Raw genomic sequence first — 72,089 nt, 5'->3', positions numbered from 1 at the left:
CTGGGGTAGTACAAGTCCCAGGTCTCTGCTCTGGGTGGAGCTGGCTTGTAGAACCCCTCCTACAAAATTGAGCGTCTTGTCAGTAGAGAGCGGTTTGCTGGCACTGTGCTCTACTAAAGGATCAGTCTTGATTTATCCGTCCTTTTTCTCCAAGCTGGTTGACTGTCCTGTTTTAGCTGTATGATCCACGGCGTAGGTAAGGAAGAGTACTCCCTTGTCTCTGGTTTCCCTAGGGGGTCTTGTCTAGCAACCCATAGTGGTTGGGAAACTAGCTGTGAAAAAAAACACAGGTCTTCTCTTTCTAAAACCAGACTGAATACCTCAAGGAAGTGCAGACTAAAACCTAGTGTTAGTTGCGAGTGTGACATCTAGTGGTTGGAGTAAGGAACAGCGGCCTCCTGTCCTAACCTATGAAACTAGAGCAATGCACTTTTACCAAAGTGTGTGTGAAGAAGAAAAGTCCGACACACACACACAGTTAAACCCTCTTATAGTGCCCACACACAGTTAAACCCTCTTATAGTGCCCACACGCACAGTTAATTCCCCATTTGATGCCACCATGCTGCCTGCTCCAGGGCCTGGTTCATTCACTTCTAGGCTTAAAACTGCTTGCTGCCTAGAAGATGATAATATTAGGAACGGTCTTTCGCAATGACCGGTATTGCGAAAGACCTGAAAACGTTCACTCATTTCCATGGAACGATAATCGTTACTTATGATCGTATTTGCGATTGTTTTCTTTGCTATTTCTTCGCTATTGCATTCATATCTACTGCGAACGACCGAACTGCGTCTTATTCAATGCGAACGATTTGCGAACATTTTGCGAACGAGCAACGATAAAAATAGGTCCAGGTCTTATAAAGCGATCAACGATTTCTCATTCGGTCGTCAATCGTTAACTGCATTTCAACCGAACGATTATCGTTTAGATTCGAATGATTTAACGATAATCTGAACGATAATAGGGCCCTTAGATGCAGCATAGGAACTAGATTGTTGCATGCCCCCTTCAAATTTGGGCAACAATTTTATTTTTTTTGTTCCCTATAGAGTGACCCACTCTCTACACATGAAAGTATCTCCTTTTGGACTGCAGCGCAATAGTTGAAATCAATATCCACATCAAGTATAGTGATTGGTAGAAATCAATGTCAATACTTTCACTTATCACAACTTTTGACAAAACAACTGGGGAGACATGATCGAAATCTTTGAATATGTTAAAGGACTAAATAAGGTTAAAAGAGGGGAGTGTTTTTAATTTGAAAAAATAAAAAAAAAATACTGAAGCTGACCATAAGAGCAAGGGGGCATGTAAAGCGGTCAGCGTACAGTGGCGTAACTACCACTGTAGCAGCCATAGCGGCTGCTATGGGGCCCGCCACACCAGGGGGCCCCATGGCCTGCTCCTGCAATACACTGGGCCCCCTGAGCTGTGTGCAGCACCAGGTGACCAAACGGGCCTCCCGGGTTCTGCAAATGTCCCTTTAACTGAAAGCAATCCTGACAAGTGCTTGCAGTTATGACTACACTTGACAGCTTAGTGGTCAGTTGAGAAGGCGGGGGGGGAGGCCCAATCAAAAATGCTATGGGGCCCAACCATTTCTAGTTACGCCCCTGGGTGTACATGTTGTGTGCCCTCAAAATAACTTCAAAAACAACACCCAAACTCTCAGCCCCCAAGGCCTAGGGTGAAATATAAAGTATCTGTGGGGAGATGCACTTTGAAGCTTAACTTTTATTAATGTGAACTTTAAAGTGAGATGGATGAGTCAGAGAAGTATGATTAACATTTCCTAGATCTCCAGAGCTCTATGATGTGCTGATCCTACAGTATATTATACAGGAACCTTGACATGGTGTGTGGGCTTATGTAACTATGTCCTGATGTTACTAGTATATAGCGCTGAGAAGCAGAGGGATCAGTGTTAAAGGGGTATTCCGGGAAAAATCAACTTTCTCCCATCCACAGGATAGTAGAAAAGTAGGAAATCTCGAGGGGATCTGATCCCAGTAATCTTCACACCCACCCCCCACCCACGCCGATTGCCTTATCGGGCCCTGTTGGCTCTGTTAAGAATAGAGCCCTGCGTCAACACATGACCCGCGGCTCTTTTCATTCCTATGGAGTGACAGAAAGAGCCTAGTACATCGCTCTTCTGGCATACTCGTCTCTTTCCGTCACTCCATAGGAATAAATAGCGACCTGTGGCTCTAACTATATCAGAGCTGGCAGGGCCCGATACAGAGATCGCCGGGGGTATAGAGGTCAGACCCTCTGCAATCTCCTACTTTTCCCCTATGCTGTGGATAGGGGAAAAGTAGATTTTTTCCAGAATACCCCTTTAAGTATATGGATCTGCGACCATGTCGGCTTTTCCTCCAGAGAATTATATAATATACTAGAACGTTGCACCTATAGTTTGTAGTCTTGTTAGACCTCACGGACAGCCCTGGTGACCTAGATCGCAATTCTCTGACTTGTCCGTTTTATTTTAACGTTCACATTAATAAAAGTTTTTACAATTAAAAGTTACATGCTAGATAGCTGTTAGATCAGAAAGACACATGTTACTTTTCATATGTGTCTCCTTGACATAACAGCAATCTAACAGCGTCAGCAGTTTGGAACCTGAATTGCAGATGACAGATTCACTTTAAAAGATTTTATAATGGGTGTTCCAGCCCTACACACCGTGGGGCAGATAAAAACTTCCAATTCTTAGAGCGTGTTTATATAGACTAGACAGCCTAAGGCTATAGTCACATGTTCCGTGACCCAGCCAGGTACCAGCCGGATGATCTTTAGCGCCGTTGAGTTCTGATGTGGGCTCATCAGTGCCCGCCAGCATCAGAACTCCCCACAGCACACAATGAAGCATGCGGCCAGAGCCGCTCCCTCCATTGTGTGAACTGACAAGGTTTTCTGCGGCCGCTATTCACTGAATAGAGGCCATAGAAAACTGACATGTCAGTTTTCTACGGCGCTGCAAGGGATCCTGGCCAGAGTGTATACTATGTGTATACATCTGTTCATGTCAGGAACTGTCCAGAGCAGCAGCAAATCCCCATAGAAACCCTCTCCTGCTCTGGACAGTTCCTGTCTCAGACAGAGGTGGCAGCAGAGGGCAATGTGTCAGACTGAAAAGAAACATTTTCTGCAGGACATACAGCAGATGATAAGTATGAGAAGACTTGAGATTTTTAGATAGGATTAAATAACAAATCTATATACCTTTCTGAAATCAGTTATATTTAAAGAAAAAGATTTTTGCTGGATAACCCCTTTAATCTTAAGGTGGCCATACGCCTTCAATAACTGTCGGCCGATCAATCGATCAATTCTGTGTTTTCTATGTGGAGGTGAGAGTTAAGCTGCCCAATCCCTATATCCGCCAACATCATCTGCCAGCGATCGGTCGGAAGAGACCCATACAGTTACACCATAAGTATAAGTATTTAAACCAAGTAAACAAAACTGAAGTTCACAGGATCATTTTATAATACAGATAGTGGAATGGAAAATTTTGGAAACCAAAAATTCTGCCATGTTCTCAGATTCATAAAAAAAACAACAAATGACACAAGTGAGGCATTCAGTATTTTTAATTTACTATAAACCAACATCTTTCTTGATTGTAGCTTTGCATCTCAAGAGCTTGGGATCTTCTTCCATCACACTTGGCCAAACAACCTTTTCTGACTGCTCATAGCTGTGTGTCAACCCAAGCTCCAGATACTGCTCAACCATCTTCTAGAATAAGTTTACTGTAAGGAATATAGAAGATTGTGAGCAGAAAAAGAAAACCTAGTCGATCTAGTCCGCCCTTCTATTGTTTCCTTTATTATTATCCTAGGATATCTATAAGTGCATCCCAGGCTGGTTTACATACAATTATAGTACATTTACTAACCACATCTCCTCGGAGGTTGTTCCAACCATCTACTACCCTTTTAGAAAAGTAATATTTTCTCATGTTGCTTCTGATCTTTCCCCCAACTAACCTCAGACTTTGTCCCCTTGTTCTTGTGTTCAGTTTGTCATTAAGGGCCAGAGTAACAGGAACGCCGCACAAGCTTCCAGTAGTCGTACGTGCCCTCCGGAGCACAGCTTCTCTCCTCAGCTCGCCATGGAAGAGAAACATTAAACGATCGTTAGATCTTTCATTACCACACACTACAAATGTCACACAAAAACAGCCAAATCTACACTGCCACATGTGTTGGCTTTTATATGACATTATCAATTTTTCGTATAGAACACCCCACTACCGCTATAGCATGATAACAAACATTAGCTACACAATGGTTAATGGTCACAGTCTTCAACTTTTACTGGCTTCTTGCCCATGGAGGGTAGTTATCTGTCCCTGGTCTTCTTTGTTCCTCAATTTTCCTTTTAAACTTCTACACCTTTTTGCAGAACGGGATCCACAGCTACTTCTAGCACATGATCACACACACCACTATCATGCAGCATTCATCATTCACAGATGCAATATTTAGAAGATAGCCTGTGCTGGGAAATGATGGATATGGTAAAAGCCTTCATCTTCCACTGGCTTCTTGCCCAAGGAGGGTAGTCATCTATCTCAGGTCTTCTTTGTTCTTCAAATTTTTTTTTCAGCTTCTGCATCTTCGTGGAGAAGAGAGTCCACAGCTACTTCTAGCACATGATCACACATATAAGCCACAACTATCATACAGCATACATCATTCATCATACATGTGCAATATCTGGAGGATAGCCTGTGATGAGAAATGATTAATATGGTAAGAGTCATCGTCTTTTGCTGGATTCTTGCCCAAGGAGGGTAGTCCTCTGTCCCAGGTCTTCTTTGTTTTTCAATTTTCTTTCCCATTTCTGCATCTTCTTACAGAGCAGAATCCACAGCTACCTCTAGCACATGATCACACACATAAGACACAACTATCATTCAGCATACATCATTCACATGTGCAATATATGGAAGATAGCCTGTGGTGAGAAATGATTGTTATGGTAAGAGTCATCGTCTTTCGCTAGATTATTGCACAAGGAGTGTAGTCATCTGTCCCAGGTCTTCTTTGTTCTTCGATTTTCTTTCCAGCTTCTGCATCTTCTTGTAGAACAGAATCCACAGCTACCTCTAGCACATGATCACACACATAATACACAACTATTATACAGCATACATCATTCATATGTGCAATATTTAGAAGATAGTCTGTGGTGAAAAACGATGAATATGACAAACGTCGTCATCTTCTGCTGGCTTCTTGCCCAAAGAGGGTAGTCATCTGTGCCAGGTCTTGTTTGTTCTTCGATTTTCTTTCTGGTTTCTGCATCTTCTAAGAGATCGTAATCCACAGCTACTTCTAGCACATAATAACACACATAAGCCACAACTAATATACAGCATACATCATTCATATGCGCAATACTTGGAAGATAGCCTGTGGTGAGAAATGATGGATATGGTAAGAGTCTTCATCTTCATATGGCTTCTTGCCCAAGGAGGGGCGTCATCTGTCCCAGGTCTTCTTTGTTCTTCGATTTTCTTTCCAGCTTCTGCATCTTCTTGTAGAACAAAGTCCACATCTACTTCTAGCACATGATCACACACACAAGACACAACTATCATACAGCATACATCATTCACATGTGCAATATTTAGAAGATAGTCTGTGGTAATGATCGGTATGGTAAGAGTCTTTGTACTTCACTGGCTTCTTGTCTTGGCCAAGGAGGGTAGTCTTCTGTCCCAGGTCTTCTGTGTTCTTAAATTTTCTTTCCAGCTTCAGCATCGTCTTGGAGAATGGAAGCCACAGCTACTTCTAGCACATGATCACACACATAAGCCACAACTATCATACAGCATACATCATTCACATGCGCAATACTTGGAAGATAGCCTGTGGTGGGAAATGATAGGTATAGTAAGAGTCTTCCTATTTCGCTGGCTTCTTGACCAAGGAGGGTAGTCATCTGGCCCAGGTCTTCTTTATTCTTCCATTTTCTTTCCAGCTGCTGCCACTTCTCGCAAAGTAGAATCCAAAGCTACTTCTAGCACATGATCACACATAAGCCACAACTTATATACAGCATACATCATTCACATGTGCAATATTTGGAAGATAGTCTGTGGTGAGTAATGATCGGTATGGTAACAGTCTTTGTACTTCACTGGCTTCTCATCTTGCCCAGGAGGGTAGTCATCTGTCCCAGGTCTTCTTTGTACTATTATTTTCTTTTTGGCTTCTGGATCTTCTTGCAAAACGGAATCCACAGCTACCTCTAGCACATGATCACACACATAAAACACAACTATCATACAGCGTACATCATTCACATGTGCAATATTTAGAAGATAGCCTGTGGTTGGAAATGAAAGGTATGGTAAGAGTCTTAAACTTCCACTGGCTTCTTGCCCAAGGAGTGTAGTCATCTGTCCCAGGTCTTCTTTGTTTTTCGATTTTCTTTCCGGCTTCTGCATCTTCTTGCAGAGTGGAATCCACAGCTACCTCTAGCACATGATCACACACATAATACACAACTATTATACAGCATACATTATTCACATGTGCAATATTTAGAAGATAGTCTGTGTTGAAAAACGATGGATATGACAAACGTCGTCATCTTCCGCTGGCTTCTTGCCCAAGGAGGGTAGTCATCTGTCCCAGGTCTTCTGTGTTCTTCGATTTTCTTTCCAGCTTCTGCCTCTTCTTGGAGAATGAAATCCACAGCTACTTCTAGCACATGATCACACACATATAAGACACATCTATCATACAGCATAGATCATTCATATGTGCAATATTTAGAAGATAGTCTGTGGTAATGATCGGTATGGTAAGAGTCTGTGTACTTCACTGGCTTCTTGTCTTGCCCAAGGAGGGTAGTCATCTGACCCAGGTCTTCTTTAACTTGCCCCAAGACTTTAATTAGATTTTTATTCTTGCTAATATAGTGTTTTACGAATACTAACCCTAGATCGTGTGCCAGGTTTAGATGTGCTCTTCTGTCTTCTTTTTTCCAAATGATGTCATGATCAGGATTTTTATTTTTTACACTTCCCAACAAATTTTGCAAAAATCACACTATGGCTACTCCAGCACATGGCCACAGATAATATATCATCTATCCTCTCATAAAAACATTAATACATACATAGGACAACCAGTGATAAGAGCAGAATTGCCCAATCCCTCCTCTAGTAATGTTAGATAGACGTCACCTGTAGTCTTCGCCTCAGGATCATTCTCTCTCCAATTTTTGGCATCTTAAAAAAAAAAGAAGAAACATTTGGGGAATGTATCAAGCCTGTCTGACAGAACATCTGCCGCCCCCATAGCAGCCAATCAGGGCCCAGCTTTTAATTTTATACCATTGTTATTTCCAGCAACCATTATCATGGAAAGTCTGGTTTATGTCAGTGACTTATACATGTGTGTGTATAAGAAGAAATGTTATAATGGATGTGTCCATAACCATACCTGGTATAATCTCAGTAAAGTCATATACAGTCAGTGCGCAGAGCCATAGCGTTTCATCCCTTTAATAGAAAATAACATATTATATATATTATCCCCCATCCTCCATTGTCTTCATCACTCCCCCCCACCACATAGTCGGCATAGATAGACCCACCTGTATGGTGGTTCAGTGGTCTTCATCCTGTGGACGTCGTTCCAATCATGTCCCAGGTGGAGTCGTCTTTGTAGCAGGAGATGGAGGACGCTACTTTGATGAATATTTCTCTGGTGGCAGCAAGCTGTGTATGAGATCTGTGTATCTGATCCATCGACATGTTGTTATGACAACCAGAGACATGGTGACATCCAGAGACATGGTGACATCACTTTGTTTGTCCTACTACTGTGGCAGCCAATCAGGTTAGTTCTTATAGATTTGACAATTGAAGCAAGGATCTGATTGGTTGCTAGGGTCAATGACTATGGCAGCCAATCAGATTAGTGCTTATAGGTTTGACAATTAAAGCAATGACCGATTGGTTGTTATAGTCTCTTTTCTGTCTGTCTGTTACCATATAATGTCCTATGGAGGGGAGGGGTCCTGGGCAATGCAATGTAAATAGAAACAATGATGAACTAATGGTATATTAGTGGCAGTGTATCTTGCTGTGTGCGGCCTAGTACAATGTGGTGACTGAGGACGCATTATGTAACAGGGGAGACGTCTCACTACTGGGGAGATCACTAAGGGTAGTTGAGAAAAAAAAGTTTCAAATCAACTGGTGTCAGAAAGTGATTTGTAATTTACTTCTATAAAAAAAAAAAATCTCAAGTCTTCCAGTACTTAATAGCTGCTGTATATCCTGCAGAAAGTGGGATTCTTTTCAGTATGGAGAGCAAGATAGGTTTTCTATAGGGATTTGCTACTGCTCTGGACAGTTCCTGACATGGACAGAGGTGGCAGCAGAGAGCACTGTGTCAGACTGGAAAGAATACACCACTTCCTGCAGGACATACAGCAGCTGATAAGTACTGGTAGAGTTGAGAATGAATAGAGACGTGGGTCATGTGCCATACCCACAGTTCAGATCAAAATAAAGGAGCCAGGGGCCGATATGGAGATTGCCAGGGGGTACAGAGGTTGGACCCCTACGATCTCTTACTTGTCCATGCGCAGATGCAGGACATATGATGACGTCACCATGATGCCTGCGTCGGGAAGCAATTCATTCGCTTCTAGGCCGCAGGCTTAAAACTTCCTGCTGCCATGAAGAATATAATATGGGCAATCCAGACGGCCATCCAGACAACCCATGTTATAATCTGCTGCAGGCCAGCTTAAGAGAATCAATTGATTTCCTCAACAGGCCCAAAATCCTGGCACTGCAGACCAGAGTTTAACATGCCTCCACTAGAGGGAGCCGCGTGCATGGAACTTACACTGCTTCCATAGAATTCAATAAAAAAAAAAAACAGTGTATAGTGTAATGTAGTGATAGCAGATTTGAAAAATATTCTCTTAAGTGACTTAGTAAAAAGTTTTATGGAGAGTGAGACTCCTTAAAGGGGTACTCCAGCGAAAAGATTTTTCTTTCAAATCAACTGGTGTCAGAAAGTTATATAGATTTGTAAATTACTTCTATGTAAAAATATCCAGTCTTCCAGTACTAATCAGCTGCTGTACATCCTGCAGGAAATGGTGTATTCTCTCTAGTCTGACACAGTGCTCTCTGCTGCCACCTCTGTCCATGTCAAGAACTGTCCAGAGCAGCAGAAACTCCCCATAGAAAACCTCTCCTGCTCTGGACAGTTCCTGACATGGACCGAGGTGACAGCAGAGAGCACTATGTCAGACTGGGAAAAATACACTACTTGCTGCGGGACATACAGCAGCTGAAAAGTACTGGATATTTTTTTAGTAGAAGTAAATTACAAATCTATATAACTTCTGAAACAACTTGATTTAAAAGAAAAATTATTTCGCTGGATTTCCCCTTTAAGTTCTTAAAGGGAACCAATCACCCAGAAAATCAATGTAAAGACAAGGATATGTGCTGATAGATCACCCAGCACACTTCCCAAATATGCCCCTGTAAACTCTGTGCCCCCCTCAATTAGACAGTAATCTTACTTTGTTCAGGTCACGCGCTGTATGTAAATTTTTGCTAAGTAGTCCTGGTGGGCGTATGTAGTCCTGGTGGGCGTATGTAGTCACGGTCCGGGGGCGTATCTAGTCACGGTCCGGGGGCGTATGTAGTCACGGTCCGGGGCTGTAATCACGCCCAGAGGGGCGTGATTCGGAGGCTTGCGGTCCAGTGACGTCATCCGGCGGCTTGCGTTCCGCGTCGCGGCCGCGCTGACGTGTTCGGGAACCCGCGCATGCGCAGTACGTCAGCGTCGTCTCCCGCCGTACTGCGCATGCGCGGGTTCCCGAACACGTCAGCGCGGCCGCGACGCGGAACGCAAGCCGCCGGATGACGTCACTGGACCGCAAGCCTCCGAATCACGCCCCTCTGGGCGTGATTACAGCCCCGGACCGTGACTACATACGCCCCCGGACCGTGACTAGATACGCCCCCGGACCGTGACTACATACGCCCACCAGGACTACATACGCCCACCAGGACTACTTAGCAAAAATTTACATACAGCGCGTGACCTGAACAAAGTAAGATTACTGTCTAATTGAGGGGGGCACAGAGGTTACAGGGGCATATTTGGGAAGTGTGCTGGGTGATCTATCAGCACATATCCTTGTCTTTACATTGATTTTCTGGGTGATTGGTTCCCTTTAAATTTACCTGTTCCCTTACTGTAAATGCAAGGAATTCCATGGCGGTATAAAAGCATGAGGTCACAGGATTCCCTATAACTACTAGGAGGACAACCCCCTGTCCTCCAATAATATGAACCATCTCCATCCTTCTAGAAAAGGTCAGCAACACCTAAACTTCTGCTGTCATATTCTGCAGGATGGGAGGTGTGCATTATGATGTTCTGTAACATTACAATCGCCAATATTTGTAATGTAAAGAGGAGTTAAATATAGAATATAATATATAGGAGGAATTTCCCAGGACTGGATCCAGCTTTCCCAGGTATCCGGGGATGAGCGGCATGGAGTGGCAGTGAGTTAGAAGACAGCCGGCCTAAATGTGCTCATCTCTATCTATAGGTCATACTGCTGGAGCAGTCCTCATGAGAATGGGGAATCCCTGCTGAATGGAGCTGCTGGCCCCACATGCACGCCCCCGCTCCTTTTATTCTCAATGGAACCATGAAGAGATTTAAAATCTGAATGCAGCTGTTTTCATAGGTTCTGTAGAGAATGAATGGAGAGGAAGGGGGCATGTGTGGCCAGGGGCGTAGCTAAAGGCTGATGGGCCCTGGTGCAAAATGTTAGCTTGGGGCCCCCCATCTCACCCGATCAGGCAAAGTCCTATCTAACGTTATATCCAATTACTCTAATGTGCCACCATGTTCTAATGCCCTGTCACTGCCTCCACCTCATGTACTGCACTACTGCCCCCTATAATTAATGGACTGTACTGTGTCATTGTCTAATCATTGTATTCCAATCTTTGACTCTACAGCTGAAAAACTACAACTCTCATCATGAACTGCCAGTGGGAAACGATGGGGGTTGTAGTGCTGCAACCTGAAGAGCCAAATGCTGCAAAACTCCCATAATAAACTGTCAGCAGGGCACGATGAAGTTTGAACTTCTGCAACCTGGAGAAGTCACCTGATATCACTTGCAGTCCTATGTAACACCACAGATAACAGTGATATCCCTCTGAGTACAGATAATGTAGTGGTCACCTGCAGTCTTATGTAACACCACAGATAACACAGTGATATCTCTGAGTACAGATAATGTAGTAGCTGTCACCTGCAGTCCTATGTAACACCACAGATAACACAGTGATATCTCTGAGTACAGATAATGTAGTAGATGTCACCTGCAGTCCTATGTAACACCACAGATAACACAGTGATATCCCTCTGAGTACAGATAATGTAGTAGCTGTCACCTGCAGTCCTATGTAATACCACAGATAACACAGTGATATCTCTGAGTACAGATAATGTAGTAGCTGTCACCTGCAGTCCTATGTAACAGCACAGATAACACAGTGATATCTCTGAGTACAGATAATGTAGTGGTCACCTGCAGTCCTATGTAACACCACAGATAACACAGTGATATCTCTGAGTACAGATAATGTAGTAGCTGTCACCTGCAGTCCTATGTAACACCACAGATAACACAGTGATATCTCTGAGTACAGATAATGTAGTAGATGTCACCTGCAGTCCTATGTAATACCACAGATAACACAGTGATATCTCTGAGTACAGATAATGTAGTAGCTGTCACCTGCAGTCCTATGTAACAGCACAGATAACACAGTGATATCTCTGAGTACAGATAATGTAGTGGTCACCTGCAGTCCTATGTAACACCACAGATAACACAGTGATATCTCTGAGTACAGATAATGTAGTAGCTGTCACCTGCAGTCCTATGTAACACCACAGATAACACAGTGATATCTCTGAGTACAGATAATGTAGTAGATGTCACCTGCAGTCCTATGTAACACCACAGATTACACAGTGATATCCCTCTGAGTACAGATAATGTAGTAGCTGTCACCTGCAGTCCTATGTTACACCACAGATAACACAGTGATATCTCTGAGTACAGATAATGTAGTAGATGTCACCTCCAGTCCTATGTAACACCACAGATAACACAGTGATATCCCTCTGAGCACAGATAATGTAGTAGTCACCTGCAGTCCTATGTAACACCACAGATAACACAGTGATATCTCTGAGTACAGATAATGCAGTAGATGTCACCTGCAGTCCTATGTAACACCACAGATAACACAGCGATATCTCTGAGTACAGATAATGTAGTAGTTACCTGCAGTCCTATGTAACAGCACAGATAACACAGTGATATCTCTGAGTACAGATAATGTAGTAGTCACCTGCAGTCCTATGTAACACCACAGATAACACAGTGATATCTCTGAGTACAGATAATGTAGATGTCACCTGCAGTCCTATGTAACACCACAGATAACACAGTGATATCTCTGAGTACAGATAATGTAGTAGTCACCTGCAGTCCTATGTAACAGCACAGATAACACAGTGATATCTCTGAGTACAGATAATGTAGTAGATGTCACCTGCAGTCCTATGTAACACCACAGATAACAGTGATGTCTCTGAGTACAGATAATGTAGTAGTCACCTGCAGTCCTATGTAACGCCACAGACAACACAGTGATATCTCTGAGTACAGATAATGTAGTAGCTGTCACCTGAAGTCCTATGTAACAGCACAGACAACACAGTGATATCTCTGAGTACAGATAATGTAGTAGTTACCTGCAGTCCTATGTAACAGCACAGATAACACAGTGATATCTCTGAGTACAGATAATGCAGTAGATGTCACCTGCAGTCCTATGTAACACCACAGATAACAGTGATATCTCTGAGTACAGATAATGTAGTAGTCACCTGCAGTCCTATGTAACAGCACAGATAACACAGTGATATCTCTGAGTACAGATAATGTAGATATAGACCCCTGTGTAGCCCCCCCATAGTATAGACCCCCTGTGTAGCCCCCCACAGTATAGACCCCCTGTGTAGCCCCCCACAGTATAGACCCCCTGTGTAGCCCCCCACAGTATAGACCCCCTGTGTAGCCCCCCACAGTATAGACCCCCTGTGTAGCCCCCTAACAGTATAGACCCCCTGTGTAGATCCCTCACAGTACAGACCCCCTGTGTAACCCTCTCATAGTATAGACCCCCTGTGAACCCCCCCTCTCATAGTATAGACCCCTTGTGCAGCCCCCCAGTATAGATCCCTTGTGCAGCCCCCCCCCCCCGTATAGACCCCTTGTGCAGCCCCCCCAGTATAGACCTCTTGTGAAGCCCCCCCCAGTATAGACCCCTTGTGAAGCCCCCCCCCAGTATAGACCCCCTTGTGCAGCCCCCCCAGTATAGACCCCCTTGTGCAGCCCCCCCCGTATAGACCCCTTGTGCAGCCCCCCCAGTATAGACCTCTTGTGAAGCCCCCCCAGTATAGACCCCCTTGTGCAGCCCCCCCCCAGTATAGACCCCCTTGTGCAGCCCCCCCCAGTATAGACCCCTTGTGCAGCCCCCTTCCCCCCCAGTATAGACCCCCTTGTGCAGCCAACCCCCGGTATAGACCCCTTGTGCAGCCCCCCCAGTATAGACCCCTTGTGCAGCCCCCCACATCGCAACATTTATGTAAAAAATGAAAAAATAAATAAATAAACTCACCTCACCTGGATCCTTGATCTCCCTGCCAGCTTCTCTTCAGTTCAGTGAGCTTCCGGGTTGCCGGCCCTGGCCGGAAGCTCACTGATGCAGGACGCGGCGCCCGGATTTCTCCTCTATACTGCACGGCGGCTGACATGTGACGTGATGAGGTCACGTCAGCTGCCGAGGAAGAGGAGAAGTCCCGGCGCCGCGGTCCTGCATCAGTGAGCTTCCGGCCAGGGCCGGCAACCCGGAAGCTCACTGAACTTAAAGAGGTCCGGCGGCCGCGGTCATTTAACTGCACGGGGGGACCGGGCCGGGGGGCATATGCCTCCCGGCCCAGCCCGCCACTGCCGCGGCCCTCCCGGATTGGGGGAGCACAGGAGGAAGTAGCAAGCGTAGGGGCCCGGTCGCCATGGCGACCCCTGCGACCCCTATAGCTACGCCACTGTGTGTGGCCCACAGCTCTATTCAGTGGAGATTTTGGGATCACCCTAGAAGTCGTTCCCCCCCGTGACTTCTTAATTATTCCCTATTTTGTGGATATGGGGGAGATTTTTTAAACATGGTGAAACTGGTTCAGTTGCCCCTAGCAACCAATCAGATTCCACCTTTTATTCCTTACAGACTGTTTGAAAAATGAAAGGTGGAATCTGATTGGTTGCTAGGGGCAACTGAGCCAGTTTCACTTTACTCCATGTTTGATAAATCTCCCCCATGGAGCGTAACTACTCCAGATGAGACTACCCCTATAATACTGAACAGCGCTACAAGAGTCATCACACACATATAACTTCCAGTCCCAAATCATTAGGATTTATTATTTTCCCTGTCACCACTCAGCATTGTATAATCGTCAGGTTCTGACATCAGAGAGTTGAGTTTTTACAAACACCATTATCAGACATGTTAATGAAGAAGTTGCCCCATATGTATTACAGTGGACTACTCTGAAATTACATTATGTGATGGGGGGCATCTTAAAGGGGTACTCTGGCAAATGTTTGTTTGTTTTTTCAACTTGTGTCAAAAAGTTTTCTTTAAAAATTTCCAGTCTTCCAGAACTTATCAGCTGCTGTATGTCCTGCAGGAAGTGGTGTATTCTTTTTAGTCTTTTACAGTGCTCTCTGCTGCCACCTTTGTCCGTAACCATAACTGTCCAAAACAGGGGAGGTTTTTTTTCCCTATGGGGATTTACTACTGACCTGGACAGTTCATGCTATGGATAGAGGTGTCAGCAGAGAGCACTGTGTCAGACTGTCCATTTGCTGCAGGACATACAGCAGCTAATAAGTACTAGAAGACAGGACTTTTTTAAATAGAAGTGAATTACAAATCTGTATAACTTTCTGACCCCAGTTGATTTAAAAGAATTTTTTTTACTGCAGTACCCCTTTAAAATGACACGCACAAAAAAAAGTTATACCGCCTTACACGTTACTATTCTCTTAAGAGGCTTCACTGCTGTTTTGCAGCGAGACTTGCATTATGCCCTCGGAGTGATAACTGCAGATGGCTGAAAATTGGAAAATAAACATGAGACAACAAGGAATAAAATGTCTCTAACAAGAAGCGTCTGGAGACATGAAGAGGAGAGATACAAATGTGTTAGATGGAAGCAGAGACAATGGCCTCTCCGATAGGGAAGTGTATGAGCGGGATCCAACTAGGTCACTTCTCAGTAAGGTTTTTCTTTTTATACTTTTTTTCTAAACTAAAACATCCAGAAGAAGCTTCTCATTGTACATAGTGATAAACACCTTACTGCCATCCCTAAACCCCAACACAATTTATCGGTCCCAGGACACAGCAGGCCGCTCGGAAAACTCAGAGAAAACTAGAACTTGATTGAAGACATAAGGCAGAGCAATGGGAGGATGGGAGCCTGGAAAACACCACATTATAAGCCTTGTAATAAAGGGGCGTTCTGGTAATAGTTACAGCTGAGCAAACTTTGAGCACGCATGTGATTACCGGTGGCTGAAAAAGTTGGATGCAGCCCTAGGGAGAGCCGGAAAACATCGAGGCAGCCTATGGCTATGAAGGTAAAGGCTTCATAAAGGTTCTGCACAGGAGCATCCCTGCAAATGTTATTTTTTTAGGCTATGTTCACACAGCGTATAAACAACGGCCGCTGTTCCTGACATGTTCCTGCAGCTGATATTACTATATTGGCCAGAGGAACATCATTTTATCTTAAGTGAAATGCAGGCACATTTGGGTGTACCTGCAATCCAATTAACCATTGAAGACCATGCAACGCCTGTCAGTATGGCCGTACATTCTGTGGACAGAGCAGGAACAACGGCCGTTTTTCCTGCAGTCCTGAAGTCAATTATTTGTGCGGCTGTAAGAACAGACGTTGTTTAATACAGTGTGTTCCCCATAGTTTAATGCAGTGCATTATTTTAACGCACGAACGGCTATTGTTTTAATCGCCAATGGCCGATCTTGTCTTAAAACATACACTTTGTGAACATTAAGCCTTAAAGTGAGTCAGCACCATCCCCCACTATGAGCTGCAGCCATGTGCTGGCAGATAATGGTGCGATAATATAAACATTCATATAATCATCATATACTGTAGTTTTCGTCTGAGCTGAAGTGCCAAGGAGGTGGGGCTGTACTTTACCAGCCTAACTCCGCCTTCTTGACACTTCAGCCCAGAATAAAAACCTTATTTTATGATAGCTGCAAAGGCCCTTAGCTTTAGAAAAGTTAACGTTCATATTATCACACCAGTATCTCTCATCGTGTGCAGAGGAGGGTGACAGGTTAGTTATATGAAGAAGCAATACATTGTGAGTGTAGGTGCTGATATACAGTTAGGAATCAGACACTTAATGGAATAATATAATGAATTTATTAATACAGCTGAGGTCCAAAATAAGGACAGACTGGGGAGGGGGGGAGTGCCTTTCTTTGGGAGGTGGAAACGTTAAGCTGTTTACACTTTATGTCACTTATTATTATACTGTATTTCACTTTACTAGTATCCCATGTAAATCAATGATCTCAATAATATCCCATAGCGTTGGAGTCCAGACCCTAATTGTTGTTGGGGTCTTCACACCCATCACTAGATGTCTTTATAAGTGTTGTTTGTGTTCGGCAACGTTCATCCAAACCTGAACGTTTAGACTTTAACTCCGGGTGGATGAAGAAGTTGGAAAACATCGATACAGCCTATGGCCTCTATGACTCCAAACTCTCCAGCCGCATTCGGGTTTGGATGAACAATCTGAACTTTCAGCAAGTTCTCTCAACTTTATTCTTTATATATCCCTAACATGTGCGGCTATTTCTATATGAATATAGTTTTCTAGGGCACAATTTTATGCTTTCTTATATATATCCATTCCTGTGTTTGTTTCTATAATTGATACAAAAACCTGGATGTGTGAACATACCCAAAGGAGACTGAGCGGTAAGGTTTACTATGCATTGTGTCCGGTTAAGCAGAAGGGTCAAAGTCTGACATCTGTGCTTTAGAGAAAAGTGAATATCCAAAAAGGAAATACACAGAAAAAAGTACCTCACTGATACTAAAATTCTGAACAAACCAAGCACAGTCTCAAAATTAAACTATAATCTAAAAACAATTTAACCACCAAGACCTTATGTGCAATATGCTATAAATAAAGATAATCAAAATTTTACATGTGTCTAAATCAATTCTTTATTGTTTAAAATAAGCAGTAGGAAATGCCAACAATCCACACATGGAAAATGACACCCCAGGTAGAGCATAATAGGGCGACCTCATGATAAAGTGAGCGTGTGCGTTGTAAAACTTTAGTAAACAAATCCACCAGTATTCACAATTAAGGGAATAACTATGTAAACCATAATATACTAAGCAAACCGCCTAATATACAATCATAAGTAAGGTGACTGGTGCACAATAAGATCGACAAACGCAAAATGCTCTACATACCCATAGTCAGTACACTGCTCCCCTGGGATGCCGCCAAACCCCAACGTACGTTTCGTCTCCTTCATCATTATGATTGTATATTAGGCGGTTTGCTTAGTATATTATGGTTTACATAGTTATTCCCTTAATTGTGAATACTGGTGGATTTGTTTACTAAAGGTTTACAACGCACACGCTCACTTTATCATGAGGTCGCCCTATTATGCTCTACCTGGGGTGTCATTTTCCATGTGTGGATTGTTGGCATTTCCTACTGCTTATTTTAAACGAAAAAGAATTGAATTAGACGCATGTCAAATTTTGATTATCTTTATTTATAGCATATTGCATATAAGGTCTTGGTGGTTAAATTGTTTTGGGATTTTAGAGAAAAGTGGTACAGTAGAAGTTGTTGGATGGGGAACCTAAAAGTCCAGAATTCCTGCTAATATAGCTCCGGTTAAAAAATAATTTTAATGTCTGAACAGCTAAAAAGCTCATGTTCAGCAACTGAAAAACAATGTCCCTCAGAGCAGGACTCATAATACTTCATCTAGTAAAGGGTTATAGATGAACTTTGAAGGAGAAAGTCCATTCTGGACAACCTATGACCATCTGCCCCATTACAGCAATAGATGTCATAGAGGGAAGACCCCAACCAGGAGCCTCTCCCCATCAGCCTGTTGCTGCAAAGTATGGAAGAACAGTTCTCATTCTGGATGCCACAGTCTGCTTCCTAGACAGTAACAGCTGACCATGAGGTTTAGGTAGGTAGATCCTTCCCTGATCAGGTGATCACCATGGGGGGCTACATCTGAAGAAGGTGGACCTCTTGCTTGAGGACCTTTTTAGGCATCAAGTCTAAGTTTTCCAGTATTGTAAATTGCTGCTCCTCACTACACTATGGATGCTCCATGCACCAATGTCTAGCATATATAGTAATCCACCAACCCTGGTGACTGGGTGTTCCAATAATCCAGAATAATTCCTATATTCCAAAAGATAGGAGAGAGGTTTTACTTCTCCCTTTTGCTGGTTCATTTTCAGGCTTTGGCTCGAAAATTATGTAAAAACTGCAGTGGCGATATTCAACTAAACACTATGTGTAAGCAGCCGAGCCCATGCCAGTGCCAAGACAGGAATTTATTTCTTTATATACTCATGTGGCTTTTCAGGATGACTACAAGTAGTCTGCCAGTGATACAGTGGACAATTTATGGTAACACACAGAGTCATGCTGCTGCCCAATAAAAGTATATTTTTGTGAGAAAAAAAAAACACAGTGTGGCTGGATGTTGCCTAGAAGCTAATAGGAAAATATAAAACACTATGGGGAGGATTTACAAACGGTACGCCAGGAAGAAGGCGCAGATTCACCCCTTCTCCCTGGCGTACGCCCCGCTCGCCTGATGGGTGGGCTGTTGCCGCTTATGGGGGCATGACGAGGCAGGGAGGAGACCTCCTCCCGCTGCTCATTCATCATGATTTACGCCTGCTTGCATGGAAATCTACACCTGCTGGCCAGCCGGGTTCACTAAGAGGTGTGCACCTCTTAGTGACTCCTGCTGGGGAAAAGGGGGCGGGGCTTAATATAAGACTGGCGTACTTGTACGCCGGGGTCTTCATAAATCCCCCCCCATGAAAATTAAAAAAAAAAAAAAAGCATGCTTTTTTTTATTTTACTTTTGTTTTATTTTTCAATAGAGGTTTCATGTGAAAAAAACAAGAGCTGCATTTAAACGTAAACCAGGCTGCAATTTTTTGAGACCTTTAAAAAAAAAAAAACGAATGGAAAAAAGTATCTGTAAAAGGAGGCCGTATAGGGTTTTGTCCAATTGTACAGGGCGATAACAGTCCTACCCTGTATTGGATACACATCTATTTCATTCTTGAGAATAAATAGTAAAACTCCTTTAGTCCAACATCGATTATAAGTACGCCCCTGAGTCTGAGGCAAGCAGATACAAGAACGGTAAGGTTTCTTTGTTAGTGCCTTCGGAATTCTATGTATGCATATATGTAGTGACTCCCCATACTATCTTTACTGTCTTCACTGTCTTTAGTGGTGTTATGTCTGGATAACAGCTGGTGATACATGGTTAGAATGAGACACAGACTACATACTACTGTAAAACAGCCTGTATTCTGCTGATGGTCTAACACAGCACCTGCCTCTTCCCCCCCCCCCCCCCATGTATATATCTATATAGTAGCTAATATATGGATTCTCTATATATACACACAGTCATGGAATGAACATTTGGAGACCTGTAAACCCTCAGGGTAAATATTTGGAATGTAAACTTTTTATTTCTTTAGACCATCCTACTAGATCCCCTCTTTTCTTTATACATCGATATGGATTCCGTGCTTCTTTGTCATCATCTCTCTCGTCCCAGTTAGGTACATGATCAGAGAGCACAGGTTGGGGAGCGAGGCGGTGATCGCCACATATAACCAATATGGAAGGGCACCAGTCTTTCCAAATGGACACAGCCAAAGCCCGTGGCGAATTCCATCTCTGACGTGGTGGGAAGTCCAAGATATGAACAACATCCAAGGCAAGAAACACCAAGAGTCCTTCAGCCTCAGGAACTGCATGAGAAACTTCAGCGCAAGGGCCAGAATAGGAATCAGTGTTGAACAGTGGAGAGGAGGGCGGTGGGGGAGGTGGAGGGCGGCCTACGGACATAAAAAAAAAGCACAAACATCAATATGGCTACAAGACCAGAATAAAATGGATTATTATAATTACCATAGAACTACATGGTGTAACCTCCTGCCTTGTCATACACCAAGGGTACCAGAGATAAAAACAGTCGTCCTGGCCCTGGAAAAATTGGTGCTATCAACTTTGGGCATTAAAGAATTCATAGTGACTATTTCTCCAGGCAGAGGCGCCATCTGCACCAGCTCTCCGACGTAATTACCTGACCGAACAACTCATTATATCTCAGCTTAATGCTTGCAGCAAGGCACAGGACAGGGCAATGCAGCAGATTCAGGCCTTAAAGCCTTAATGACAAGGGAAAAACCAAGGCCAGGTAACCATCCAATACTGCTCCACACTGATGAGGGGCAACACCCCGAAACAGCTGTATGTGGTGGTTACCTGGCCTTGGTTTTTCCCTTGTCATTACATTGACTTATAGGGCCACTTAATATTGTGGTTTCCTTACAGGAGCCGCCCCTTGGCTGGGTCCTTCCCGGAGGGATATCTGGCTAGTCCTGTGTTTCGAGACTCTTTGATGAGGCTCCATGGGCTCTTTTGCATATTCAAGTGTCAAGGAGGCAGAGCTGTGCCACAGCATGTATGACTCCTCCCTCCCATACCTTTCCCTGCCTTGACTAATTGATGTACAGCCAAGCCTTGTACTTGCTGGAAGCCAAGCCCTGTACATGAATCAGGTGAGGCATAGAGCGAGCATGCATGATGAAGAATGAAGGTTATGTCTCCTGTATGAATGGAGCAGCAACACACATGCTAAGGTCCCTGCTCTATTCACTGTCTAAAGAGACTTATGTACATAGCTGAGGTCAACACTTCCTTCTCCATTCACATGGGGTCCTAATTAGCATACATGGGGTCAAAATTAATGACCACCAATAAAAGTCAACAATTTCCAGGTGGATTTTACAAACCCATATTGTAGCTATGTCTCATTTACTGTCATATTCCCAATACTCATCAGATGGAAAGTTTTCAGTGGAATCTTTGTTTCACGTCCACATTATTCCTGCTCAGCTGCTTATTGCACAGAAACACTTCATGGTTGGGAAGTGTCAGTAGTTCTCCGGCAGATGGCTTGCTCCTTCCCACTCCTCCTCCTAGCAGTCTGCATCCTTCACTCCTCCTCCTAGCTGTCTGCATCCTTCACTCCTCCTCCTAGCTGTCTGCATCCATGTCCTGCTTCCTCCACTCCTCCTCCTAGCAGTCTGCATCCCTGTCCTGCTTCCTCCACTCTTCCTCCTAGCAGTCTGCATCCCTGTCCTGCTTCCTCCACTAGTCCATATGCATTCATGCCCTGCTACCTCTCAGTACTCTACTCTTCCTAGCAGTCTGCATCCCCACCCTGCTCCCTCTCCTACTTCTCCTAGCAGTCCCCATCCCCATCATTTTCCCTCCCACTACTCCTCCTAGCAGACTGCATCCCCATCCTGCTCCCTCCACTTCTTCTAGCAGTCCCAATCCCCATCCTTTTTCCCTTCCACTCCTCCTCCTAGCAGTCTGCATCCCTGTCCTGCTTCCTCCTCCACTCCTCCTCCTAGCAGTCTGTATCCCTGTTCTGCTTCCTACACTCCTCCTCCTAGCAGTATGCATCCCTGTCCTGCTTCCTCCACTACTCCTAGCATATGCATTCATGCCCTGCTACCTCTCAGTACTCTACTCTTCCTAGCAGTCTGCATCCCCACCCTGCTCCCTCCACCAGTCCTCTTAGCAGTTGCATCCCTTCACTGCTCGCCCCTGTTCTTTTCCTAGAAGTCCCCATCCTGCTCCCTCCACTACTTCTCCTAGCAGTCCCCATCCTTTTCCCTCCCACTACTCCTCCTAGCAGTGTGCATCCCCACCCTGCTCCCTCTCCTACTTCTCCTAGCAGTCCCCATCCCCATCCTTTTCCCTCACACTCCTCCTCGCAGTCTGCATCCCCCCCTGCTCTCTCTCCTACTTCTCCTAGCAGTCCCCATCCTTTACCCTCCCACTACTCCTCCTAGCAGACTGCATCCCTGCCCTGCTCCCTCCACCACTCCTCCTTTCAGTCTCTATCGCTGCCCTGCTCATCCCAATGGCAAGTTAAATCCCTCACTAAAATTGTCATGTGTTATTCACTTTTTAAATAGTTCGCTATTTTTTTGCAATTTTGTTCTTTTTCTCCACTTTTTGCTCTCATGTGCAGCTGTTTTTGCTAATGTATGTTGTGTCATCCTTATGGATTGCTTCGGCACAGTCCTATGTGTCACTTGCAGCACTTGGATCTTCTTAGTGCCCAGTGCTACCCTTCAGCAGACTGGAACAGCGCATCATATTTTTCTTGTTATAGAACATGCTATCAATGTCGGCCGCCGCGGTCTTCACGCTGACATTTCCACATTTCCAGCTGGTTTCCAGGTTAATTATTTATCGCTACATTAAAAGGAAACCATTAAGATGCCAGTAAACGCGCGTTCCCCCTGATGTAGCCACTGTACCGCACATAATCCGATCTCCTCTCTGGCAGGCTGCACATACAGCTTCCTTCTCTGAACCCGTCCCCTGTTTCTATGGCAACCGCCCACATGGCGCATCACTAGTCTGCGTGTTTTCCTTCTGCTACAAACGCTTTATTAACATTTAACCTCATCTGTGCCTGACCCCAATAAGAGGCAGAAGCAGACCTTCCATTCACAGCGGCTGACAATCTGCCATCATTACATATTTCATAAGAGCAGAAAATGATCACATCCGGCAATATTCCGCTCTGACTACGCAACAGACGTTTTGTCTTTCTCATCCACTCGCTCTGTTCCTGGGGCTCAGCTAATATCTCTTACCAAATTCAGTCTTCAAAGAACCTAAGCGGACCCGTCATTTCAAAGATTTTTTTTAAAAACCTACATGGATTTTATAGATTAACCCTTCAGAAAGGTGACAAGGTGATTTTAGTGTTGTCACTGAGCCCGTGAGAGCCCCCTCCATGGTGTATGGCTATTTCTCATTCTTTCCATTACAAGGAACAGGAAGAGAGCTGGACTGTTTTCTAGAAGTACACAGACAGGGCTTCCTTTCCCTTACTTGCCTGGCCAAGCACCACACATGACCTGCTCCTCCCTGCTATGCCATGACATAGTGCCAGTGAAAGCGTACTGGACTGAACAGACTGACACAGTGCTGATTGTGTAGGGAGACGGTGTTAATACCACACTGAATTTGCAAGGGCCTAGGTGAGCAGAAAGGAAAAAACAGCAGCGGCACAGCAAGAAAGGGGTTACACCAAGTACCAAACTGTTCATGATAACAAGCTAAGGAGAAGGGGAGAAAAGATTACATTCAGGAGGCAGCTCTGTGTGCACAAAGTAGGAGCAACACAAGAAAAGCTGTTCATAACTTAATGGGTGGTGACAGATTAGAGACGCATCTTTCAGAAACATTGTAGATCTTGGAGGAGACAGCTAAGCCTTGTCCCCAGTTCCTGTATTCCATCTTGATGTCTCTGTTACCAGAGTCAGACTGACCCTAATAACAGGGGTAAACAGCTTATTGCAGGAAAGGGGGACACCTAGTGGCCAAGACTTTAAAACTTTTTTTTCTTCTAAGCTAAGCAGTACATTTTAATGATTGACAAATATGTTGGGGGGGGGGGGGGGTCACTATTCCAACGTATAAGCACAGACCTGTTCTCTGCATTTCCCAGTACCCAAATAGTGAGTCCCTCGCCAACTATAGATTGTCTGTCTCCTTAGACAATGAGAATGTAATGTTGCCTAAGAGAAGAGCCCAGTAGTCTCTCAATGTCAGGAGACATCAGGGATCACATGGCTAAACTTCAACCAGTCAGTTCTATTGGTTTTCACATTACAAGGCCTATTAAAAGGCTTAACTAATGCGCCAGGGGATCTGCAAGAAGAATTTCTCATTCATGGTGCCCTTTGCTGCAATCACCATATTACACAGGAAGATATGAGCAATTAAAAAATATTCTATATATTATATATATTTTAATAATGATAATATATTATATATTATATATATATATATATATATATATATATATACATACATATACATATACATACACTAAAATCATGACAATCCCAGAATACTCTGTAAAGCTATTATGGCTAATTTTAATAATTCTGCTTAGCTGCAGAAGTAACTACAGGCAGAAGGAGGTTCGCAGCCACTGCTCCAGGCTGAATCTTAAAATAATTCAAAGCCCTAGAATTATTCATACTACGACAGTAACAAGGTGAGACAAAGTCTCACAACACAAAGGTCATTCAATGTTAAGATCTACGTATCACAGCTCTGGCGTTGACACTTGATGCCGGTGGCATTTTTATTATATTCAAATTGTCTCCCCATGTAAAAGAAGCAAGCTGCATTACAAGAGTACAGGCCCGATAGCTGCAGCAATAATAACACAGACACCATCAGTCACATGATACTGAGGCAGGATTGTGCCACAACTGACAGGCATAGCTACATGGACAGCTACAAGAAGTCTTCTCCTGACCTAAATACATTTAGACTCCAGACTAAACTCCAAACTGAGTTCAGACCCCAGACAAGACGTCAGAATTCAGGATTGAACCAAAAATGAATCAGACCCCAGACCAAAGGAGAAAAAAATAAATAGGATTCAGCTCTCAGAACAAACACCAGACGGCATGTCCTGACACCAGTAAGTGGCAGTGCCCGACTCTTCAGGCAGTAAGATGGTACTGGGCCCTCTGGGGGATTCACCTGAACAATCTGAAAATGAGACTGAACAATCGAGAAAATCAACAATGGTCTTCATATAGCACAGTCACAATTATTGAGAAAATATACAGTTCCTATATTAAAAGACAGAGATAAAGCAAAGACACAATTCATAAGATTTGTGTAGCGCACATAGAATTCGCAGCACTTTCACCTATCTGTATGTTTTGGGCGTGGGAGGAAACCGGAGTACCCAGAGGAAACCCACGCAAACACGGAGAGAACATACTCTTTGCAGATGTTGGCCTTTGTTGGATTTGAACCCAGGACCCCAGCGCTGCAAGGCTACAGTGCTAACCGCTGAGCCAATTTTGGCTTCATTTCACTTTTATAGTCCTTTTTTGCTACATCAAATTTACAAGCAAGCAGTTTTAAAGTAAAAAAAAAACTTGCAAACAAAGCCTAAGAATGTCAGTAAATAAAGAAATAGTGTGCTGTATATTTATGTGACCTGTACAAGCCACATGTCCAAAACTAGCACTCATTAACCCAAAGGGTTGTTCAGGCACATACATTTTTTAACTATGGCTAGGGACCTTTAAAATTAAGAAATACGTCATACTCTACCCAATCCCTCCGCAACTGCTGTTCTAATGTCTTTTGAATTCAGACCGGAACTCAAAATGCAGTAACCTGTCTAGGCCAGAATTTGGCAGTTCCAGTGGGGTCGAAGAGTCACAGGAAGCGGTGTCGACCAGGGTAGGAGAGTACCTATTTGTTTATATACCCCCACCCACAAGAAAAAAAAAAACACAGTATGTATGCTCCTGGCAACCCTGTTAACATACATTTGAGGATATATGTGTGTTGTACTCTGTTTTAGCTTTTGCAGCCACCAGTTTTGACACAATTTTAAAATCGCAACTAAAACAACCGGAGACCAACTCCTGTAAATGCGGCCATAATGTTAATGAATAGTAAAGTGTTCAATAACAGATCACAAGGTCATTCCTTTTGTGCTTAAACCACTAGCAAGACACAAGAGATTTTACCTTTCCCCAGAGACACCAGTTTTAAGCCACCGTGCGAGAGGAAAACTAGAGACGGAGCCAAAAGTAATTAGCCGCGGCCAGATTGGCAGGTCGGTCATTAGGAATAGCGAGTATTTGTGTAGATAAGTGGTCTCCAATCTAGCAGCCAACTCCTAGATCCATCTGCAGGGTGACTAATACACCAATGACTGCGCCCCCCCTAATTACAGGACGACTGCCACGCCACCCCCTATATCACTGATCCGGGTAATACTGATGTGTGTGGTATCAGCGATAATGCCGCTATTATACTATTCCCATTTCTGAACAATGGAATCTCAAGGACAAATGGATTCCAGCCACAAGTAAAATTCCAGAAGGCTTTCCTATCAAATATTCAGCAGCTAGGAGCAGAGATGACCTATTTTTGGTGACTGAACATTGTTGACTAAAAATATAACGCTGCAAATACGCCAACTACAGCACTTATTGTTAAGCATGGACAGCCCACCCCCATCCTCCGGAGACCGAGTCACCTGTCGGCAGGCAGACCTCTAGAGGATTAAGAATTTCAATGGCCACTGTTTATCTAATGTGTATGGTGGTCTCCTGACTATCCATTTTTTTTTATAATTTTATATTAACTCTTTACAGCGGTGACGATAGTTGTTACTACTTGAGCCCCCGAGAAACCTCTTCTGGGTGGACAGCAATTTTTTATTCTCTTTATTTAAGGGGACAGAACTAGAAATGGGCACTGCTATGCTATGACTGCACTGCACTATGATGTGCACTGAACAGGCTGGCACTGCCATGTGGGGTGCTTTACACAGTACACTACTATAGATGGCTTATGGGAGGGGGAAGGGGTTAGTGATTAAGTGAATTTTCAGGGTGCTATGTAAGCAAAAGTTAACAAAATAGCAGCAGCATGGCAAGGAAGTTGGATTTCCCATAGCAATAAGCAATGAACAGTAGATTGGGGAGAAGGGAGACACCTAGTGGCTTCTACTAGTGACTTCTACTAACAGAAGATGGCCAACTTGTGAGATAATAAAGAAGAGATTGGAAGGCCTTGTATATATACATAACACGGAAATCACTAACCTGTAATGAGAAGGAGCCGGCCAGGAAGAAGTGGTCCAAGTCTATGATACAGGCAAAGAATCCAGCAAGAATAACTTCACAGAAGTCACTTCTCTTCCGGAGGCCGATGACGATGGCCCACGACCACATGCCGATCACACCGTGGGTTGCGTTGTCGGACGCGGCTCGGAGCCAATCATTTTGCTGGATGAAAGACGCTTGCTGCACTTTGTCTGCCAGAAAGCAGAAGATGCCCAGTCCTAGACTGGAGGCGACGGACGCGGTGCTGAACGTCTGGAGGAGCGCATCAGCCTTCTCCATCTCTGAAGCCATTGTGACTTACAAGGCACTAAGAGTCCAGGATGCAAGCGGCCCATCTCAACACCGATTCATTCTGCAAAACAACAGACAATGGATAAGCAATGCAATACACATACATAAGGGAAAGCGGGGCACATCCTGCCCTAAATAATGAAGAATTTACTCATCTACTAATACCTGATGTAAGCACGCCTCCTGCCTGACAGCCCTCTTGTCAATCATTAGGCAGGAGGCGTGCTTGCAACATGTCATACCACACACCTCTCTTCCCTCTCTGACTCCCATTATGCAGCTGTCTCGGTCCCATGACATGAGGCCGGAAGAGAATGCGCTAAATGTGTTCTTTTCCTAGCTCATTTTCCTAGTGACATTGCCCATTTAAAGGGATACTCTGGCAATTTTTTTTAATCTTATAAAATCAACTGGTCTCAGAAAGTTATATACATTTGTAATTTAATTTTTTAAAAATCGCCAGTCTTCCAGTACTTATCAGCTGCTGTATGTCCTGCAAGAGGTGGTGTTATCTTTCTATTTGTACACAGTGCTCTTTGCTGCTATCTCTGTTCATGACAGGAACTGTCCCCATCTATGATTAGCTGCTGCTCTGGACAGTTCCTGAAATGGACAGTGGTGGCAGCAGAGAGCACTATGTCAAACTGGAAAGAATACACCACTTCCTGCAGGACATGCAGCAGTTGATAAGTACAAAAATTGCAAATCTATTATAACTTTCTGACACCAGTTGATTTAAAAGAAAAAAAAATTGCCAGATAACCCCCTTCACATGGGCCAACATTAGGGCCATATTCATAGACCATCTGGCCGACCTTTTTTGCGGTTCACAATTTGCACCTTCGCTTTCTCACTCAAGTGAACAGACAATGGTGCAGTACCTCTCACCACCTGCCACAAACAGTACAGAGCTTACACGTATACCTCGGTCTGCAGGTAATGTGAGCATTAAAGGGGCAAACGTCACAGCCCCTTTAAACCACTAAATGGCAAATTGCCCCCCATCTAATTTTAATGGTCCTATCCGAAGACTTTACAACTTTTTTTTAACCACATGCAAATCAAGTATCTGTAACTTCCATGGACGGCTGTATAAGAATGAAGCCACAAAGAGCAAACACTTCTGTGTGAGACCTGCCGCCTGCAATATTGTTACTGACCGAGTTACAGTAATATAAGATAGCAGCAGATGATTCATATTATTCAGCTAGCCATACGGCACCACTTCCCCTGAACAGATGTCACTCTGATGAATGGATTAACTCAAATAACCAAAATCTATCATGAGCATGCAGCCATATACAGTAATGTGAGGAATAAGACCCCTGGATGAAGCATTATACGCAAAACACGTCGGGCGTGATTGGTCATCTTGTCTTTGTGGCTTTTTATCACTATTTGTATTACTACTTATGGTGGTTATATTATTGTTATACAGCGATTTGGGATTGTGCCCTATTGGTTGCTTTTTTTTTTTTTGCACTTTATGGTGGTTATATTTACTTATACCTTATAAGTGTATATATATATATATATATATATATATATATATATATATATATATATATATACATACATTCACCGGCCACTTTATTAGGTACACCTGTCCAACTGCACGTTACCACTTAATTTCTAATCAGCCAATCACATGGCGGCAACTCAGTGCATTTAGGCATGTAGACATGGTCAAGACAATCTCCTGCAGTTCAAACCGAGCATCAGTATGGGGAAGAAAGGTGATTTGAGTGCCTTTGAACGTGGCATGGTTGTTGGTGCCAGAAGGGCTGGTCTGAGTATTTCAGAAACTGCTGATCTACTGGGATTTTCACGTGCAACCATCTCTAGGGTTTACAGAGAATGGTCCGAAAAAGAAAAAACATCCAGTGAGCGGCAGTTCTGTGGGCGGAAATGCCTTGTTGATGCCAGAGGTCAGAGGAGAATGGGCAGACTGGTTCGAGCTGATAGAAAGGCAACAGTGACTCAAATAGCCAACCGTTACAACCAAGGTAGGCAGAAGAGCATCTCTGAACGCACAGTACCTCCAACTTTGAGGCAGATGGGCTACAGCAGCAGAAGACCACACCGGGTGCCACTCCTTTCAGCTAAGAACAGGAAACTGAGGCTACAATTTGCACAAGCTCATCGAAATTGGACAGTAGAAGATTGGAAAAACGTTGCCTGGTCTGATGAGTCTCGATTTCTGCTGCGACATTCGGATGGTAGGGTCAGAATTTGGCGTCAACAACATGAAAGCATGGATCCATCCTGCCTTGAATCAACGGTTCAGGCTGGTGGTGGTGGTGTCATGGTGTGGGGAATATTTTCTTGGCACTCTTTGGGCCCCTTGGTACCAATTGAGCATCATTGCAACGCCACAGCCCAGGGCCGCCAACAGGGCATTACTGGCAGTACAGGTGTATGGGGCCCGGCCTATAGGGGGGCCCGGGTCTCCCACACACTTCACTTTTATGAGAAGCCTGGTATACAGACAGTGCAGGGAGAGGGGAGAGCTCCCGCAGATGCAAGGGGCCCCTTCTACTTAACTAAAATCATTAGGCCCTCCTCCCCCCTGCACTGTCTGTGGACCGGGCTGCAGAATCGCCCCCCCCCCCTCCCTCCACAATGGACCAGCCCCCTCCTCAGCAGCTCCCAGGCTCGTGTGGAGCTGGTGACTTCCAGCCGGTGTGCTCTCCCAGGTTACAGGAAGATGCAGCGGCCCCCTCTCCTCTCTCCTCCCTCCCAGCTGTGACGTCTGTTCCCTCCAGTATACAGCTCTGCAGTCGGGGCAAAGGAGGAGGGGCTGCAGGCTGCTGACTGGGAGCAGAGACTTCACTCACTGGGGGCCTCAAGGATAAAAAGTAAGTGTGTGAGTGTGTAAGTGTGTATCTGAGCACTGTATCACTGGGGGCCTCAAGGATAAAAAGTGTGTGTGAGAGTGTGTGTGTGTGTGTGTGTGTAATAGAGTGTGTGTGTAAGAGTGTGTGTGTGTGTGTGTGTGTGTTTGAGCCTCTGATCATATATCTGTGCAATCTGCATGTGTGTGATGTATATATGTCATCTGCATGTGTTTGTATCTGGGTAATCTGCATGTGTGTGTCTGTATCTATGCTGTGTGTCTGTGTAGAGGTATATATGGAATCTGCATGTGTGTGTCTGCATTTATGTCATGTGGCTGTCTGTGTAGAGGTATATATGGGATCTGCATGTGTGTGTCTGCATCTATGCTATGTGTCTGTGTAGAGGTATATATGGGATCTGCATGTGTGTGTCTGCATTTATGCTATGTGTCTGTGTATATAGGTATATATGGAATCTGCATGTGTTTGTATCTGTGTAATTTCTCTATGTTGGTATATTTGTACATCTTGTAATCTGCCTATATGTGTGTATACATGTATTGTGGATCTATATGTATCTGTGTGAGTGTGTGTGCATACATGTGCGTATCTGCCTATTTGTACTGTATGGGTTTGTGCATCTATTGTCTATATACAGTATATTAAAGGAGAAGTCAGGCAAAACATTATTGTGATTATGATGTGTCAGTATTATTTGTGGGGAAAAAACATGATATTTTTCAGCCATTCTTTTATAAAACAATAGTTATTTTTAAGGCTGAAAACATGACTTAATTGACTCGTAATTTAACACATATTATGGGCTTTAAATAGCCAAACGTATGTCCTGATTTTTTGGCTTAATGTCTTTGGTAAGGTGGGGGCCCAGACAAGTTGGCAGTATGGGGCCCTGGAATTCCTGATGGTGGCCCTGCCACAGCCTACCTGAGTATTGTTGCTGACCATGTCCATCCCTTTATGACCACAATGTACCCAACATCTGATGGCTACTTTCAGCAGGATAATGCGCCATGTCATAAAGCTAGAATCATCTCAGATTGGTTTCTTGAACATGACAATGAGTTCACTGTACTCCAATGGCCTCCTCAGTCACCAGATCTCAATCCAATAGAGCATCTTTGGGATGTGCAGCCGACAAATCTGCGGCAACTGTGTGATGCCATCATGTCAATATGGACCAAAATCTCTGAGGAAGCTTCCAGCACCTTGTTGAATCTATGCCACGAAGAATTGAGGCAGTTCTGAAGGCAAAAGGGGTCCAACCCGTTACTAGCATGGTGTACCTAATAAAGTGGCCGGTGAGTGTATATATATATATGTACATTTTGTGCATTTATTTTATATATTGAACATTGCCAGCCGCCTTTTTCAGCTTTCTTGGCAAAGTGAAGAATGAGGGCAATGCAAGACAAAGCAAACGTTCCCTCCATGTTCCTACTGAAGGTCGAAAATAGGAGCAAGAACGTAACAAATCCCCACAGTGACCAGAGTCATTGTTCTGCTAATGGAAGCCGGAGCCCCAGTGACACAGTCATAAATAATATTCTATAGCACCGGAGCTATATAGTGGAATATCAACTCATCCCCCCCCCCCCCCCATCTTTCTAAAGATTTCCTTACAGAGACCAAAACATTTACGGACGTCCATACACCAGGATCTTGCTTTGACAGGTTGAGAGTTTGAATGAAAATATTTTAGGATATAAAAGCTATAAATTCAGTCTCGGATATGTGAACGGCACACTGTAAAATTACTTACATTATTCACTGCCATACACGAGTATATTCTGCTGAAAGTTGTTTTCTGCTCACAGTGACATTTGTTCTGCTTACGGCATCTTGTACTCTGCTTATGGGAGCCTGTACTCTGCTTATGGAAGCCTGTACTCTGCTCACAATGACCTCTAGTCTCTTGACATCAACCTGTACCCTACTCACTGCAACCTGTATTCTTCTCACATTAACCTGTACTCTGTTCCCGACAGCCTGTATTCTCCTAATAACAACCTGTATTCTGCTGACAGTGACACGTATTTTCTTGATGGTAGTCTGTGTTCTACTGACAGTGATCTGTATTTGGCTTGCAATGACCTGTATTCACTTGACAGTGATCTATATTCTGCTGACAGTGACCTGTATTCTCCTAACAGAGATCTATATTCTGCTGACAATGACCTGTAGTCTCTTGACGGAGATCTGTATCCAGCTTACAATGACCTATATTGACTTGACATTGATCTGTATCTGGCTTACAATGATCTGTAGTCTCCTGATGGTAATCTGTATTCTGCTGACAGTGACATGTAGTCTCTTGACAGCGATCTGCGTTCTGCTGACAGTGACCTATAGTCTGTTTCTAACAACCTGTATTCTGCTGACAGCAACCTGTATTCTCCTAATAGAGATCTATGTTCTGCTGACAATGACCTGTATTTTCTTGATGGTGATCTGTGTTCTGCTGACAGTGACCTGCAGTCTCTTGATGATGATCTGCGCTCTGCTGACAGTGATCCGTATTCTGCTGACTATGACCTGTAGTCTTGTGATGGTGATCTGTCCTCTGTCAACAGGGATCTGTATTCTGCTATGACCTGTAGTCTTGTGATGGTGATCTGTCCTCTGACAACAGGGATCTGTATTCTGCTATGATCTGTAGTCTTGTGATGGTGATCTGTGCTCTGACAACAGTGATCTGTATTCTGCTAACTATGATCTGTTGTCTCTTGATGGTGATCTGCGCTCTGCCAACAGTGATCTGTAGTCTCTTGATGGTGATCTGTATTCTGCTGACAGTGATCTGTAGTCTCTTGATGGTGATCTGTATTCTGCTGACTATGATCTGTAGTCTCTTGATGGTGATCTGCGCTCTTCTGACAGTGACCTGTAGTCTCTTGATGGTGATCTGTATTCTGCTGACTATGATCTGTAGTCTCCTGATGGTGATCTGCACTCTGCTGACAGTGATCTGTAGACTCTTGATGGTGATCTGTATTCTGCTGACAGTGATCTGTAGTCTCTTGATGGTGATCTGTATTCTGCTGACTATGATATGTTGTCTCTTGATGGTGATCTGCGCTCTTCTGACAGTAACCTGTAGTCTCTTGATGGTGATCTATATTCTGCTGACTATGATCTGTAGTCTCCTGATGGTGATCTGCACTCTGCTGACAGTGATCTGTAGACTCTTGATGGTGATTGCTAGGTATTACTTTGAAAGTATCTAACTCACTGAAGTTGGTGAAATCCTTGACATTAGGTCCCGTCCCTCCCCACCCCCAATCCTCCCATTCCCAGTCCCCGATTATATAATATCCAGGGGGTCTGTCAGGTGGACACATCTTCTCCATCTTATCTAAATAAATCCATACAGCGCAGATCACACACGACATTTCCAGTGCCTCCTATGGGAAGCATTAACCCTGTGCATTGCACCTGTGTGTCATCATGCACCACTCACAGCCTTACATCATTATTTCCTATGTGTCTCATGCTCGGCTATTATACACATCCCCTGACACCTGAGATTGAATTAGAGGCCCTGGGGACCGTGATCACCATAAGGCAACCTGTGACTCCCTGGCCATGTTCCAGTACAAATCCCTTTAAGCATAGCAGGCTGAGATATGTAGTTCTACAAGCAACTAGTTGCAGAATACTAATTGCTATAATAGCCCACTTACCTCCAGCCCGCCATAGGACAGCGCCCCCCTCAGTCTGGATGCAGAGCTTGCTGTCACACCGTGCAGCCTCAATGACGGAGATCCGAGCACTGCAGGGAACGTCTGATCACTCTGCACCGGCCCGGCTCTTCCGGGACTCGCAGCTGTAAGAATTGAGGGGGCCGGTCCGAAAAGGCAAGCAGGGATTGGCTGCAGCTGCGGCACTCTGCCCTGTGATTGGCTAAGACGCGTCAGCTCCCCAGCGCCACGCCTATGTCCGGAGCGTCACTGCAGAGCCCAGCTGTCAGTTCTGGTGATGCGCTCAGTGGACAGAGGGGAGAAAGGTGTGAACTATGGCATATTCTGACGAGATGTGCGTTTTCTGAGCGGATCTACAACTTATCAGTAATAACGTTCTTGTTAAAAGTCAACAAAAAAGACAGCAGTGGAATGTAAATAATCCTCGTGTAGCTAACACAGGGAGAGGCAGTGGTGGTAATAGATGTGTATTTACATGTGTATGTGGCTGGCATCAGTTTTTTTCATCAGTATGGCTGTACATTAGCATACAGTGTGCTGCACTTACCAATACAGTAGCAACATATACGCAGGATGGAGGCTTGAAGCCATAAAGGACTCTCTTAGCCACCAGCAGGTGAATGGAGCCCTACGGATATACCTAACATATACACTGGAAGTGTTATCCGGCATGTAGACTTTACATAAGCTCGTAAGGACTAACTTTACCATGGCCCCGGGCTGTTCACCAAGCTTGCCCCCCCCCCCCCCCCCCCCCAACCCACTGTAACTATGGCGGCACTAGCTTTAGTCTTTGTCTTCCTTGATGCAGCCAGTAAAGGACCTGTGGTGACATCATTGTCACATTATAAGGTCCTTCAGTATGTTCTCAAATGTTACTGATTGTCTCCTGGCTGCAGTTTTGCCCTGATTTGTGCAAAATTGCAGTAAAAAGCAGCAATTTTTATGCAAATCATGGCAACTGTAGCCTAGAGATAATATACCACTGAAAGTATAAGTCTGTTTGAGTGGCCATGGGCCCCCCAGGAGCTCAGGGCCCCGGGCTACCGCCCAAAACGGACCTGTTATAATCCGCTACTAGGCCTCAGTATCTACATATTTGTAACTCAGATGCTATTACGCATTTATATACTGTAGATGCTAATAGTCGTATCCTTTATGTTGGCTACACCTGTGTAAATGTCACATTCTGCAGAGAAGCATTGGCTGCAAATATATATATATATGAGGTGGATTTTTTTTAGTTTAGTTTTTTATTTAACCTTTGTACCACGCTCTTAATTCCACTTTAATGTAGATGGATCATTATGTTCCCTTTTGTGAGCAGGAATGACTCATCCATCTATTGATCCCCCCTCTACCAGGGATTACATTTGCAGTAATTACACAGATCAAGATGGAGACTAAAGGATTTAGAATCGCTTCATTCTGTATGGCCGTCCCCCATTAACTACAAGGGTGGTAGGAGCTGCGTTACAATTTGTGACAATGTGCACCCCTGCCTCACAGCCCCCCTATACAGTCAGTAGGATGCACAGCTTTGTTCTGGCAGGGACCATTGCTTTTTCCTGTGTAGTTACCTCACAGTTCTGAAAGTAATGACAGCTTCCATTTAAAGTGTCACTGTCCTTATACCTTTCAAAATCTAAACCAAAAGTAGATGTGATATAAAGCAGGTTTGCCATATATTCTTTTTTTTTTTTCTTTTAGTTGTCATGGAAAACACGGCACTTCCTGTTCTTTGACTCTTTTTCTCCTCAAAAAACAGGAAGCAGTCAGAAAACAGGAAGTCCTGTGTATCCCAGGCCATCTGAGCGCTCACAGAGAGAAGACAGTCATGTGACTGATGGACATATTGAGCCGTGACTCTCTGTACTGGCCGGAATTCCTGTGTTTAGTCTGTTTTTTTTCAACCAGCACAAGTCAGAAAATTTGCCTTCAGGAGACTGGACCTGGATTTCTGGTAAGTACAGCTTTGTTTTACAGCATGATAACAACAAAAATAATGAATGTATATTGCAAACTTGCCTTATATCACATCTACTGTTGATTTAAATTTTGAAAGTTATATCGACAGGTACACTTTAAGGCAACTATACACACTAGATAAGTATCCAATGTACCCAATTTCAGGTCCGACCAATCTTCTAATGTGTATGGTGGCCTCCTGACTCTCTTTTGGAACTTAACTGTCCAAACCCTTTTATTCTTGAGGAGTTAAAGGGGGTTCAACTGGTGCCAGATAGTTATACAGCTTTGTAAATTACTTTATTACTTACTTACAATTTAAAAATCTCAACCTTTCCAGTACTTATTAGCTGCTGTATGTCCTACAGGAAGTGGTGTTTTTTTTTTTTCAAGTCTGACACAGTGCTCTCTGCTGCCATCTCTGTCCATGTCAGGAACTGTCCTGAGCAGGAGAGGTTTTCTATAGGGATTTGCTACTGCTCTGAACAGTTCCTAACAGAGGTGGCAGCAGAGAACACTGTGTAAGACTGGAAAGAATACACCACTTCCTGCAGGACAAACAGGAGCTGATAAGTACTGGTAAACTTAAGATTTTTAAATAGAAGTAATTTACAAATCTGTATAACTTTCTTGCACCAGTTCATTTACAAAAAGGTATTTTTCACCTGGGTACCACGTTAAGCCACCACCAAACAGTATGGAAGGGGCTTATTCCCTTGCTCTATGGTATTGACTGTGTTATATAGATTATCAGCTCAGTGAAAACTGGGATTTTATAGAAATCTGTGTGTAAGATCTGACTCTCTAAGTGCAACCTAATACTGTGCTATCATTGTTATTAGATGTATTAGTGAATAGATGAATCCCCTGATTTATACCAGATTTGAGGTCTTCTCGCTCACTGACATCTCTAATATATGAGGATACAAAGTGCAGAACTAACAGGAGAGCAGAACTTCTGGCAGAAGGCTGAATAATTAAATGGGGGCTGATAAAATATGTCTTCTATTTATGTGAAAAACGCTTAACAAATTGTTCCCTCTCATTGTGATGAAGAGATCCGACATGCCGGGGAGGAGAAGATGAAACATTAATGCGGCACTTCCAAAGGCATAAATGAAACGTCGATGTTCACAGCCGAGATAAATAAGAAAAGAAGATGCCGACTGAAGGTTGAAGTCTGAAAAAAAAAAACAGAATTTTATTAAAAGAGGCCGATTACCATAAAAATAACACAACGCCGCGGTATTAGGGAATCTTCAGGTCAGAGATCTACACATCCGCAATGAAAAAACAAGGGCACCTTCTAGTTCCACAATGGATGATCAGTGATCTTTATGATAAAAACATCACACAGGCTTCAGAGCTGAAATCTTTCCCTGCTTGGTGACGGTCTCCAATAATAACCAGGAGAATAGTTAAAGGGGTAATCCAGGGGAAATCTTTTTTCCTTCAAATCAACTGGTGTAAAAAAAAGTTATATAGATTTGTAATTTACTTCTATTCAAAAATCTCCAGTATTTCAGTACTTATCAGCTGCTGTATGTCCTTGCAGGAAGTTGCGTCTTCTTTTCACTCTGACACAGTGCTCTCTGCTGCCACCTCTGTCCGAGACAGAAAATCTCTAGAGTAGCAGCAAATCGCCATAGAAAACCTTTCCTGCTCTGGACAGTTCCTCACATGGACAGAGGTGGCAGCAGAGAATTGGAAAGAATAAGAAAAAAAACACTTCCTGCAAAACATACAGCAGCTGATAAGTACTGGAAGGTTTGATATTTTTAAATAGAAGTAAATTACAAATCTATATAACTTTCTGAAATCAGTTGATTTGTAAGAAAAAGATTTTCCCCGGAGTACCCCTTTAATGCAGCTCTGGAAAGTAAACCATGCTTTTTGTCTGTTTCAGACTATTATAAGGTATTCACATCTCCAGAAGTCGGACACTATCTATAGGACAGCGGATAACAAGCTGAAAAGTGAGGGTCACAATACCAAACTTAGTATGGGATAACAACAAGCTGACTGGTGGGGGTAGGGCCAGAATCCATAGGATAGGAGATAAGTAGCTGATCAGCGGGACTCTGACCATTATCCTAATGATAGGGAACCACACAGTGATCAGTGACCACTACACATAGGATAGAGGATAATTGGTGGGAGTGTGACTAGTGGGACACAGTTTGGTATCCCCCATCCTGAGAACAGAGAATAACTCTTTGACATGGGAATACCCCTTTAAGGAATTCTGTGCTTTACAAAGTGAGGTGGAAGGGTGTATGTTGTAAGGTAGAAACCATGGACATTTGGACGTCCCCTCTTATCTTGGAAGATATACTTTCAAGACCCCCAGAGAGAGGAAGTAGAACACCTGGGAACAGGTAGGACCTTTCCTGCCCTCTAGTTTTGTGCAGTATTTTAACTCCGCTATAGTCACGTGAAAGGAAATGATCTGCAATACAACACATATACTGAGCATGAGAGTGGTGCTATTTCTGGGAGAAAGCAGCCATGTTTCTCTTCCCCTGTTTAACAGTTTTAATATGAAGGATACACAATACTATATCAGCTGCTACAGAACCTCTTATTGAAAAGAAAGCAGAACAGTAGCTTCATCTCAATCACTAACTAGATAATATGAATCACTGTAGTTTGCATGTAGAGTGTTACCCAATCCACAGTGTACCCCTAATACAGTACTGGTCAGAGCCCCCAGTTTATTCCCCCAAAATCGATGAAAATGTCTGCAGTGTCCCTTATGAATGCAACTTGTTTACAGACGATAGGATCTCCCATTCACTGGTGTCAAAAAGAGACTATATAATGAAACGATGTACATAATAACACTATGGGTGTTCGCTGCTAATCTGGCCGGCTCATAGTCTGCAGGGCTGGTAATCTGCATTCTGGAACGTGTCTCCTCTGCACCAGGCACTGCACAGCTTCCTGTGCGTTTTATCATCCACAACCAGACTGACCGAGACAAAGCTTCCTAATACCCAGGTGCCCCTGCAGACCTCTAGAACATCGACCAGGAACCACCACTAGCCGCACACTGAGCCGCAGCAATGATACTGGGACATAACCAATGCTGTTCCCGAATATTGTGCAGCCGCCACATTGTCCCTGGAAATTGTTATGTTTTCTGTGATTATTAACTAACACTGAGCTAGCACCGAGTTGTTACCCAGCTTTCCCAGTCTCAGAATATCCTCACTAAGCTAGAACCCCTTTCTCAGTCTAAACCATACCTAGGCATTGTACGGCCCGTGGGCCACATCCGGTCCTCTAACAGCTCTGACTGACATGCATGAGATTTCTCGACAATACCTGCAAACTCAGATAGCACACTGATGTGTTGTCCTACCACGGGTGTTACTATTATATACACCCTTCTTAAAAGCCTGTACTTATTGTACTTATGTGGTGATGAAAGTAGTGATAAAGTTTTGCCACTAGATGTCGCTGTATTAGATATGTATGTTCAGAAGCTGCACAGCTGAAGTGTGTAAAGGGTTATTGTTTATTTGTATGTCACATGGATCTGCGGACCACTAGGAATCTGTTCTTCTTCTCTCCTATCACCTCTCTCTTTACTTCTTCTGTTTGCACTCTTCACCCACTCACAGCGCACTTTAGATGCCCTGGAGGAAGGAAGTCACGTGGGAGACAGAAAGAGTAAGTCAGTCTTAGCTAGAACCCCGTATGGATAGGAAGCAAGACAGGACACAGCTAACAGTTTTCTTCTCAGTGACGCTACACAGCACTATGCAGTGTTAAAACCCTTCCAAGAGAGGGCAAGTCAGAGACAACCTCAACCAACGCCGTTGACTAGGAGAGTCACAGAGCAGGACAGCATACACAGACAGCAGTAAGCTAGGAACTGATCCGGATAAATCAAAGTTGCCATAAGCCTAGGAACTCTATCTCGCAGTGCGGTTGTCAGCAAGGAAACTCTCAGCATTCCACTCATCCCAGGTAACAAGGTCTGGGCCTTGTGTCACCCTCTAGGAAGGTTCAGCCAAATCTGATGGGCATAAGGTGGTGTGAAGACTAACAAAAGGTCAATACACGGGCACAAGTGTTTTCTTCTTCTAAGTAGAGATGAGCAAACCGGGTTCGGGTTCGAGTCGATTCGAACGTTCGGTATTTGATTAGCGGGGGCTGCACAACTTTGATAAAGCTCTAAGGTTGTCTGGAAAACATTGATACAGCCAGTGACTATATCCATGATTTCCAGACAACCTTAGAGCTTTAACCAAGTTCAGCAGCCCCCGCTAATCAAATGCCGAAAGTTCGGGTTCGGATCGACTCAAGCATGCTCCAGGTTCGCTCATCTCTACTTCTAAGTATTCTTCTATTTCATCTTCCAACATACCAGCAGAGCACAGTACTACTTGGGTTGAGACTCTCACGACATCCTCCTCTCTGCTACTCTATCACTCAGCACGCTACTCAGTCGGCACGACTGTATCCTATACTACATTCCTATCACAGATTTGGTTGCTGTATTGTCAAGTATTAGTCTACAAGTGTTATTAAGTGTATTATCAAGTGCTTTATTAAGAGAAACATCATAATTGTGTAACCTTGCCGCAAGCACGTACTCTCCCAGTAAAAACAAACTTATTTATGATACAGAGACTCTGTGATATTTCGCCTTACACAGACACAGTATACACCACAACCTTGGGACACTTCCCCTTTCTGTGGGTGGCAGTTTCGATAGTCCGGGAGGGTCACTACACCACTCTAGCCATCCGTAATCACACTATCCCAAGGGACCCCGTAACAGCCCGGCAGGACACTGACCACAGGGGAAAAAGGTACAATCGGCCTTGTAAAATAAAAGCAGGTGTGCCCTTACACCTGTGTGCCCAACCGACACTGGCGTCATAAAACAACACCTCAAGGTCCAGCTGTATCTCGGCCAACCATCACCGGAGTGGCGTCACACTTCACCATCTAGCAAGTGACCGGCCGTCCTTCTGACACATCATCTCCGGGGGCTCACACCACACTGATAGGAACCGCAAGTCCCATCATTGGATAAGCTCAGAGTATTAGCAGCACTTTGAACATTTTTATGGGGCCCCATGAATCCTGTACGGGCCTCAACTCCCTCCACACACACTTGCCATGCCTGGTGGAGACCCCCGGCATTCAAACTTCCATCAGGATCCATCAGGTGTGCGCCTTTTCTTAAATCCAGCCTGGGACATGGGTACAGGGCTTTATGTAAGACTGGCATACAGGTACACCTGTACTGATAAATTCCCCCCATTATTATAAAAAAAAAAAAAAAATCAAAATATGGTGTGGTAGTTTACTCGTGTTTTTCTGTAGGTTTGAATGGTGAGTATATTACTAGCTGTCTGTACCAGGTCAACTGAAATTAGTGGTGTGTATACGGATAATACATAATAACCTACTCAGACAACACATATACAATAACCTATGCAGCCACTACACAACACATATACAATAACCTATGCAGCCACTACACAACACATATACAATAACCTACGCAGACGACACAACACATATACAATAACCTACGCAGCCACTACACAAAACATATACAATAACCTACGCAGACGGCACAACACATATACATTAACCTATGCAGCCACTACACAAAACATATACAATAACCTACGCAGACGACACAACACATATACAATAACCTATGCAACCACTACACAAAACATATACAATAACCTACGCAGACGACACAACACATATACATTAACCTATGCAGCCACTACACAACACAGATACAATAACCTATGCAGCCACTACACAACACATATACAATAACCTACGCAGACGACACAACACATATACATTAACCTACGCAGACGACACAACACAGATACAATAACCTATGCAGCCACTACACAACACATATACATTAACCTATGCAGCCACTACACAACACAGATACAATAACCTATGCAGCCACTACACAACACAGATACAATAACCTATGCAGACGACACACACACTTTCTCGATCTGGAATCTGTAAAACGTCTTACATGTAAAGTGGACAGAATCACGTCAGGTCTCCAATACAGAAGCAACAGGAATGGATACATCACATTACCGTTTCTTTAATATAATTTACAGAATTTAGTATTACTTCATGATACAATAAGAAAATTATGCCACAAACGAGCTTCAAAAGTGTGAAAGACTTCTTGAAGGTTTCTCATCCACAGGCTCACTAGTAGCTATAGAGCACATCTCGTAATTCAGCGGAGCTTGATGTTCTATAAGGAAGATGTACGCAGTTATCCGGTTAGTCAGCGCACTACAAATCCCCGTCTTGGGGGAATAAAATGATGGTGACTTATCACCTTGTACTCAGAAAATCTCCATTTAATTAGCTCCGGCTCATGATTAGACTGCGGAATAAAATACATTGCCAGGGGGAATGGAAGGTGATTTATCCCCACGCCGCTGCCTCCGCTACATAGCGTAATGAATACGCTTCTCCGCAGGAGTCACATCTGCACTTATTACTTTCTAGAAGAAAGCAGCAAGTCAATATCCTGTATGGCTTTTGATGTCTTTTCCAGAATTGACTGTATATTCATTTCACCAATCCCGTCTTGCCAGTCATCAGCATTATTATCCGTCCGGCTGGGAAGTTTACTATCACTTCTGTGACTCTGTGAGCTGCTGTGCTCCAGAAGGACTGAACGGATGAATTAAGGATAGAATGGGAAAATAAAGATAGTGTAATGGCTACAAAGTAAGAAGAAGTACAATAAATGATATTCCTGATATAAACAGGGTTTATACTAGGTATATGCTTATGACAGGTGTGAATGCATTGTCTATGGATGGATGTGCCTAGTGCTCATTTGTTGGAGCATCTTGTCCCTTTGCTTTTAAAGGGGTAGTGCGGCGCTAAACAATTATTCACTAAATAACACATATTACAAAGTTATACAACTTTGTAATGTATGTTATGTTAGTAAATGGCCCCCTTCCCCGTGTTTCCCCCCACCCACGCCACCCCCGGAAGTGTAGTGCTCTATACTCACCTGATGCGTGTCGACCCCCGTCCGCCATCTTGCAGTGATATACACCAGTAATTTCCAGGCATCCAACACATGCATCATTTTTATCGATTATATGGCAGATACCTGGACCACTTGTACCTAACCACTAACTGCAGAACTACTAATTTCTACTACAAACTACTAACCATGATATCTGTTGTACCTATCCTGGACCTGACTAATGGGCTACAAGCAATATCAATACTAGCTCATATCAGGACCTGCTAATATGGTTATCATCATTCCTCCACCTATATGAACATGGCATCTGTCTAGAGATCTCCTTACTGAGGACAATATTGACAGCATCTTCACATTATTCCCTGATGAACCTATGCACACCGCATAGGGGAAATGCGTCGGAAGTGGAAACCTGTGAAGGATTTCAGTTATCTTGCATTGTAGAAATAAATATACTCACTTGAGCCACATCACCTCATACGTGACTCTCTGCCGTATACTTACCAGACGGAACCATTCTGATCACACATACATTACACATCTTCAGACAGTCTGCACCTTGACTCCACGACTGTCTAGTATAGGGCCAGATACCGCCTAGCTAAGGGACGCCTGACCCAGCGGTCCTCGATATACATTAGCTAGGGTATAACAGGGCTACCTCCCCGACAGTACCCTAGCCTATTATAATCTTTTTGTACTTCTACTGCACAAATTTGGACTAATTATATATATCACTTCATTGCACTTTATGCTTACATTAAAGTCGCTTTTTTGCATCAATTAGGTCTACCACAATAGTCATTTCTCCTGTTTTTTCTTACTAGTGTTCCAGGCAAGGCCATTTTGTATTACAGATCCTACCTTCTTTCATGAGAAACTGGTAGCTTCATGTAAGCCACAGATCAGCCTAAATCTTCCCCCCATTCACTTTTCTTTTTAAGAGGTTTTGAAGCAGTGGAATCATGTGATGTACTGTACTGCCCCAGACAATGTGCATATTCACTGCTACATAACCTATTTTTTTTTTTAAGAGAACACCATAGCACATCATTTGTGAATTAATGATTAGAGGGGTTGTCCCAGCTTAGAATAATGTCACATTTTTTTTTCTATAGACAGCACCACACTTGTCCATCTGGCACTACAGCAGCCATGTTTTGCTAGGAGACCAAGATAAGTCCGACTATGTCTGAGTTCTGTGCACAACACCTCTTAATAGGACTTGTCATCCTGGTATTGGTCTTGACAGGTACCCTTTAAGAATATTTGCTTTCTGTTTAACGTATATGTGCTACTATCTGCCTGATAGCTTGTAAATGTATTTGGTTATAGGGTACATTTCCCCACATACACATCATAGAGCAACATGAAAAATGGGTAAAAGGAAGCTGCAGCATTAAAGGATACAGTTAAACCTCTGAATCTTCTCGAGTTCACGTGCCACTGTCCTAGAGAGAGAGAACACAAATGTCAGATATGGATAAATCTAGGAACCATGGCGACGAGCTAATCAATCGCTCCAACAACGTAACAGTAACAAAACAAGGGCTCCGAATCCAGTTACAGAGACAGTTCAGCAAAAAAATGTTTTCTTCCAAATCAACTGGTGCCAGAGATTTGTATTTTATTTAATTTAAAAAAAATCTCAAGTCTTCCAGTACTTATTAGCTGCTGTATGTCTTGAAGGAAGTGGTATTCTTTCCAGCCTAGAGAGCAGGAGAGGTTTTCTATGGGGATTTGCACACTGCAGTTTTTGAGCCAAAGCCAGAAATGGATGTAGCAGGAAGCAGATGTATAAGTCTTTCCTTTTACATGGAGATTATCTGCTGAATCCGGTAACTTTCCCTCTCCCATTAAACCTAACATTCAGCATTTGGCTCTGAGTGCCTGGAAAAGTTGGATGCCGCCCTAGGGCTGCCAGACAATCATGGATACAGCTATGGCCAGTGGCTGTATCCATGTTTTCCAGGACTCCCTTGGGCTGAATCCAACTTCTCCAGACAATGGGAGTCAAACGCCAAGTGTTCGAGTTTGGAAGAACCAGAACATTCGGCAAGTTCAATCATCGCTACTTGAGAATACTGATCAGAGTCTATAACTACTATATGTATTCATACAATAGAAACTGATATGCAAAAAGGAAGCCAACAAGAAACCATAAATGTTATACATACCCCATCCATGGGGCTCATGTAACCACCAATATGTTGAAGGGGTTTGTCACCATCTCTTACCTATACGTTAAGGGGTAAGTGTCTGACCATTGGGATTCCCCCAATCTTAAGAACAGGACTCCTGAAGCTAAGCTCCTGTCTGAATGCAGTTGCAGTCTATAGGGTTCTAAAGATGAGTACATCCATAGCTATCTTTTGCAGGCCCTCGGACAATAAATAAAGTGGTGGTACTTCAACCCAGGGATGCATTAGCAGTCTCTGCACACCATACCACATATGCCTACCCACTGTGGGCTCTCTAAGCCATTGAGCATAACAGACCTCATGTTTAGCAATGCCCGAATCATGGGAGAGAGAAGGTGTGACACATGGATGAAAAAGTAGGAAACATTAAAAAACATCATACTCACCCTAATCCCTCCACCATCTCAGTTTCTGTAATAACAGGAGTCACCATTTCTCCCAGTGTCTTCTCATCCAGCCATCTGCACCAGGCCACTGCGGCTCTGATATAACTACAGGAAGAGAGGACACAACGATTACAGCATCAGGTATAGAGTATAAACTATAAAGGAGATCACAGAGCATAGATCTATACAGGAGACATTTAAAAGCGTCAGTCCTAGAGGTTCACTTTTAGCTTACCAGTCTAGGGATGGTCCGAACCCTCCGAGGTTCGGGTCCGTATGAACCCGAACGCTTGGCATCAGATTCCCGCTGTCTGTCCGCTCCATGGAGCGGGTGGATACAGCGGGAGGACCGCCTGGAAAACTGGGATACAGCCTATGGCTATGGCTCTCCCCCAGTTCTCCAGGCGGTCCTCCCGCTGGATCCGCCCACTGCACGGAGCGGGCAGACAACGGGAATCATTACCGAGAGTTCGGGTTCGTACAAAGCCAAACCGAACTCTGTTCGGACCATCCCTACTTACCACACTGAAGTATCTGCATTTATCATTTTATGGGGCATCCACACAGGAATCTTCACATCCATATGATGTCTAGGGTGTCATAAAAGACGATTCCCCTCTATTAGAGCAGAAAAACACCCAGTACATCAAAGGTTTTTTTTTGTAAAGGGGGAGAAAGACCAGTGAGTAAACAGCTGATCCTCAAAAACTCCCCATACACATAAAAGCTCAGATCAGATGGGATAGGCTGCTGACAAATGCCTCAGATACAGGGCTCTCTCTTGAGAATATATATATATATATATATATATATATATATATATATATAAATATATATATTTAGGAGTCCTGTTTGTGCGAGTCCTGCGATACACTCATCCCTTATCTTGTTTTGCAGCCCCTTTTATGGTCAAATGGCTCACCATAATGATGTTAGTGCAAAACATGGTGACAAGTGACTGCAACAGTGAATGGGAAAGGATTAACCCTCAATGTATATCTAAATACTTTACAATAAAACAAAAATCTCATATAAAGCCATGAATCAGCATAGGTCAGCCCCACCTTGCATACTCCCCAGGATCCTCCATTTCTACCAGTTTTGATGATCCATTTGGAAGCCGCAAAGAGCACCAACCGAGCTGATCAGGTCTGACAGAGCTGGGTGATTTTTGCAACACTGTACTGTCTGTACCCTAAGGGGAAAACACAAAAATGATTCAATAATTCAGGTTAATGTACATAATTGTTTACACACACATACATTATAAATATATATATATATATATATATATATATATATATATATATATATATATATACACACACACATACACACACACACACACGCACATATACACAAATCTCATGAACGATTTTGAGTAATTCAATACAAAGCCAAAATGATGTGCAAAATCGTATAGTAAAAATCCCTTTATCCAAGCATCTGACAATCCAGAAATTCTGATAGTCTGATAGTTTGTTACCAGGCAGCCATTCGGATGAAAGAAATATGTTAGATATGAAATTTACACAAGGACATTGCAGATTACCTCTTCATTTTTATTAAAGTTAGCGAAATTCCAAATCATGTAGAGAAGGACACCATCCAAGTAGCTTGCACACACCGTGTTGTTGGAATATACTGCAAATCTTCCCTGGTTTGGGATGAAAGATTGCTCGAGCAGCGCTGGAACGACCACTCTGGAGTCAGGCCCAGATCCCTAGAGTAAGAAATGAGCACAATAAGAGAATATATCAGAGACGTCTGCCTTTACATTCATTCATCACTGAGATGTATGTGAGGAGAATGTAGAGATCTGCAGAGGAGACTTACAGAGGACATGGAGCGCAGTGCACATCCCCTATACAGAAGACAGGTACAGCAGGTGTGACTCCTTATTCCTCTGCTACATCATACACAACAGACAGGTACAGTAGGTGTGACCCCTTATCCCTCCACTGCATTATACACAACAGACAGGTACAGTAGGTGTGACCTCTTATCCCTCCGCTACATTATACACAGACAGGTACAGTAGGTGTGACTCCTTATCCCTCCACTGCATTATACACAACAGACAGGTACAGTAGGTGTGACTCCTTATCCTTCCGCTACATTATACACAACAGACAGGTACAGTAGGTGTGACCCCTTATCGCTCCGCTACATTATACACAACAGACAGGTACAGTAGGTGTGACCCCTTATCACTCCGCTACATTATACACAACAGACAGGTACAGTAGGTGTGACTCCTTATCCCTCTGCTACATCATACACAACAGACAGGTACAGCAGGTGTGACCTCTTATCCTCCGCTACATTATACACAACAGACAGGTACAGTAGGTGTGACTCCTTATCCCTGTGCTACATCATACACAACAGACAGGTACAGTAGGTGTGACTCCTTATTCCTCCGCTACATTATACACAACAGACAGGTACAGTAGGTGTGACTCCTTATCCCTCCGCTACATTATACACAACAGACAGGTACAGTAGGTACAGTAACCCAGGCCTGCAAGGTGTTGTAAGCAGGAGTAAGGATGTTGCAGTACTGCTGTGGCACTTGTCATGGTGCTCGGAGTGGTAATAAGCCCTCCCTGGGATCCAGGTACCCCCTAGTACTCCCTTGTGCAGTGCGATAGTACAGAACTTAAACGCAGAAAGTCAGGAATAGTTGCAGAGCAGATAACTTTACTAGAACAGTCTCTTAAAGGCACAGTACAATCAATAACAAAGTTGTTCACAAGGTGCTGTTTTGCTTGAGAATTGTCAAGCTGTCAGCTGGTTTTCTTTAAAATGCTTGAAATCATTAACAGCAAGTAGACTGAGTTTTAGAGGTACTGTAGTTTAGACTGGTGACCTGGAAAGTCTCCTTGGAGGGTGACTTTAGTAAGACTTGACTTGTGATAAGGCAGACTACCTAGAGGGGACCTGTTCAGTATGCATGGTGCTCTGCTACAGGGGGTGACAATCTTGTCAGTTGTGTTTTCTTGAGAGAATACCCTCTCACGGTAAGAAGAAGCCAATGCTGGGATGAGTACATCGAGAGGCACATCCAGTAGCATGGGCCCCAGGAGGAAACTGAGAAAGCTAGCCATCAGTAGAATAAACCCAAAGTCCTGGCAGAAGGGCATGTCGGCGAGAAGCTCTTCTCCAACCACTGTCTGGCGATTAAAGATGGTTGCAGGGCTTGGAAAAATTTAGAAGATAACTCCCTTATTGTGGACAGGCCTGCATCCTCTGCCAGCAGGAAACTGGTAAGATCAGCATAGACTCTACTTCTTACTCACTAGCTAATCTCTGGTAGGCTGAGTACATGGCTCCCTCCACCCTAACGTATAGATTTCTTTGCCGTCCCTGATTGGCGGATAGAGGCCTAAAGGAACCTGTGACGGGACAGATAGGGAGACACTACGTCTGGGCTCTGATAGGTTTGGCAATCTAAAGAGAGACTTTTCAGGGCAACTTTTACTAAGGGCCCTATTCCACGGGACGACTATTGTTCAGATTATCGTTAAATCGTTCGGATCTAAGCGATAATCGTTCGGTTGAATAGCAGTGAACGATTGCATAACCTAGGGATGACCTGACAAACCATTTTTCTAGATGGCAGACACAATAATATGTGCCGAGTCACAAACACAGTTGACCCATGAACATCCAGGAGCACGTGCTTGCTGTCACTGAATAGCTTACTATAGAAACCACAGATAAATGCAGTTTACATCCTCCAGCCACAGATTTAACCCTTAGAAAGTTAATAAAGATGACAGAAGTGCCGCCCTTCATATACATACACTTAGCAGCAGTGGACACTGCATAAGTATAAAGCCTTATGCCTGCACCATATTGATCGGCTACAGTTCCTATTATTTTCTTCTCTATCACTAGAGAACACGTCACCGTCGTGTGCTGACAATTATGTCTATAAAAAGAACCACCAGCTCCGTCTGGTCTGAGAAGAGTCAGTAATCACCATAGTGTCTAAGATGCTTAACCCCTTAAGGACACAGCAATCTTTTTTAAATTCTTCTCTAGGAGCTTTTATTACCTTGATATATCTCTATGAGGGCTCGTTTTATTAGTTAGGTTTTTATCAATTCATTTTTTTTGTCACCAACGCATTTTAGAATTTTTTATTTTTTTTTGGATGGGGGAGAAGGGTACAGGAAACATATCGATAACTTTTCTTTTCAAAGTATTGTTGAGTGGAGTTGCTGAACTGTTCAGTCCAGTCATAGGCTGTATCCATGTTTTCCTGGCAGCTCAGTGTTTGGGTTTGGAGAACGCTGCCGAACCCGAACACTTCTGCTGCTGTTATTTAAAGAGGATGTACCATCAGGTACATCCTCTTTAATATGACCCACTGATCGAACTGCGCTGTGCCGTGGTCCGTTTTTTGAACCATGGCTCGGTTCCCGTGTACGGCGCCGTCCTATCCAATGGTACCGGGCTGGGGCTGAAGCACAGGAGGCGGGTTGGCCCGCCCCCAGTGGGAGGGAATTCCATCCCCTCTATGACACGGCTCCATTGATTCTAAAGGAAGCACTGGGGGCAGGACGGCCTGCCTCCTGTGCTTCAGCCTCGGCCTGGTACCCGAGGATAGAACAGCACTGTACACGGGAACCGGGCTTCCCCGTAACGGCGCCATTCTACCCGTGGGTCAGATTAAAGAGGATGTACCTGATGGTACATCCTCTTTAAAAGGTGCGATTTAAAAAAAAAAAAAGAAGAAGGCAGCGTAAGGACACAAAGCCACAGTTATATAATGACATGCTGGTGGCCTACTGTCCCAAAACGTAGTGACAAGTTCCCTTTAGGGGCAGCTTATTATACACGTCTGCTGGACTATACTAACTGATAGTATTAGCCTTGCTGAAAATGTTCCTAGGTCTTGATTCTCCTGTTATACAATTGTTATGCCACCCCCTGGTGTCCTTTTGTGTCTTTACTAGTGTGTCCACCTACTGCCATTGGTCACACATGCTCAATAAGCCTCATCAACCCAGATCATATTAATTGGTAGCAGCATAGCAAGCATATGACACTAATATATAGCCATTGTACTAAAGTGGAAAATGTACTGTAAGTGGCTGAAGAATTAGATACCATTATGTACAGATAAATGCTAAAACCCATTTGCAAGTGTCTACTAAATGAAAATTTATTAGTAAAGTTATTCAGTGGGAAGCTCCTGTGGGTATATAGTGTAGTTGGAGGAAGACAGAGTTGGCTTATTCCCAACTAGAGTATACAACAGGAAAAGGAAGTCAAATAAAGGATGTACACTATACAGGAAGAGGGGTGACCATCAGTCACAAATTTTACTTGAGTTGTAAATAATACGGGTTCATCTGCTAGAAGTACATAGAAGATCCTGCACATCTACGCAGACAGTTCATATCCTGGGGTTTTGCAAAACAAATACGACCATCTGAGGACATTTCCATAAGCATCAGGCTGGGAATACATTTACAAAGAGGCCTTTCCTATGCCATGCTTTTGCATAGTGGCAGGAGGACTGCTCATTCAAATAGATATGGAAATGACACTTAATAACTTACCATCTTCCAGCAACAGGTGTGAGTGAGAGTCTGTATGGAGAGCTTGTGTCTACAGCAACACTCCAGCAACCTGGGGAAACAAGGAAATAACTAATGATAAGAGATGAAGGGAACAGCATTGAATGTTTCTCCTATATAATGGGTGTAGATGCTGTCATGGCTTGCTATGTGTATGTATATTTTCTGCATGTGGTTCACCCTCAGTCATATAGCTTCATAAGCAGAGCAGGAATACAAACCTTCTAGCCTGGGCAATGATGGAGCGCACAGAATACAGAGCTCGAGGCTTGTCTGGAGGCAGATCTCTAGTAGTATACAGCCGGTCTTTCATCTAGTATGATGCACATAACAGGTGAGAACGTGTTAATGAATAAACCAAGGTAGGACTTACAAAAAGACATTTCAGAGCACACCTAAGGCTGCATTCACACATTCCGTGTTTCGCACAGGACACGGACGTGGAATGCCTGTAACAGACTTCTCCTCCTGCCCGGCTAGCATCTGTGATAAGATGCTGGGAGCTGGGAAACTGTACAGATATGGGCGGCACTGTAATGAATCAGCCGCCCGGCGGGAGGAGAAGTCCGTTACAGGCATTCTATGTCAGTGTTCCGTGCGGAACATGGAACGCGTGAATGCAGCCTTACGCTACAGCTGTCAGTGCACATAAAAGCCTCTTTATCTACCTGTTTTTTATTTTTTATTTTAAATTTTATTTTATTTTCCATAAAAAAGCAATACAAATAGTTCTCCTCGCAGGGAGTAGTTACCTACTAATCCAAAATACTATGAATCCCTCCCACCCCATCTACCTACCTGTTTAGAATCTTCTTTTATGAAGTAATGGTTGAAGTATTTTCCCATACAGTCACCCTCAGAAATAAAAACTGAGCCATCGCCTGGGTGGATTTCTACCAAGTTGGTTCCATCCAAAATGAATCTGGTAGAAAGGAGATGAGCCAAAATTGTGGATAAAGCAGAAAAGTACACGGCATCTACACTGTGACATGTGCGGGTAACACATCGAGGCACAAGGACATTCTTGTAATGCGGGGGTAGGGAAACTCGGCTCCCCAGCTGTTGCAAGACTACAACTCCCATCATGCCTGGACAGCCAAAGCTTATCCATGTGCGATGGTATGCTGCTGTGAGGCGCAGCGGTTAGTTGGTTTTCCCTGCCGAGTCAGCAGGTACGGTGGTGTGGTAGCTGAGTGGGTCTAGGGTCACTTATCACAGTAGCCTGGAGTGGTGTTGGACCGACCCCGGACAGTTGGCGCTTCACCAGCACCCCCAACAAAAGAAGAAAGATTAACCCAAGTGTAGAGGTGTGTGTAGGTGCACAAGGAGTAAGCCAGAGTCCGGTGTGTTGGCAAAAATAAGATACTTCACTTTGGATCAACAGAGTGCAAACCAAGAACAGTACATGTGGTAACAGTACAGTACAGCAGTAAAAATCTTGCAGAAGGCTTAGGTGCTGGTAGTTGAGGCAGATAACTGGTGCTTTTAGTGGAAAGGTGCTTTGCAGTAGAGAGAGAGAGGAGAGGAGTTGCCACAGGGGTCCTGCCCAAGGTAGTAGTGTGCTCTGTCAGAACAGTTGAGGTGAATAGAAGAAGTGAAAGAATACTCATAGTCATGGATGACTTTTAGTCTTTGACCGCCTTATGCCCCCTAGTTGCGAGCTACCCGTCCTAGGTGGGTAGTACAAGCCCCAGGCTTTTGTTATTTGGGCAAAGCAGACTCCTGAGCTTTCCCAGTTGTCCTGCACTGCGCAGTGGGATACGTAGACGTTCTGTAGCTTTGTCCCACTGGGGTCAGTTCCTATAGAGGTAGCTTCCCTGCACGGTTTACAGAGGTTCCTGGTGTGGACAAGGTGTTCCCTGTTTGGCTTCTCTCCCTTTTTAAAAATTAGCACTGCATAGTTGTTTTAGGGCTCACAAGAAGAACGTTGTGGCTGAGCTGATCCTCACATACTGAGAAGTAGCCTAGAACTAACTACTTCCTCTCACCAAGAACTCCTCCTACAGGGGCTAACTACACCCTTCTGTGAGTGGTCGGGGCTTTGTCTATGTGTGGAGAGAGGATAGGATAGAATCAGAGAGTACCTGTACCTGTGAATGGATAATACACAACATGTGACATACGATATAGTTAACCCTTTTGTATCTTCAGCTGGCTGTTTACATACACAACATAAGTAGAAAATACAAGTAGTGACACCTAGTGGGGAAAACACAATAGTACAGTTGCACCATCTCCCACTTTTAAACCTGAGTTACTTACTCAGTTGCAATAGAACAGCACCCTGTGCTGGGACACTACACATGCATGATGTGAGTTGTAGTTTTGCAACAGTTGGAGAGCCAAGGTTCCCTACCCCTGTTGTAATGGTTCCATTCACCTTAATGGGCTTGCAGAAATACATGTGCCTGATGCAGAATGCTCTCCAATCAGATGAATGGAAGTGATTTTCAGACATTAGTGAAGCTCCAGTGTCTGGGACAGTGTTGGGACACCTTTCCACCAGCGACATTATAGTCATAGATATTGTGAAAGAAGAAAAAAGTATGTGCCACCTGTAGAGGACATCATTGTAGATCACCACCTTCAAAGGCAATGGATTTACTGCCAGCAGGTTTTCTTCTTCCAAAGAGAATTTGCAGAAATTCAATCTATAATAAGAGAGACTGCGGTCAGGAGTAGGAATGGCTGTTTTCCAACCTCTTTTGAACATTTACCTGTATATAGCAGACAATATACATTAGATAAATGTTACCAAAATGTTCTGATTTTGGTGGGACCAGAAAACTAATCTAATCTGATCTAAATCTAATGCGTATGGGGGCTCCCCCTGTCGGCAGATGTCGAGGGAGAGAAGGGTAAGGTGCTATGAATTTCAATGGCGTGATGCATTTGTCCTTGGGAAGATAAGCCGCCATCAGAGAAGTCTGGCAGCAAGTTTTTTACCTCTCACGTGTATGCTCTGTCGAGCCAAGAATGTATGTGTATTTAGGGTGTGGAAAGATGGTTTTTCGTCAACTGCTATATTTTGTACATAGCCGACTTTAAACATCCTATATCATACAGGGGGTGGAAAATTGGCCTAGGGGTCATGACAAGGGGTGTTCCTGTTATTTTTTTGCTATGTGGCCGCTCTCTATTAGAACAGGTCTTTGAGGACATGGTGATCTGACACGTACCCATGCATGTGTGCAGCAGAACAGGTTAGCGGTAAAGCTGAAGGTAAAACAGACGCTGTTCTTCTCTCCTGGATGTAAGAGTCAGTCATTTTCTTCTCTGCGTCTGCAGATCGCTGTATGTCACCTTGTCGGACAGACTCTCTGTGGAGGTGAAGAGCAAAGCCCATAGGATAATGAAATGGCCGTGGACAGTCAGCCACTGAAAAGCGCTGCACCAGCCATGTATACTGCAAGGCGTGCTTGGTCAGACATGACAGAGCTTCCTCCGGAAGAACGCAGGATGAATATTTTGTCTTGTTAAAGCTTCTTGTGGTTTTAGCCTTTGCCGTTTCGGCATCAGCATTGAGTTTATTGTAGGTTGTAGTTCCTGGAGTGCAAGGGGAACAGCTGAGCTGACATAAAAACCTTACAGTGACCTCTTTCTGTAGAGCAGTCATGTATAAATGAGCATGTCCATCCACTGAGGACACCTTCACAGTGCCATTCTCCAGACGTGTCACACAGGTAGTATCATCCTCCAGAGTGGGCCATGTAACCTCCGAGATCTCAGTCAGAAGAGTCTGTAGCAACGGCAAAGTTAAAAATTCACTAGATGGATACACACACCTTCCATTATTCATGCTGCACATGGCTCTTGGATTTATGTAAAGGGGTACTCCAGAGATTTGTTTTTTGCTAATACATTGCTTTATTAAAGTTATACAGTGGTACCTTGGTTTAAGAGTAACTTGGTTTAAGAGCATTTTGGTTTAAGAGCTCACAGTTTTTCAAAATTGTGACTTGGTTTAAGAGCATTGCTTTGGTTTAAGAGCTCCCTGTACTGGGTGGGAGCGCGAGTGGAGGAGGGGCATGGTCTGCATAGCGGGGTCTACAGCCCTGTACTCTGACCCAGGAAGTCTCCCTCACCTTCCAAATCATAGCAGATCCACTTCAGGCTGGGGCTTACATCAGGGGACAGGACTGTGGGGTAATCTCTCCATAGCTGTAACCCCTCTCTCCCCAGACAGAGAGTGCTGCATGTATGTGCCCACATCTGCCCTGCTTATTCCTTCATGCTCCCTGCAGTCCTTGTGTTTCCCATCCTCTTCATTACTGTACAGTAATTTATAATATCACATATTCTGCTGTTTCTGAATGTTTGTTTAATCTGTTTAACTTGTTATCTATATAATAAAAATCAAAGTCTGTACATGTATATACAGGGCCCCCTACTCAATCTATACAGTACATGTATATACAGGACCCCCTACTCCATCTATACAGTACATGTATATACAGGGCCCCCTACTCCATCTATACAGTACATGTATATACAGGACCCCCTACTCCATCTATACAGTATATGTATATACAGGACCCCCTACTCCATCTATAAAGTACATGTATATACAGGACCCCCTACTCCATCTATACAGTACATGTATACAGGACCCCCTACTCCATCTATACAGTACATGTATACAGGACCCCCTACTCCATCTATACAGTACATGTATACAGGACCTCCTACTCCATCTATACAGTACATGTATACAGGACCTCCTACTCCATCTATACAGTACATATATATACAGGGCCCCCTACTCCATCTATACAGTACATGTATATACAGGGCACTACAGGTATACCAAACTGTGAATGGATAACACTGCCACACCAGACCTGACCAATACCACCATACTGTGACTGGATAACACTGCCATACCAGACCTGACCAATACCGCCAAACTGTGACTGGATAACACCATCATATCAGACCTGACCAATACCGCCATACTGTGACTGGATAACACCACTATACCAGACCTGACCAATACCACCATACCATGACTGGATAACACCGCCACACCAGACCTGACCAATACCACCATACTATGACTGGAAAAAACTGCTATACCAGACCTGACCAATACCGCCATACTGTAACTGGATAACACTGTCATACTAGACCTGACCAATACCGCCATACTATGACTGGATAACATTGCCATACCAGACCTGACCAATACTGCCATACTGTGACTGGATAACACTGCCATACCACACCTGACCAATACCGCCATACTGTGACTGGATAACACCACTATACCAGACCTGACCAATACCGCCACATTGTGACTGGAGAACACCGCCACACCAGACCTGACCAATACCGCCATACTGTGACTCGATAACACCGCCATACCAGACATGACCAATACCCACACACTGTGACTAAATAGCACTGCCATACCAGACCTGACCAATACTGCCGTACTGTGACTGGATAACACCGCTATACCAGACCTGACCAATACCGCCATACCCCCCTCGAAAAGACACCAGATTTTCTGGCAAGTCTCAATGGGAGGGTACTGCCCCTCTGCAAGGTTCTACCCTACGCACCAGACCATGGGTGCCTAATGGTAAATACGACAATGCAGGTATACAGGACACTACAGGTATACAGGACCCCAAAACTATACACTACAGGTGCACGGGACCTCCACCAACTATATACTACAGGTATACAGGACCCCAAACTTTACACTACAGGTATACAGGACCCCAAAACTATACCCTACAGGTATACAGTACCTCCACCAACTATATACTACAGGTATACAGGACCCAAAACTATACACTACAGGTATACAGGACCCCAAAACTATACCCTACAGGTATACAGGAACTCCACCAACTATATACTACAGGTATACAGCACCTTCACCAACTCTATACTACAGGTATACAGGACCCCAAAGCTATATACTACAGGTATACAGGAACTCCACCAACTATATACTACAGGTATATAGGACCCCAAACTATACACTACAGGTATACAGGACCTCCACCAACTCTATACTACAGTTATACAGGACCTTCAAACTATGCACTACAGGTATACAGGACCCCCGAACTATATACTACAGGTATACAAGACCTCCACCAATTATACACTACAGGTATCCAGGACCCTCAAACTATAAACTACAGGTATACAAGACCTCCACCAACTATACATTACAGGTATACAGCACCAACTATATACTACAGGTATACAGGACCTCCGAACTATACAGTACAGGTATACAGGACCTTCACCAACTGTACACTGCAGGTATACAGGACCTCCCTCAACTATACACTACAGGTATACAGACCCCCCCCCAACTACACACTACAGGTATGCAGGACCCCCCTCAACTATACACTATAGGTATACAGCCCCCCCAACTATGCACTACAGATATGCGAGACCCCTAAAAACTATACATTGTGGGTATACAGAACCCCTCCAACTATGCACTACAGGTATACACTAATTCCACTAATTAACTTAGATGAAACAATACCTTTAGCTTGGCCTCCTGGGCACCTTAGAACAAATCTAATTACCACACTGACACTTTAAACCCGGGCAGCGCCGGGTACATTTTCTAGTACAGAATAATAAATCATTTTTGGGGTGTGGAACCAATTGTCTGCATATCAGTGATTTCTTATGGGAAAATTTGCTTCGGTTTAACAGTGGATTTGGATTACAAGCACGGTCCCGGAACGAATTATGCTTGTAATCCAAGGCACCACTGTATTAATTTGTAATCTAACTTTATTAAAATAAATGTATAGGGTTTTTTTATTTAATTTTTTTTCACTTCCTTTAAGTGTCTTTGTGCTGTCAGCAATGTTTGTCTGCCTCACAGGGGTATATGAAGCAGGGTCCTATTCTTAAAGGGAACCTGTCACCCCGGGCAGCCCCCACGAACCCACCCCACCCCTGTAGAGGGCCCCGCATATCTACCCGCTCCTGCGTGTCCTGCCGCACAGCAATGGCTGCAGCTCATCTGCGGGATCAATATGCAAAGTAGCTGAGATGAGTCCAATGGAGCAGTGATTTCCTGTGGCCATCAGACTCACCTCTGCTCATTTGCATATTAAGTACGCAGATGAGCCACAGCCATAACTCTGTGGCAGGACAAGCAGGAGCGGGTAGGAATGCGGGGCCCTGTGCAGGGGTGGGGTGGGTTCGGTCAAGCTGCCCAGGGTGAAAGGGTTCCCTCTAAAGGCCTAAATGACTGCTGTGTGTAGCGGCCTCTACACAGCAAGCAGTGATTGCTAGAACCGTTTGCTCTGTTTGTAGTTCTAGCACAGTGAGCGGTTGTAGAGCCTGTAGAGAGGCTTCCACATTGTGCTATGCAGATGAGCAGCTTTCTCCCAGATACTGTTTTTAAGGGTGGTGGTGTTAATGCAAGTAAGCTTTTTTTTTTTTTTTTTTAATCTAATTTTGGCTAATCAGTCTATGTAACTCCTTCACTTAGCCAGTTATCCTGCTTCATCTGACATAGATCTGACAGCAGCCTACTTTGGTTGTGCTGCACTCTCTGATCTTCCTCTCCCTTCTCTTAGTGGAGGGTAGGATATTGTGCAGATGAGAGTGTGGAGAGAGGGGTTGGCACCTAGGTTTTTTGGGAGGGCAGATCACACAGGCCGTAGAGAGTGAGGAAAGTACACACAAGGCAATGAGCAGGAAAGATGAGGCTGATCACATAGGATGTGTATCCGTATAGAGAGAAAGCAAACTGTGCAGGGGAACGTCACACATTCCTCAGCATCAGTCAAGGGAGAATCCTTCTGTATTCCAACATGTCTTGTAGTGTTACTATTGTAATACATACCATGATCTCCTCTGAAGGGATGAGGCTTGCAGGTAAAAATGGACGGCTGGAAAATGTGTTACGGAAGCTCAGAGCCTGAAGAACTTGTTCCTAAAGATAAAGCAGAAAATTAATTTGTGGTAAATTCACAATAAAGTTCCTCTTAGGGGCCATGGCCCCAGGCTTTGTCAACCAATAACCCCAAGCTGGTACCAATCTGAGATTGGCTGTTGTTGAGAGCGTGCATTGGTGTGTGACATGGGACCCTAAAAGGATAAGTGTCCAACCTTAGGGGAATCCAACCACTCAGTCCCACCCTATCGTGAGAACAGGACTCCCCAAGCCCCTCGTCTAAATGGAGCAGCAGTGCGCATACTGGACCACTGCTCTATTCATTGTCACAGCTGTCAAACTTGCGGCCCTCAAGCTGTTGCAAAACTACAATTCCCATCATGCCTGGACATGCGACAAACAGTCGCCATGGAGCTATGAGTACACCAGGTTTACCATATAGCCCCTATATGACACCATATTATGGAATACTCATGGGGAAACTACCACCAGGGATGCACTGACCATTGGGCAGTTCTCACAAATGCCAGATGGGCCTGTACCCTCTATAGGCCACTCTTCTCCTCACATCCAGTAAATCAACTATTGTTCTTCCATTTTGTGCAAATCATGGCAAAAACTACACAGAGTTCTAAGCAGCTAAATGTTGTGATGATGTTAAAGCGTAACTGTCATGTTTTTTTTTATTGCAGAAATCAGTAGTATAAGCGATTTTAAGAAACTCTGTAATAGGTTTCATCAGCCAAAAAAAACTCCTTCTGTACTCAAGAAGCAATCTCCCAGCCTCCCCCCCCCCTGACTTCTTATCTGTGCATTATCAGGCAAACACGTCTTCATTACAGAGAAGCCAGTGAAGACGGGCTCTGCTCTCTCCATTGTAAGCCTATGAAGGGGGGAGGGGCTGAGGGAGATGAGGGAGCAGGAAGAGGTGACATGAAGGTCAGCTGTTTGTAGACTCTGGGCACCTAAACCGCAGGATTCAGGTGTCAGAAAGGTCAGTGCTTATCTATGAACTTACTGAGAGAAGATTGCAGGGTGTTGTGCTGGGCAGAAATCCTCCGTGCTCAGTCACTCCTAACAGCCCCTCCCCTCTCCATAGCCACATAATGGAGACAGAAATCCTGCTTCATTTGATGTGAGGGGGGAGGCTGGGAGATTGCTTTTTCAGTACAGAAGGAAACTCTTTTAGTATATAAAACCTATTACAGAGTTTCTTAAAATCGCTTGTTCTGTTGATATTTAGGGTGCCTTCACACCTACCGTATCACAGCAGAAAATCCGCTGCGGATCCGCAGCAGATTTAACTGAATGAATGAACACAGCATTAAATACACACTGTCAAATCCGCTGCGGATCCGCAGCAGATCCGCAGCAGATTTAACTGAATGAACACAGCATTAAATTTACACTGTCAAATCCGCTGCGGATCCGCAGCAGATTTGTAAGTGCGGATTTGATGCTGTGTTCATTCATTTAGTTAAATCTGCTGCGGATCCGCAGCGGATTTTCTGCTGCGATACGGTAGGTGTGAAGGCACCCTTAATGTTTTCAAAAAAATTACCCTGAAATGACAGTTACGCTTTAAAGGTTCTTGAGATGAGCAGAGACAGGCCCCCTGTGTAATCCTTTGTTCTCTACTGGTAACTAATCTCCCTCTTCCCCCCTCCCCTCTCCATAGGTTACACAGGGCTCAACTGATGTAAAAGAGATTTCCTGATAATGAGCAGTGAATGAGAGAGAGGAGGGGGGGGGACCTGAGGAAAGTCTTTTTGAATGCAGATAATGGCATATTTGACAAATAAACCTAATTACAAAGTTTCTTAAAGGGGTAGTGCGGCGCTAAGAAATTATTCACAAAATAACACACATTACAAAGTTATACAACTTTGTAATGTATGTTATGTATGTGAATGGCCCCCTTCCCGTGTACCACCACCCCCGCGGACCCGGAAGTGTAGTGCATTATACATACCTGATCCGTCAAAGACATCATCTTCGGGAGGCCGGCTCCCCTCTGCAGCATCATAACTTTGCTCAGCCGCGATTGGCTGAGCATAACTGTGGTCAGCCAATCGCAGCTGAGCATAGTTATGACGCGGCAGAGGGGGGGGGCGGCATCAGGGACGGCAGGAGCAGGTCGGCCGGCCTCCCGAAGATGATGTCTTTGACGGATCAGGTATGTATAATGCCCTACACTTCCGGGTCCACGGGCGGGGGTCGGGGAACACAGGGAAGGGGGCCATTCACATACATAACATACATTACAAAGTTGTATAACTTTGTAATGTGTGTAATTTTGTGAATAATTTCTTAGCGCCGCACTACCTCTTTAAAATCGCCTGTACTATTGAGTTCTGCAAAAAAAAAAAAAAAAAAAAGTGTCAGTGACACTTTAAGCCTTGCAGGAGAAAGATGGGGAGGTAATGAAGAGTCTGTAAGGAAGCTTTGCTAAAGGGAGAGAGGATCACGGAGACAAGTTGGGCTGCTTAGCAGGGGTCTAAAAAAAAGAGGCCCACAGAGAGTCTATGAGAGAGCAAAGAACCATAATCAGGAAACGGGGACCTTGGAGTCTAATGTCTACATTCTAGCCTTCATTCAATGTCAACATTCTAAACCTAAACTGTAAGTCAACATTCTATGACCGTAGTCTAAGTCAGAATGTTGGTTTAGAAAGTTGTTCTTCTCCTCTTCTTATAATGTAAATCCTACACCTGAGGTTTTTTCAGATTTGCCCAGATAGTACCCTTTGTCGCTCTCTGCCATTACTTCCCTTGCCTTATCTTTTTTCTCTTTTAGCCTCCGACTTGCAATGACATGATCTCCTGGTCTGCCTCTCTACGCCGCCAGCAGCCCCCCCTTAGGCCTTATCAAGTATATACCTTCAGTTTATGAATGTTTCTGGGTAGCGGCACTGTAATTGCTTAACCAACCCATTTTCTATGTGACTGATGGACTCATTTGCGTGTAAAGTTTCTTTTTCTGTTTGATTTGTTATTCGCTGCTATGTTCAGGCAGCTCACTGCGCACAATTTAGCATCGCCTTGATGCACTTTTTTACTCTATATACCTGTGAAACACCATTATGTGCATTCACTTCTGTTTTCCTTTTTCCTTGATGTACACACAACTGTACTATTGTAAAAATTCAGAAAAATTCTCAATAAAAACTATTGAAAGAGAAAGTTGCCATACAATGTTGTCACAGAATGGGGACCTAGATTGTAGGTTTACAACATTCTAAGTCAGAATGTAGACATGTAACATTCTAAGCCTACATTCTAATGTTACTATGTGGGCCAGTTGGCCTTGACTACCCCCATAATACTGCATCATACCAGGTTAAAGGAGAAGTCCGGTGAAAATTTTTATTGAAGTATTGTATTGCCCCCCCAAAAGTTATACAAATCACCAATATACACTTATTACGGGGAATGCTTATAAAGTGCTTTTTTCCCTGTACTTACTACTACATCAAGGCTTCACTTCCTGGATAACATAGTAATGTCACTTCCTGGATAACATGGTGATGTCACGACCCGACTCCCAGAGCTGTGCGGGCTGTGGCTGCTGGAGAGGATGATGGCAGAGGGACACTGAGGGATACAGGGCACTGGAGGGATACTGAGCACCCCTCTGCCATCATCCTCTCCAGCAGCCACAGCCCGCACAGCTCTGGGAGTCGGGTCGTGACATCACCATGTTATCCAGGAAGCAACGTCACCATGTTATCCTGGAAGCGACATCACCATGTTATCCAGGAAGTGACATCGCCATGTTATCCAGGAAGTGACATCGCCATGTTATCCAGGAAGTGACATCGCCATGTTATCCAGGAAGTGACATCGCCATGTTATCCAGGAAGTGAAGCCTTGATGCAGTAGTTAGTGCAGGGAAAAAGCATTTTATGTGCATTTCCCGTAAGAGGTGTATATTGGGGATTTGTATAACTTTTGGGGGGGCAGTACAATACTTTAATAAAAATTTTCTCCTTTAAAGTGACTGTACCACCAAGCCCAGGGTGAAGGCGGCCGACCCACCCTTAGGGTATATTCACACGAACGGGCTCGCAGCGAGATTCTCGCTGCGAGCCCGGCAGGTCCTGGCAGTTCCCATACACTACATACTTGCTGCGGTCTAAACGACCGCAGCGAGTATGTAATTCTGCCGCCCTTAACCCCTTCTGCTCCCGCCCGGCTCCCCCGCTGTAAGCATACATTACCTGTCCTTGCTGCACGGGTCCGGCGTCCTGCTCTCCCGTCCGGCCAATTAGTGTGTTGCCCAGCTGCAGCCACTGATTGGCCGGGCGGGAGAGCAGGACGCCACACCCGTGCAGCAAGGACAGGTAAAGTATGCTTACAGCGGGGGAGCCGGGCGGGAGCAGAAGGGGTTAAAGGCGGCAGAATTACATACTCGCTGCGGTCGTTTAGACCGCAGCAAGTATGTAGTGTATGGGAACTGCCAGGACCTGCCGGGCTCACAGCGAGAATCTTGCTGCGAGCCCGTACGTGTGAATATACCCTTAGTAGGAGGAAACCCTAGCCCCTCTATGATAGGGTTCCATTGATTGTAATGGAGTCACATCATGGAGGGGCTGGGGTTTCTTCCCACTAAGGGTGGGTGGGCCGCCTTCAGCCTGGGCCTGGTGGTACAGTCACTTTAAGGATATGAGTATAAACTGGAAAGGGGTCGGCACTCCGATCTCAGGTGGTGCCAGGGTAGGAAATCGGACATCAAAAAGGAAAATCCCGGCACTCGCCAAATTCTGCAAAGTGATTTATTGGTGCATGTACAGACAGGCGGATAAAGGACGCGTTTCGGCGTGAAGCCTTTCTCAACAAGCCTAACAAAAGCTAAACGTATCACAAATTTATACATATGATAGGCGCTCAAGTATGGCGTCACTACAGCTGAAAACAATGAAGTAACTCCAACGTCATCAGAGTAAGTCCGGACCGAAGATCAGCTGAGCAGCCACGTGTCCCACGAATTTGTAAACATAGAAGTCAGCTGATCGCTGTAGTAGAGTAGAGTGTCATCAGATCAGCTGCGTAGACACGTGTCCCAAAGATTGTAAACAGCGAAGTCAGCTGATCGCTGTATAAGCTAGTGAAGTGATGCTGTATAAGCTAAACAGAAGTAAAGAAATGGACGGGAAATGTAGCTCAGCGGTCGATCCGTAATATACTAGGTAAATACATCATATAAATATAAATATAAATATAAATATAAATAGTGTGAACAGTGTGTGAACTATATCCTATACATAAAAGCTAAAAACAGTCAGACAAAATACAGATTAAATATACAACATACAAAATAATACAGATAATCAGTGAAAACATAGTTAGTAATCTTGTATCACATAAATAGCTTACATTAACCCTCTACTGTCTCGTTATTTTCATTACTTTCCAAGAGACCTATCTAGAAAAGAGAACATAGGAATTAGCTAGAGGATACAAAAGTGATTACAACTACAAGAACAAATAAATAAATACATAAATACATAAATAGATGACTCCATACAGCCTAAGTGAATGTAGTTAGATCATAATCTCTGTTGAGACCCATAGGCTCCAGGGTTTGGAGCGTGTGGATCCAAAACGCTTCTCTGCGCTGCAATAGTTTCTTAATATTGCCACCCCGTCTTGGTATCTGTACTTTTTCGATGACTTGGTAACGTAGCTGGGCAATATTATGATGTGCCTCTTTGAAATGATGAGGTATCGGTAAGAGCCAGTTACCGCATCTGATAGTAGATCTACTATCAGATGCGGTAACTGGCTCTTACCGATACCTCATCATTTCAAAGAGGCACATCATAATATTGCCCAGCTACGTTACCAAGTCATCGAAAAAGTACAGATACCAAGACGGGGTGGCAATATTAAGAAACTATTGCAGCGCAGAGAAGCGTTTTGGATCCACACGCTCCAAACCCTGGAGCCTATGGGTCTCAACAGAGATTATGATCTAACTACATTCACTGAGGCTGTATGGAGTCATCTATTTATGTATTTATGTATTTATTTATTTGTTCTTATAGTTGTAATCACTTTTGTATCCTCTAGCTAATTCCTATGTTCTCTTTTCTAGATAGGTCTCTTGGAAAGTAATGAAAATAACGAGACAGTAGAGGGTTAATGTAAGCTATTTATGTGATACAAGATTACTAACTATGTTTTCACTGATTATCTGTATTATTTTGTATGTTGTATATTTAATCTGTATTTTGTCTGACTGTTTTTAGCTTTTATGTATAGGATATAGTTCACACACTGTTCACACTATTTATATTTATATTTATATTTATATTTATATGATGTATTTACCTAGTATATTACGGATCGACCGCTGAGCTACATTTCCCGTCCATTTCTTTACTTCTGTTTAGCTTATACAGCATCACTTCACTAGCTTATACAGCGATCAGCTGACTTCGCTGTTTACAATCTTTGGGACACGTGTCTACGCAGCTGATCTGATGACACTCTACTCTACTACAGCGATCAGCTGACTTCTATGTTTACAAATTCGTGGGACACGTGGCTGCTCAGCTGATCTTCGGTCCGGACTTACTCTGATGACGTTGGAGTTACTTCATTGTTTTCAGCTGTAGTGACGCCATACTTGAGCGCCTATCATATGTATAAATTTGTGATACGTTTAGCTTTTGTTAGGCTTGTTGAGAAAGGCTTCACGCCGAAACGCGTCCTTTATCCGCCTGTCTGTACATGCACCAATAAATCACTTTGCAGAATTTGGCGAGTGCCGGGATTTTCCTTTTTGATGACTTTAAGGATATGAGACATCTCTCCCTCATAGAAGTGCTGGCCATTGACGCCACCACTATACACAATGGAAGAGATCTTAAAAACGGCTAAAAGAAAAGCTATGTTTGGTGCCAGTAGCAACCAGAGTTCAGCTTTCTATTTTAACAATCTAATGTAAGAAATTCTGATTAGTTGCTATGGGCAACAGAGGTAGTTTTACTTTCAGTTTTGTGTCTCCCAATGTTGTCTTCAAACAACTTTATTTATAACATGACATAGATACACTGTCAGTCACTGTACATAATATACATGGGGCTATCGGGAAGCTGGGGGCCTCACCCTGCAGCCGCTGGTCACAAACTCCGTCCTGTGACGCCCCCTCTCCGGCTTCTGTACCGGGTGCCCTCCTGTCCGGGGCCGCTCATACATGAACTCAGTGCCGCATGGAGACAGACAGAGCCTCGCTCCATCGCGGTACCGGACCTCCACCGCATCATCCGTGTACAGGAGCAGAGCGCAGGGAGCCGACATCCTGCGTCACCGCTGTCATCAGTCACACCGCGCAGTTCAAACGACCCGGCCACATCGAGCCCCGCCCAGCTACTCGCCCATTGGTCACAGTGCAACCAACCTAGCTTTTAGCTCTATTGATTGGATAAGGACGTCGTTGCCATGGTTTGTTTACGCCGCGGCTCAGCAGGACGGTTATGACAAATCACCTGACCTTCCATAGTCCTTAACTGCGCATGCGTTGAAGGATTGTAGTGTGAACAGGGCTCTAGACTAGAGTACCAGTGCAGTAGTACATCCATAGTACAGTGGAAGGGGCTGCGGACACTTTGTGTCTCTTATAGAGATGAGCATACTTTTATACTCCGGCTTGTCTGAACCTGAACGTCCGGCCTTCGATTACCAGTGGCTGCAGAAGTTGGATGCCGCCCTAGGGAGTCCTGGAAAACCTGGATATGGCTTACGACTGTATCTACATCTTCCAGGACTCCCTCTGCAGTCACCAGTATTTGAAGGCCGAACGTTCAGGTTCAGAGAACATTGCTGAACCTGAACAGTATGACAGCTCCGCTCATCACTTCTTTCTCTTTCTATGCAGCTCCTTTAGCCTAAACTTTTAATTTATTCATTCTAAAAATAAAAATAAATTCTGTCTTGTGATCACTGAGGGACCAGATTACACACTGCCTATAAAAGTCTGTGGAGAGAGGGGAGAAGAGGAGCCATTTGAGAAGAATTTCCCAGAAAATAACTTAAAGGGGAACTCCGGATAAGAAAAATTTGTTTTCTATTAAAAGTACATTAAAAGTTATATAAATGTGTGTATACAATGTATTACTGTATCTGTACGGTTCTGTCATACTGGTAGCTGATAGAAATCCAGGAAGTGAAGAAAAATGGCCTCTGTGCTAATTCACATTGTCTCCTGCTGCCACTGCTCTCCCACCTGAGGAGGCAAATCTTCCATGTCTCACATTGTGTGTGTTTGCTGAGCACAGGCTGATGATACAGACAGGGGGCAGGGCGTGATCTCACAGGAGGCTTGGCTGGATTCCCCAATCCTCTGAGTGATTCACCATCTCTGACCGGCCAGAAGCAGGTTCGGCACTAATTTTACTGATTGAGATGGGTGGGGGACTGTATGTATGGTATATGTAAGGTATGTGGTCTTGCCTTCCTCCTCGGCACTAATCCTGGCAAATCTTTGGCCAGGAGCACTGCCCCGCCGCCATAGCCCACCCCCTCCACTGATAATCAATGGAGCAGTCCGGCCGGATGAGGCTGTGGGGCTGAGGCAGTGCTCCTAACAGCGCTTCTGAAGATTTGCTGACTAACAGCACGGGACCAGCGCCGAGGAGAGAGGTAAGACACATACCTTCCTCCTCAGCGTCCCGGGCGCTATAGAGGGATATCAGAAGATTAGGTTCATCTGACCTGCTTATAGTTCCCCTTTAACACTGGAATCACACATGGGAGTTTTTGTGCCAAAACCAGAAGTGGATTCAAATGGACTTGTACTTCTCTTCTCTGTTGGATCCTCCGCTGGTTTAGGCACAAAAACTGCCTTGTGTGAGTCCAGCCTCAGGTTATGTGCACACTGAGGAGAAGGTGGGGAATTAAAGAGGAATCCGCTCTTGTTTCAGCTTGAAATTCCTCCGTAAAAAATAAACAGGGCAATGTCTCATTGTGTTCAATGGGATTTCCACTCTGTTGTTCACACATTTTTGGGTTTTGTCTTAAACCACATTTTAATGTCCCCCTCTATAAATTCTATATGGGGATAGAGGTCAGGGGATTTGGCTGGTCTCTCCACAATCCCAGTCCTGTTTGTAACCAAGAGGGTCTTCACGTACTGGTGTGTTTCGGGTCACTGGGGTGTTTGAACATCCACTTCAAGGACATTTCTTGTTAGGCACAGAGCAACACAATCCACTCAGGCATTTTGATATTTTCACACTGACCCATAATGCCTCGTACGTGATAAACAGACCAACACCATGACATGAAAAACCTCCCCATATAATTTTTGCAGCACTGCTCTTTACTGCCTTCACAGTGTACTGTGACTTAGATCACGCATTGTCTTACATACTGTCTGCAGCTACTAGAACAATTTTGCCTTCATCAGTCCACAATACATTGCAGCATTTCACTTTGCGCTGGTAGTCCGTGTGTTGCTTGGAAAATCTTAACCTATTCAGTAAAAAGTAGTTTTTGTCACCACATATAGTAAGCAATTTTCCAGAATAAGTAAAATAATAAAAAAACACTTACCATTGCTGTGGCAGGACGATAAACTATATAAAATGACGAAAGGTGGAGTAAAAGTAGTATCCAGAAGGGCCCCCACAATAGGAATGTCTCTATCCCCTTCACTCTATGTTAAAGACAAGCCAAGAGCACAAACTTGGCTAGAAGTGAAGGAGTCTTATAAGTGCGGGCAGGGCCGCCGATAAGGCAGTACAACTGGTACTGCCGTATGGGGCCCGGACCCTAAGAGACATGGGGGGGGGCCCGCCGGCCGCTGCCCCCCGTCCGCTACGCTAGGGGGGCCCGCACGGCCCCCCTTGCCACCTGTTTTTGATGGGGGGGGAGCACCGGCCCACGGGTGCCTAGTCCGCGCCGGGAGGGGGGGGGGGTGACGGAGCGGCCGGGAGAAGGATGGGCAGACAGGCTGGTTCCCTCCCCCCATGCAGCGCCGAGGTCCGGGGTGCGGGGCAGGTGTTGAGCTTCCGGTACACACAGTGACAGAGGCCGGAAGCTCCCAGCTGCAGCCCCGCGGTCCCGGATCTTGTCTCCTGCTCGGCGGCGCTCACGTGATGTGACGTCATCGCCGAGCAGGAGAGAAGATCTGGGAACGCGGGGCTGCAGCTGGGAGCTTCCGGCCTCTGTCACTGTGTGTACCGGAAGCTCAACACCTGCCCCGCACCCCGGACCTCGGCGCTGCATGGGGGGAGGGAACCAGCCTGCCTGCCTATCCTTCTCCCGGCCGCCCGCCCGCCCGCCCCGTCACCCCCAGCCTCTGCCCGCCCCCGGCCCCCCTGCATCCTCAGCTGCTCCCCTGCTGGGGGGCAGCCTCTCCCCTGCCCCCCCAGCCTCTCCCCTGCCGCCCCCCCAGGCTCTCGCCTGCCCCCCCCAGCCTCTCCCCTGCCCCCCCAGCCTCTCCCCTGCCCCCCCCCAGCCTCTCCCCTGCCCCCCCCAGCCTCTCCCCTGCCCCCCCAGCCTCTCCCCTGCCCCCCAGCGTCTCCCCTGATCCCTCAGCCTCTCCACCTAACCCTCAGCCTCTCCCCTGCCCCCCAGCGTCTCCCCTGCCCCCTCCAGCCTCTCCCCTGCCCCCCCCCCAGCGTCTCCCCTGCCCCCCCAGCCTCTCCCCTGCCCCCCCAGCCTCTCCCCTGCCCCCCCCCAGCCTCTCCCCTGCCCCCCCGCAGCCTCTCCCCTGCCCCCCCAGCCTCTCCCCTGCCCCCCCAGCCTCTCCCCTGCCCCCCAGCGTCTCCCCTGATCCCTCAGCCTCTCCACCTAACCCTCAGCCTCTCCCCTGCCCCCCCCAGCCTCTCCCCTGCCCCCTCCAGCCTCTCCCCTGCCCCCCCCAGCCTCTCCCCTGCCCCCCCCAGCCTCTCCCCTGCCCCCCAGCGTCTCCCCTGATCCCTCAGCCTCTCCACCTAACCCTCAGCCTCTCCCCTGCCCCCCCCAGCCTCTCCCCTGCCCCCTCCAGCCTCTCCCCTGCCCCCCCCCAGCGTCTCCCCTGCCCCCCCAGCCTCTCCCCTGCCCCCCCAGCCTCTCCCCTGCCCCCCCCAGCCTCTCCCCTGCCCCCCCGCAGCCTCTCCCCTGCCCCCCCCAGCCTCTCCCCTGCCCCCCAGCGTCTCCCCTGATCCCTCAGCCTCTCCACCTAACCCTCAGCCTCTCCCCTGCCCCCCCCAGCCTCTCCCCTGCCCCCTCCAGCCTCTCCCCTGCCCCCCCCCAGCGTCTCCCCTGCCCCCCCAGCCTCTCCCCTGCCCCCCCAGCGTCTCCCCTGCCCCCCAGCCTCTCCCCTGCCCCCCCAGCCTCTCCCCTGCCCCCCAGCCTCTCCCCTGCCCCCCCCCCCAGCCTCTCCCCTGCCCCCCCCAGCCTCTCCCCTGCCCCCCCCAGCCTCTCCCCTGCCCCCCAGCGTCTCCCCTGATCCCTCAGCCTCTCCACCTAACCCTCAGCCTCTCCCCTGCCCCCTCCAGCCTCTCCCCTGCCCCCCCCCAGCGTCTCCCCTGCCCCCCCAGCCTCTCCCCTGCCCCCCCAGCGTCTCCCCTGACCCCTCAGCCTCTCCACCTAACCCTCAGCCTCTCCCCCTGCCCCCCAGCCTCTCCCCCGGTCCCCAGCCTCTCCCCCCTGCATTCTCAGCCTCTCCCCCTAACCCTCAGCCTCTCCCCTGCCCCCCCAGCCTCTCCCCCTAACCCTCAGCCTCTCCCCTGCCCCCCCAGCCTCTCCCCTGCCCCCCCAGCCTCTCCCCCCTGCATTCTCAGCCTCTCCCCTTACCCCCCAGCCTCTCCCCTGCCCCCCCCCAGCCTCTCCCCCTAACCCTCAGCCTAACCCCCAGCCTCTCCCCCTAACCCCCAGCCTCTCCTCCTAACCCCCAGCCTCTCCCCCTAACCCCCAGCCTCTCCCCCTAACCCCCAGCCTCTCCCCTGCCCCCCAGCCTCTCCCCCTAACCCTCAGCCTCTCCCCTGCCCCCCCAACCTCTCCACCTAACCCTCAGCCTCTCCCCTGCCCCCCAGCATCTCCCCTGACCCCAGACTCTCCCCCTGACCCCCAGCCTCTCCCCCTGCCCCCCCAGCCTCTCCCCGGTCCCCCAGCAACTCCCCTGACCCCAGCGTCTCCCCTGCCCCCCCAACCTCTCCACCTAACCCTCAGCCTCTCCCCTGCCCCCCAGCGTCCCCCCTGACCCCAGCCTCTCCCCCTGCATTCTCAGCCTCTCCCCTGCCCCCCCAGCCTCTCCCCTGCCCCCCCAGCCTCTCCCCTGACCCCCCAGCCTCTCCCCTTCCCCCCAGCCTCTCCCCCTGCCCCCCCAGCCTCTCCCCCCTGCCCCCAGCCTCTCCCCCCTGCATTCTCAGCTGCTCCCCTGCCTCCCAGCCCCTCCCCCTGACCCCTAGCTTCTCCCTCTGAATCCCAGCTTCTCCACTGCCTCCCTACCGCTCCCCCTGAACCCCAACCTCTCCCCCTGAACCCCAGCTTCTCCCCTGCCACCCTAGCTGCCCCTCCCTGCTGCTCCCCTGCCCCCCAGCTGCTCTCCCTTTCCCCCAGCTGCTCTCCTTTTCCCCCAGCTGCTCTCCCTTTCCCCCAGCTGCTCTCCCTGGCTCCCCCAGCTGCTCCCCCTGTCACCCCCAGCTGCCTCCCTTCCCCAGTCACCCCCAGCTGCCTCCCTTCCCCAGTCACCCCCAGCTGCCTCCCTTCCTCAGCCCCCCCCCAGCTGCCTCCCTTCCTCAGTCCCCCCCCCCAGCTGCCTCCCTTCCTCAGTCTCCCCCCAGCTGCCTCCCTTCCCCAGCTGCCTCCCTTCCCCAGTCACCCCCAGCTGCCTCCCTTCCCCAGTCACCCCCAGCTGCCTCCCTTCCCCAGTCACCCCCAGCTGCCCTCCTGCCCCAGTCACCCCCAGCTGCCTCCCTTCCCCGGT

At 45.3% G+C, this 72,089-nt stretch overlaps 2 protein-coding genes and 1 long non-coding RNA gene across 3 annotated transcripts; all 3 read right to left on the bottom strand.

Moving 5' to 3' along the window:
• Positions 1–6,431: 6,431 nt before the first annotated feature.
• LOC138787439 (uncharacterized) lies at positions 6,432–7,671 on the bottom strand. The gene is made up of 3 exons (XR_011362378.1): positions 7,639–7,671; positions 7,485–7,543; positions 6,432–7,270 (listed from the first exon to the last, which is right to left on the bottom strand). It is a non-coding gene; the product is annotated as an uncharacterized lncRNA (long non-coding RNA).
• Positions 7,672–19,986: 12,315 nt separating this feature from the next.
• On the bottom strand, positions 19,987–34,212 carry TMEM267 (transmembrane protein 267). The gene is made up of 3 exons (XM_069964738.1): positions 34,084–34,212; positions 27,234–27,606; positions 19,987–20,378 (listed from the first exon to the last, which is right to left on the bottom strand). Exons 2-3 carry the CDS (start codon positions 27,543–27,545, stop codon positions 20,043–20,045), a joined length of 648 nt encoding a protein of 215 aa, XP_069820839.1. The 5' UTR covers positions 27,546–27,606; positions 34,084–34,212; the 3' UTR covers positions 19,987–20,042.
• A 7,969-nt stretch (positions 34,213–42,181) lies between these two features.
• C3H5orf34 (chromosome 3 C5orf34 homolog) lies at positions 42,182–66,545 on the bottom strand. Its single transcript, XM_069964737.1, has 12 exons — positions 66,284–66,545; positions 59,121–59,210; positions 54,460–55,019; positions 53,836–53,931; positions 52,079–52,202; positions 51,502–51,593; positions 51,263–51,332; positions 47,239–47,409; positions 46,751–46,881; positions 45,687–45,791; positions 44,510–44,550; positions 42,182–42,768 (listed from the first exon to the last, which is right to left on the bottom strand). Exons 1-12 carry the CDS (start codon positions 66,473–66,475, stop codon positions 42,590–42,592), a joined length of 1,851 nt encoding a protein of 616 aa, XP_069820838.1. The 5' UTR covers positions 66,476–66,545; the 3' UTR covers positions 42,182–42,589.
• Between the last annotated feature and the right edge of the window lie 5,544 nt (positions 66,546–72,089).

The sequence above is a fragment of the Dendropsophus ebraccatus genome, chromosome 3 (genome assembly GCF_027789765.1).
Source record: "Dendropsophus ebraccatus isolate aDenEbr1 chromosome 3, aDenEbr1.pat, whole genome shotgun sequence".
Lineage (NCBI taxonomy): Eukaryota > Metazoa > Chordata > Amphibia > Anura > Hylidae > Dendropsophus > Dendropsophus ebraccatus.
This window is presented reverse-complemented; position numbering and strand designations above follow the sequence as displayed.

Coding starts and splice junctions, on each gene's coding strand:
- TMEM267 (XM_069964738.1), bottom strand. CDS start 27,545: ATGGCTTCAGAGATGGAGAAGGCTGATGCGCTCCTCCAGACGTTCAGC. Junction 20,379..27,233: donor CCGGCTCCTTCTCATTACAG/GTTAGTGATTTC, acceptor TTATGTCCGTAG/GCCGCCCTCCACCTCCCCCA.
- C3H5orf34 (XM_069964737.1), bottom strand. CDS start 66,475: ATGTCGGCTCCCTGCGCTCTGCTCCTGTACACGGATGATGCGGTGGAG. Junction 59,211..66,283: donor TTGTGACCAGCGGCTGCAGG/GTGAGGCCCCCA, acceptor CTTTATCTTTAG/GAACAAGTTCTTCAGGCTCT. Junction 46,882..47,238: donor ACTTTAATAAAAATGAAGAG/GTAATCTGCAAT, acceptor TTTTCCCCTTAG/GGTACAGACAGTACAGTGTT.